General features: G+C 37.6%; 1 protein-coding gene across 1 annotated transcript; it reads right to left on the reverse strand.

The window, feature by feature from the left end:
• Positions 1-34,568: 34,568 nt before the first annotated feature.
• Positions 34,569-37,233, reverse strand: LOC143620724 (protein WVD2-like 7). Its single transcript, XM_077092353.1, has 8 exons — positions 37,167-37,233; positions 36,072-36,698; positions 35,774-35,986; positions 35,594-35,682; positions 35,401-35,497; positions 35,244-35,315; positions 35,062-35,169; positions 34,569-34,977 (listed from the first exon to the last, which is right to left on the reverse strand). Exons 1-8 carry the CDS (start codon positions 37,206-37,208, stop codon positions 34,690-34,692), a joined length of 1,536 nt encoding a protein of 511 aa, XP_076948468.1. The 5' UTR covers positions 37,209-37,233; the 3' UTR covers positions 34,569-34,689.
• Between the last annotated feature and the right edge of the window lie 34,856 nt (positions 37,234-72,089).

Here is a 72,089-nt window from a genome sequence, read left to right on the forward strand (position 1 = left end):
GTTAGGGACACGTGCCGCGCCCTCGTTGGCTTACACCTGCGAGTGGGGGCGCGTGAAATCCCATCAGTTACCACTTTTCTCTCTCCTGGGCCTATAAAAGCAGGCCCTTAGGAAATTTTTATCTTCATCTTCATTGTTTCAAATTTTCTATTTTCTGCCTTTCATATTCTGAATTGAGTATATTCATCTTTTCGATTTTTCGATTATCTGCTGGTGCAGTTGTATGTCTGATAGTTCAGACTCGTCTAGCCCCTCAATCACCTCTGTTGCCTCTCGAAGACGCCGTGTGAAGTCTGTGGTGATGTCGACATTGAAGCAAAAGGGGAAAGGGAAGAGGGTTGTTGAGACCACATCGGAGGAAGTAGGGAGGACCAAGGCCACCAAAAGGTGGAATGAAATCCTCTGCAAATTGAAGCAGGCCGAATACAAATGCAACAAGGTTGAATCACAATCGACAATGGAAGTTCTTGGATAATGCTAGCTTGTGCTTGGAGGGGAAAGTGGGTCAACCTTTTGGAAAATTTTATTTTCGAAGCTTAACTTATTATTGTAACATCATGGATTCATTTAGCTTCTAGTTAACATTATATAATATATGTTTTCAAATGATGATCCATCTAAAGCAATTAGAAAGGGATAGAAGGTTGTAAATGAGGTTGTCTAGAAGACATGTCTAAAACGCACGGCCGGCGATAGCGGACGTTAATTCAAGCTAGAGCTTTAGGCCCTCATTTAAATAGGGCTTCTAACTTAGACCAAAGTTTGACATAAAACATACTAAGTGATGAAAATGACTCGTAAGCTATTTAAAAAGACAAACATATTCGTAATTAATTAGTTTTGCTTTGTAACAATAAAATCCAAAAAAAATTCTTAAATTCTCATTTCATTTTAGGCTTTCTAAAAGGTTGGGACGGCCTGCTATAATGTTTCAAATTTGGTGAGTTACTTTTTACCTATATATGCAAATGTAACAATCAGGCATCTAACTTTTGTTTTCAAAATTATAATTTTGCAAAATAATGCTATAAGATGGTGTTATAGTTATTATTTTGATTAGCAAAGACGTTATCATGATACCAAACATTTATTTTATAATTAAAGATGAAAGAAAATGCTAGAAATTTTAGGTGTCAGAATAAATCATCTTCCATTTTTAAGTAATCAAAACTACAATCATTGAGATCATTATGCACAAAATAAGCAACAATCTTTTTAAAAAAGGAAATTTGTTCGTGATATATGTACAAGATTTTAATTTATTTCAATCAGTTGTGTTTTTAAAAATGTAAAGACGATAATAGATCTCGCTATACAAATTTTCAAAAGACCATATAGACGTTTAAAGCGCAAATTAAAAAAAACATATATTATTTATCAATTCAATAAACCACTCTTCAACCTTTAGGAAAATAGACCACTCCTCTTATGATGTGTTAACCATTTAGCTGTTTTTGTATTTCCTGTGTATATAAATTCCAAAAATTTCTAGTAAATTAATAATTAATGTTAAACTTTGATGCATAAGTGGGGCTATTAATTTAATATTAGAAAAGAATAATTGAAATAGCTAGAGCATATTATGGATGGGGCCCAATCATTAGGTAATGCCACATGCATATGCAACGACGTATGAATTGGGTGGGTGTCTTCTGGATTAAGCCAACCCACCAACTTAAAACACACCCAAGACTTTAACGACGTATCATTTCATACTTATTAACCAAACCACCTCCACCTCCACCAAAGTTTCAAATTCAAGCATCCCAATTTTAATCCCCAAAGCCTCTCCAGTGGTGAATTTGTCACATCAAACATGATGATATCCTACCAAATTTCGGTGCTTCTATTCCTCGTTGCTGTGGTGGCGCTGACTCGGGTCCAAGCAGTGGACCCGAGGAAGCTTGACGACACCACCACGAACCCAGTCGGGTCACCAAATGATGAAATCAAGTGTGGAGCATGTCCTTGTGGTACGACTTGCTATGCGAGTCCTCCACCACCAAAACCATCACCCCCGCCTCCATCTCCACCGCCGCCACCAAAGAAACAGCCTCCTAGCGGGCCCAACTGCCCTCCGCCTCCCTCGTACAGTGGAGGCGGAGGTCAGGCCCCGCCTAATTACATATACGTAGCTGGCCCACCGGGTGACCTGTACCCGGTGGACCAGAATGTCTCCGCTGCTCCTCGGGGCTTGCCGCGGGTGGTTCTGGTGGTATCTGGATTGTTAATGGGTATGTTAGCTTTTTGGTGAATTTTATGTAACTGATCATTACAAACAAATTAAGGTTGGTTGAATATCATTGGTTGGAAGTAGAATCAGATACTATGGAGGAAAGGTTAAAGAACAATCTTTTTGTGATCGAAAAGACATTGTAGAATTTTACTTTTTTACTTTTTATTTTATTTCTATTTTAATTTCAAATAAATTCATAAATAAAAGTTCTTCTTCTTCTTAGTTCTTTCTAGTGTTTTTATATATATAATTGAAGCCAGTAGGCATCTTCATAATTGTCTTTCATGGTTATTTGATTATACAGGTGTAGCGAGCCGCACTCGACTAAGCTTTATCTTGGCTCGTTTTGACTTATGCGAGTTCTGGTTCGAGCTTGGCGTATTTTGAGTTCTTTTATAAAGCTCGAGCTTGGCTGGGTTTGGTTCGTTTATTATTTAATTTATTAACTAATTTATACTTTTAATTACTTTTTATATATTTTGAGAAAAGTTAACAAGTCTAAGCTCGGCTTGACTCGACTCGTGCGTAGTACCTTAAACAAGCTAAAACTTGACTTAGCTTAGTTGTGCAACATGAAATTAATACATACAAGTTTAAAATAGTTAAAACTTAAAAAGATAGACCAGTCTCGTTAAGGCTCAACGAACCTAAACGATCTTCCCATACAATTGTCGAGCTCCGGTTCAATAACTAAACACGCTTTATTTGAGGCTTGGCCAAATCTCAGCCTCGATAAGGCTCAACTTTTTAAAGTTTTTTATTAATATGATCTCATGTAGTTCACGAGCGGCTCAACTTGTTTCCGCTTCTAATTTGATTCTTTATGAAGTTGTATTTGAGATCGTAGTAAAAAGAGAAATTGATTAATTTATAAAAAAAATATTTTGGTAAACATAAATTTTCAAACTTAATATGTGTTAAAAAGTAAATCCAAATATTGAAGAACGTTGACTAGTAGCGTTTCCCATATATGCCGACTTTGCTCACACGTCTCAACACGTGTCATAACTCTTGATGCATCATATGGGGGTATTATTGTACCTTTTAATGTATTTTACAAAACAACGAGTTATTTGTAATTACAATAACACATATTAGAAAATAGTCGAATCAGGGCCCCTCTAGCCTTTTAAAAAAACAATATTTTCTTTTCTTTACAATGCTTCCAAATTTTACACTTAACAATTAGCAAAAAGTAGTTGTGAAAGAAAATAACTCTAGCGTTTGATATAGGTTGTGGCTTATTTCATAGTTTCTATCATATTATATCAATGTTTTCCGAACATCTGAAAGAAAATGTAATTGAAAGTGAAATGTTTTAAAAAAGAACATGATTTTCAATATCATTTCTATAGCAATCCAAAACATTTGTTTATCTTTCAAATGTTGTAAAATAAATTTATTTGTAAAAGTTTTGAGCTAATCCTTTGTTTTTCTCGTTGTTAATTAATACGGTATAGAAGAAAAAAACTAAAAATCATGAAAAAAAAATACTCAAATTTACAAAAAATTCATAGTATATATTCACTTAATTTCAAGTTTCAGTATTTTGTTAGCTTCTAGTCAACATTAAGATGTTTAGATACGTGAACAAGTTGACTTGAAAAAGAAAAAATTAATCACCCCTTCTTCATAAGTCTTTAAGATTAGAAAAAAAACAATATTGATTTAATCACATCACTTGACACACACATAAAGTAAATAGAAAGATGATCATATGTTCTTTTTATGATTTGATATGTAAACCACTTTGACAACGACCAATAAGTTATCCTAGCGAGGTATCGTCCAGTATTTCACTATTTTGTGACATCAAATCATAGTATTCGAAAGCAAAAGTGAATAACTTTAAATATATATATATATATATATATATATATATATATATATGAAATAACCAAAGAAAAACCATTCAAATTTAACATAGTTACTTCTAAATACAAACTTTAAGTTATATATTTATAATGGTATGGTACATGATTGTTGCTTTATTAGAAGTTATTTGTTGAAATAATTAATAATGTTATCGTAAAACCACATTTGGCAGAGAACATGCAAGTATATAAATTTGTAGTGACAACCATCATTAGATAAACCGCAAACAAACGCATCACATTATAATTCAAGAAACCACTAATTGAATTAACTAAATAGAACGAACCAAAATAATCGAAAGTCAATTGATTAATAAAGTTGATTAATCGATAACTTCAATTTTGATTAAGACCATGTATAGTGGAGTGTTTCCTCCCTCCAAAGTGCAAGGAACACCACAAAGCGTCGGAAGGGGGGAAGATGTGAAAGGTGATTAGTGGGCTTGTTTATTTGTTGATAAAAATAATAATGAGGTAATGATTCGAAGGGCTCCATCCGCTACACCTCATTTAGCCAAAAAGTCTCTAAGATGATGTGGTGTCACATGACGCAAAACGCTCTCATAACATCTCCATCAACTACGCATAGGTAGCGTTTGGTATGCAAGAATGAAGGATGGAATGGAATGACCCATTGTGAGGGAATGGAGAAAAATGTGTTTGGTTGTTCAAATGAATGGAATGACCCATTACCTAGTCCATTCCATTCCCTCTAAAATACCCCAATTTCATTCCCTCCATACCCCATGTTTTTTTTCATTCCATTCACTCTTTCACCCTATATCACCTCCATCACCCTTCCACCACCACCCACCATCAACACCCACCACCCACCCACCATCAACACCCACCACCACCACCTACCATCGCCGCCACCTGCCACCACCCACCTCCACCAACCATCGCCATCAGTGCCAACCAGCACCGCCAGCCGCCCACCATCGCCGCTGTCCACCACCGCCGCCACTGCCACCAACCACCACCATCGCTGTCCACCGCCATCACCATCAGTGCCAACCACCCGTCGCATCCATCAACCATCCCCCACCATCACACCCGACCCGCCCACCACCACCTCCACTGTTACCGCCAACCACCATCATCGTCCACCAATGCACGACCGCCACCTACCTCCCGCCACCACCACTCACTACCATTTTAATTTTATTTTTTCTTTTTTTCCTACCCACCAAACAATATAAAGTAATGATTCGTTTCATTCCCATGTGATAACCAAACATTTCATTGGAATGGTAATAACTCATTCAATTCCTTTGTCCATTCCATTACCACGTTCATTCCATTCTGTTGTCCATTTCATTACCTCATACCAAACAGACCCATAATCTAATAATCAATTCAAACCATACACCCCACTAACGGAGGCTCCATCCACTACACTTGCTCCACTAAAGACATTTTTTTAACTTTTAGTGAAAAATGTAAGTATACAATTTTAGATGAAGGTACGGAAAAGTGAAAACATACAAATGGTTAGTTGTCAGAGTTATTGTCAGAATGGTGAGTATAAAATCAATCTAGAATTTCACAACTCGTTGGCCCACGATCCATGTTGTCTTAAAATTAATAATTTTGGCTAACCAATTATTTAGAGAAGAGAAAAGGAATACATAAATAATAATGTATGTATTAAATATTGATTGAACTAAACATCTCATAATGCATATGATTTCAACATGTCTCATTATTAAAAGAAAAAATTAACCAACTTTTGTAAAATTTACATTTAAATTTGCAGAAATTTTTAAGCACCTTAAACTTCACGAAAAAGTCTTCTATAATATTCTTGAATTTGTATTAGACATATATTAAAAATAAAAATAACGAATGGTTCTTATGGTTTGCAAACCGGAGATTTTGTTTTTAAAGTTTAAAAGTTACATATTTAGTCTCAGCTGTTTCATTTGCTTATCTAATTTACTTTCATAACCGGTCCATGACTCATGTAATATTACTATTTTATCTTTTAATAGCAATATTGCATGACTCATAGACAATGAATGAAAGCAAACTATAGCTTGTTGACTAAATCTATGGTCTTTAAACTTTTCAGGGACAAAATCTATAATTTTAAACAAGGCACAAGGGCCATTCGTCTAATTTACTCTAAAACCAAAGATACATGGGATATTGAGGTAAAGACAACTTCATATCAATAATAATAATAATAATAATAATAATAATAATAATAATAATAATAATAATAATAATAATAAAAAGAGTGAAAATAATGAACCAAGTCATATAATAAGTTGAATCTTTTGGGTTTAGTGAAGACATTAGTGAATAAAGTGCCACACGGGGCTTATATTGCATAAGGAGACGAGTCACCAATACTTTGCATACGAACCAGCGGAACCACACACTTCATATACATCTCTCATCTACATAATTCAGTTATGTCTAACTTTGAGGATGGAAATTACTAGAAGTAGAGGAATCATAACTTGGGCAATCACTTGGTGAAGGTGGATATCGACAGATCGTGATGGTTGTTACATTTTAAACAAGTGAACCCGTAAGCAAATCCAAGACCCAATACAGGATCGAAAAATATATGTTCAAACAGACGAGCGTTTTCTTATTATTTGAAAACAAGAAAAGAGAGATATAAGACAAACTTATACTCAATACAAGACACACTTGATATATTTTTACTACTAAACCTTACAAGCCTTATATAGGCAAACAAAAACTTAAGGAGTAAGGAAACTTAGCTAGTAAGACTATGAAACTTACACCAATCCTTATCCTATTGAAATAAGGAAACTTATCTACTAGCTAGACTTATTCATACTAAAAAGACTTATCCATTACGGATACTAAAAAGACTTATCCATTAAAGAAATGTTGGTGCATAATGTCAGTAGTTCATAGTCTAGTGTCTGTAATCCAGTCTGTAATGTTAATTGTGTTTTGTTTATGTTTAAGCGAAGTTACTGACAAGTTCGCTTATCAGGCGAACTTGTTAGTCAAGCGAAGTTAGCAACAACTTCGCCTGAACATATCAGGCGAAGTTGTCGTGTATTTATAAGCTAGGTCACGGCTTGTTTTGGTAGTTGAAGGAAATCGTATACAGACGTGTGTGAGTCGAGAGACGTGAGAACCAGAGAGTATTGAGTCTGTATTCAGTGATTATATCACGTGTTTCGGTTATAATATAACGTATGTTCGTTTATTCGTATCGTGTGTTTGTTTGATTCGTGTTCTACGCTCGTAACGACCTACGCAGGGATTCCGCACCTGTGTAGATCGAGATATCCCGTGCAGATCCATCCAGGGAACCTACAATTGGTATCAGAGCTATTGCTCAATCGTGTGGTTCGGGATATTCACGCGGGTGTAGAAATCGTCCCGTTTCGACTATTCGCGGGACGTGTTTTCTGTGTTTTTGTGTCATTCTTACCTCCTACCATCGTATTCAACCCTTTACACCGTCAAAAACCTCGAAAAACCCAGAAATCAGATCTGCAGAAACTTCGTGTTCATCAGGCGAAGTTGCCGTCACTGTTCGTAGGGTTTCGGCGAAGATATAAGGTTAAGCGAAGTTATCCACAACTTCGCCTACCTTCTCAAGTTCGCCTAACTCAAGCGAAGTTCTCTACAACTCCGCCTACCTCCTAAGTTCGCTTACCTCAAGCGAAGTTAAGAATCAGCGAAGTTCTTCAACGAAGTTAAGACTTAAGCGAAGTTATCCGTAACTTCGCCTACAGTACTTTTCAGAAGAAATTTTTTTTTGTTTTTCGGGTTTCTTAGTTTTTGAGAAAGATGTCGTCAATTAACATCTCAGAGTTAGTTAAGATGGAAGTAGAAGCAGGGTTAGCTACTAAGGCCCCAAAGTTGCTTAAAGGAACCGACTTCGTTGCTTGGAAGGATCGATTCGAACAATATGTCAAGTACCAGGATGCGAAAATGTGGGTATGCATCCAGGATGGTTATATTCCACCAACTATGGAGTACGAAGGTCGTGATCAGATCAAAAAGTACAGCAAAATGGAAGAAGAAGAGAAAAAGATGTATGAGGCCGAGAGCAAGGCTCATGCTGCTATCACTATGGCTCTTCCACAAGAGATCCTTCATACTTTTAGAAAAGTACAAGACAGCAAGAGAGCTTTGGGAAGCTCTTGAGAACCGGTTTGAAGGAAATGTGGGAATCCGTGCTTCGAAGATCAAATTGCTCAAAACTTAATTCTCGGTCTTCAAGTATCTGAAAAACGAATCACTTGATGATATCATCACCAGATATTATCATCTGATGACTGAACTCAGCAACTATTCAATTGCATACAAAGAAGATGAGATTGTTGAGAAGCTTCTTGATGCTCTCCCACCAAAATGGGAGATGTATACTGTGTTGATGAGAGAAGATAAAGACTTTGCTGACTATGACCTTGAGACAGCAGTTAACAAGCTCCGAACCTTTGAGCTTAACATGGTTAGAAAGGAGACACCTACGGATCAGGTTCAAGATCCAGGTATGTATGGTGCTAAAGTCAACTCTAGTTCAGGTTCGAAGACTGAATCAGCTGCCTACTACTCGAAGGGAGAGTCGGGCGCCAACTCATCACATGAGGGGCATGTGTCAGTCAACACGAATGGTGATGTTTGCTTTGTAGCAGGTGGATCTAGTGCTTCTAAACCGCAAGCAAGCAAGAGTAGTTGCTCTCCAAGTATTCCTAGCAACAACTACTCTAAGATGCCTATGAGTGTCAAATCTGCTGAAGAGCTGTTTGCTCTCTATGCTTCTTTTATTGCTTCCTATGAGAACTACATTCAGGGGAAGATTGTTGATCCAGCTATGTTGGATGAAGACTATGACCAGATTGATGCTGATGATCTGGAAGAAATGGATCTGCAATGGCAGATGGCTATGATCGTGAGAAGAGTGAAACGGTTTATGAAAAAGACCGGAAGAAAGTTTGTCGGTGGAAGGCCAGGGTTTGACAAGACGAAGGTAAGATGCTACAACTGTCAGCAAAACGGCCACTTTGCTAAGGAGTGCAGAAATGAGCGTGTAGAACGTGGTCAAGGCAAGTCTACACAGCATAATGGGGGTAGTAAAGATTATAGTGCCATGATTTCCAGAGAATATGGTGAATATAACCGGAACCTGCATTCTGAAGAAATCTTTGAACAGGCAAATTTGGCGAATGTGGAAAATGAAGAAAGTGAGAAAGCTACTGGAGAAGAAAAAGCTTTCATGGCTGATGCTAAAGACCATCTCTCCGATGTATGTTCTAAACCTACTTGTTCTAAATGTGAAAACTTGTCTGAGCAATTAGCAACTATAACTGATCAATATGTTAGTTTGGATGCTGAGTTTAAAACTCTAAAAGAAGATCATCATTTTACAAAAGCAAGAGAAAATAGCTATAAAGTTAAAATAAAAGCTTGTGAAAAAGATATTAAAAGTCTAAAAGCAAAACTTGCTGAAAAAATTCAAGTGATTGATCTAAGCTATGAAGTTTTGGAAGAAAAAACCAAACTAATAGCTGAAAGAGAAAAACAGATTGCTGATCACCAGGTGAAAGTGGTGGAACTGAATAGAAAACTTGAGCAGTTCAGAAATTCCTCTGCTATTCTTGATCACCTTGTTAGTGATCAAGGTTCCTCAGTTAAGAGGGGAGGAATTGGTTATCATGAGGTTCCACCACCTTATAATCACAATTACAATTTTAATCCTAGTAATCAGAAATCTGTTGACTTTGAGGTTGTTTAGACAGTTCCAATTAAGGTAACTAGTACAGAACCAGATGTTAGTAGAGGCGAAACAAGTCCGCCTGTGTCAAGTGTTAAAATTTCTGTTCCGAGTCCGGTCTCATCAGATTCGGATAAGTCATTCGAGTCGGGTAAGACAAAGGAGGAGGTTGTATTACCAAATAGTGGAGAGAAAGATAAAACAACTAAAAAGAGTTCTCCGCTAAACCCTTATGTCCCACCATATGTGAGACGAACGGGCGGTAGTACAGCCTCGACATCCAAAACAACTGTTGAAAAGAAAGTTGAGCATAGGTGTTGTTTTAGGTGTAATCAATTAGGGCACCTAGTTGCAGATTGCCCTCTGAAGCAGCGATTCAGAGGTGTGAGGCATACCAAAACTGAGACTAAGCCTAATGGTAATTATAATACTGGTAAAAGTGAAAACCATTCAAAATTCAGAAATCAGACTAATTCAGGTTTTCAAAGAAACCAATCTCAGTTTCACACTGCTAATAACCAAACAGTAAGTTATAATTCTTTCAATTCACAAAGGTTTGGAATGCCTCACAATCAATCTACAAGGAGGTATACTAATAGGACTTACAGGAATTATACAGAGACTAACTTTGGAAAGCCAAAGTTCGGGATGTATAGATCCAAGACCAATTGGTCTTGGGTCCCTAGATACTAATCTTTTGCTTTAATCGTGCAGGAACAGTTGAACAGGCCTGCCAATAATCTTTGGGTCGTGGATAGCGGCTGTTCCCGGCACATGACGGGTAACAAAATCTTGTTACACGATTTGAAACCTGTTCAAGGAGGGAGAGTGAGCTTTGCTGGAAAAAGTGGAGGCAAGATTACAGGAATGGGAACGGTGTCTAATGGAAAGATGACTCTAGAGAAAGTAAACTTTGTCGAAGAATTGAAGCACAATCTGCTGTGTGTCGCAGATCTGTGATAAGGAGTACACCGTACATTTTACAAAGAATGAGGCGATTGTGTTGCATCCTGGTTTTCAGATACCAGAGGAGTGGATTGTGATGAAGGCTCCACGTGAGAGGAATACGTATATTATGGATATGAGGTCGACTGAAATGGCCACGGAAGAATCATGCCTTATGACAAAAGCGAGCGAATCGGAGTCCGAATTGTGGCATAGGAGAATGGGGCACATTCATCTTCGGAAGATGAACCACATTGTCAAGAATGGACTTGTGCTGGGCGTTCCCTTGAAAAGTTTCAACTTTGAAGACAAATGTCTAGCGTGCAAGAAGGGAAAGCAGCACAAGAAATCCCATCACACCAAGAAGGTCAATTCAATTGCCAGTACTCTAGAATTGCTTCACATGGATCTCTTCGGTCCCGTGAATGCAAAAAGTCTAGGAGGTACTTCTTATTGCTTGGTGATCACTGATGATTACTCACGATATTCGTGGGTATATTTCCTGAAATCAAAAGATGAAACGGCTCAGATGGTGAAGAATTTGATTACCAAAGTTGAGAACGTTATGGATAAAAGGGTTAAGTTCATCAGGAGTGACAATGGAACGGAGTTCAAGAATTTTGTAATGGAGATCTTCTGCCTTCAGAAAGGGATTGAGCACCAGTACAGCGCTCCGTATACTCCGCAACAGAATGGAGTGGCTGAGAGGAAGAATAGAACGTTAATTGAAGGAGCCAGAACTATGCTGGCTGATTCGAAGCTTCCTGTGGTGTTCTGGGCTGAAGCTGTTGCTACAGCCTGTTATATCCTGAATAGAGTCTTGACTGTTAAAAGACTTAATAAAACGTGCTATGAGCTTATGCATGGGAGGAAGCCCAACTTGAGTGGTCTTGAACCATTCGGGTTCCCTTGTTCGATTTTAAAGACAAATTCTAAATTTGGTGAAGTAGCCGATGAAGGAATCTTAGTCGGTTATGTTGTTGGGACTCCCAACAGACGTGTCTTTAATACATCGACCGACAAGGTTGAGGTGGTGTGTAACACCGATATCACAAGTTACAAACCGCCAAAACCAAGCAACGGACCTGCTGAGTTTTTCGACTATGATAGACTTTTTAAGTCTTTTAACATACCTTATTTGGATAGTGCAGAAGTAGAAGAAAGAGTTGCTACGAAGATGATCCTTGATGAGGAAGAAAATCTAGTGCAAAGACAGCTGTTTGATAAATGTCAACCTTCCTCATCAAATGCTATCGATACCCCTGCTGCCTCTCCTGAAGAAGAATTTTTCAATCCGTTTCACTCTCAGCAAGGAACAACCATTGACGAGCTCTCTTCTAACTTGGAAGACAATTTGCATGTCGGTTCGGTTCCGACCACGAAAATTCATAAAGATCACCCTTTGGAGAATGTGATTGGTGATGTGTCCTCCGGTGTACAAACAAGACGTAGCTTGAATGAGCACACCTGTGTTTACACAAGCATTAAGGAGACAGGCATAATCAATGAATGCTTGTACACCTGCTTTATCAGCCAGATTGAACCAAAGAATTATCAAATGGCTCTAAAGGACAGCTCGTGGGTCGAAGCCATGCAAGAAGAGCTGGCTCAATTCAAGAAAATGGAAGTTTGGACTTTGGTTGAAAAACCAAAGAATGTGCATGCGATAGGCACAAAATGGGTTTTTAAGTGCAAGAGAGATGAGAAAGGGATTATTATAAGAAACAAGGCGAGGCTAGTCGTTAAAGGTTTTAATCAACAAGAGGGGATTGATTATAATGAAGTGTTCGCTCCTGTGGCAAGATTGGAAGCCATTAGATTGTTTTTGGCATTTGCTGCTTATAAGAAGATGAAGGTATTTCAGTTAGACGTGAAAAGTGCGTTCCTAAATGGGAAAGTTGATGAGGTTGTGTACGTTGAGCAACCTCCTGGTTTTCCTGACCCAGACTTTCCAGACCACGTGTACAAGTTAAGCAAGGCGTTGTATGGACTACATCAGGCACCTCGTGCCTGGTACTCAACTTTATCAGATTACTTGCTTGAAAATGGGTTTGAAAGAGGGAAGATAGATAGCACGTTGTTCTTCAAGAGAGAAGGAAGCGACTTCCTGCTGGTGCAAGTCTACGTGGATGACATTATCTTTGCTGCATCAAAAGTCTCCATGTGTCAGGAGTTTGAGGCCGTCATGAAGAAAAGGTTTGAAATGAGTGCTATGGGTGAACTAACTTTCTTTTTAGGATTGCAGGTTGATCAGAAGAAGGATGGGATGTTCATTCATCAGACCAAGTATGTCCATGATGTGCTCAAACGCTTCAAGATGGTGGACAGCACTCCATTCGATACTCCAATCTGCGTCAACCATAAATTGGGTGATGAGACAGACAATGACGCAGATGTGGACCCAACTCAATATCGGGCTATTATAGGTTCTTTAATGTACTTAACTGCTTCTAGGCCTGATATAATGTTTGCTGTTTGTCTTTGTGCACGCTTTCAGGCAAACCCAAAAGAATCTCATTTGAAGGGTGCGAAGAGGATACTGCGGTATCTCAAGGGCAAACCTAAGCTGGGGTTGTGGTACGCGAAGGGAGGAGACTTGGAGTTGGTAGCTTACACAGATTCTGATTATGGAGGGTGCAATCAGAGTCGGAAGTCAACTACTGGAGGATGTCAATGCAAGAAGCAGACATCAGTCGCCATTTCAACATGTGAGGCAGAATACATGGCAGCATCCAACTGCTGCTCCCAGGTTCTATGGATTCAACAACAGTTACGCGACTATGGTCTGAATTTCTCACTTACATCAATTTGTATTGATAACACTGCTGCGATCTCAGTAACTAATAATCCCGTAAAGCACAGTAAAACTAAACATATTGACATACGTCATCATTTTATACGGGATTGTGCTGAGAAGAAACTGATTGTGCTTGAAAATGTGGATACACTTGATAATTTCGCTGAATTATATACTAAAGCGTTTGACAAATCAAGATTTCAAAACCTTGTTGAGTTGAATGGATGATCAATCCCGAGTAACCATGCTTTCTGTGCATATATATATATATATATAAAAAGTCACTATCGCTTAAAATTATGTCGGTTACCTCAGTTTGAAGGACATATCCTCGGATATGTTTGGCCCTCATTTTCTACTTGTAGAGTATGAGGGTTGCCATTAACCAGATGACTGAAAGTGACCGGGGCGATTATGATGTCTTTTTATTCTTTCGCTGAAAATTAGTCGATCATACTTAGTTAGAATGACACATACTTGTATGTGGTCGGTCCAGCTAATCCATTGGATTCGCAGGATAACCGTTTACCTGAAGACTTTGAACTGATCGGGGCGATTGAAGTCAAAAATTTTTTTTAGGGAAATGAAATTATTTTTCAATTCTACTACTTCGTAAGAAGTTCTATTACTATGTTTTAACAGAAAATTGATCCAACCTTGGAAAATGATAGATTTACTGATTCTGTGTGCTTAACTAGTGAAGTTATTAGGCTTAAAAGGCTTTAGAACAGTCATTGTATGTCATGGTAGCTTTTTATGGTGCGTAAAAGTAGATGTGATACAAACTAAATCTACTCGATTTTACGTGGAAACTCCTTAAGAGTTTTGCATGTCTTCATATATATCTTTCCGAATGATAGGCAGAAAAGCGATTACCCAGTCATACACGAGCCCGTAAGTGTTCTGATTCCCGTAAAGATAGTGTGTGAAGAAACTGCAGTGATCCAGATTCGGGACTTGCAGTTGTTTACTACTCTGAAGTCTATGTAAATGGTTATCGTAAAATAAAAAAAAAAAACCTTATGAGTTATTGAAACATTCTAGAGCTGACAATGTCAAGACTTCTCAATCATGGAGTAAGAAAGAGAACGTGAAGCAGATGAAGAGTACTTACAAACTTAATCAGACACTATGGGTCGAAGTCAATTCGGGGTGACTTGGGGAAAGCCAAATACGCTTTGAGAATAGATAGGAGGCATCATAATCTCTGAGTTGTTGCCCACTTAATTTTTGAGCTTAATTGAACTTAACTCGTATCATAGAAACGATGAAAACCATCTTAAGTTACTTACCTGCCTACAACCTGTTTCTTTATGTCATAATACAGCTAAACACGGATCTATGTGACAGTCACGTAGTTAGTATGATTCCTGTTCGGATCTTTTCTAAAACGTAGTAGTCCCTGTCGAGACTGAAATTTGATCCCTTGTACTTTAATTTTTAAAAGTTTTTCATATTTATGTAGTTGTTGATTTTATACTTGGTTACTTGGACTTGATCGTGTCATTTAATTCTTAAAGGGAAGTTTTTAAAACTTAATTGCAAAATGTTCAAACTATAGGGGTTTATTTTGTAAAATCGGCGAACTTGTGAATAACTTCGCCCTAGGCGAAGTTATCCACAACTTCGCCTGTATAACTCCGCTCCTATATAAAGGAATTTTTAAGGTCAAACAGTTTATTATTTTCTGATTTCAGCGAACTTATCCTCGGCGAACTTATCGATAAAATTTTCAAATCCTTCTTCTTTTTTCTTTCTCAGTTTCGATTATCGATTCACGGTATGTGGTGTCGGTACTTCGTGTTATCTATTCATTCTTGTTTATCGACGGTCGTTTCGATCTCTGTCGTGACCTCGGTCGGTCGGACCTTAAAACCGATTTCAAACATTGTTTTTACGTGGTCATGAACAAACTAATCGTCCAGAGGTTCTTAAAATCTTGCGTTTTTGAGTCCTCGATCTCCAAAATCGCCAACTGCACGTCGTTCGATTCGCCTTACTGTCGCCGATTCAGATTCAGGCGAACTTACAGTTTGGGCGAAGTTATCCGTAACTTCGCCTGAGGTTTAACTTCGCCTGAGGCGATGTTGTGGTGAGGCGAAGTTATCATTAACTTCGCCTGGACCTTTTTACTTATTAGTTATTAGATGAACTTAAAGATGAAGCGAAGTTGTTCCCAACTTCGCCCCACATTTAACTTCGCCTATACATATTTTATCACAACTTCGCTCATGGTAACAAGCGAACTTGTGTTATGCCTTAACGTTTATCTAACTTGGTTCGTTTGTTGCAGATATGGCTGCTGTTGCTGGTGCTGGAGGTGCTGGTGGCGATGATGGAAGAGATAATGAGAGACAATTCTTTCCGGGTCATAACATGTATATCACACTTGACCAGACGCGAGTGGAGTAGATGATTTCCGCGAAATCATCACATTCCTGCTACGCTCGCGGATATTCCACGCCATTACGACAACTCTGCCGATTTCCTTGCCTAACATTGAGGATTTCTGGCAGACGGTGGAATATGACTGCCGCGTCGACCCCCCGGTGATGCGTGCAACGGTAAATGGTCAGGATGTTCAGTTCTCGTCTGAACAAATCCGGGTGGCTTTGCAATTCGGAGAGGAGACGAGGGACGACCCGACAGAGTTTGTTGCTCCGTTCCGTGATGGAGCATTTCTACGAATGGGATATTCTGGTCCCTTGGGGGATACACAAAGAAGGAAAGGTTTCTTGCTCGATCAGTGGCGCTTCCTCATGCACGTAATGATTGTCTGCATGTCAGGGAGGAAGGTGGGCACTGACGGGATGGGCGCGACCTTGCAGTCGGCGATGACTGCTCTGACTTATAACAAGCGTTACAGCTTGAGTCAGATGGTCTTCTATGAGATTGATCGACAGCGAAGGGCGATGGGGCGTGAGAGATTCATCATGTATCCAAGATTTCTCCAAATGATCTTGAATCATGTTGCTCCCACGTTGCCTCAACGTCGCCCTATCAGATACGTGGAGAGTGTGAACAAGCGTATCTTTGCTCAATCTAGAACTTCGAGTGCTAGATGCAAGCCTGAACTGCGTCCTAGGCATACTCCACTGTTTGGGTATTTAATCAACCCGGAGTATGTTCCTGCTAATGGGGACGAGTTTAGAGATCCTCAAACACAACAGGCGGGAGCACCTCAAGCTGTACCTGCTGCGCCTGTTGTGTCAGCTAAAGAAGAGGTAGACCTTGACGCTGCTTTTGGCGGCCAAGGATTTTTTGACATGGACCGAGTTGATCTTCAAGAAAATATACAGGTCTCAGTTCCACAGAGTACGGGAGTAAATGTTACTAGAGCAGCTACGACGGTGGATGACTCAGATTTTGATGATGTAATGGATGAGGCAAGACGTATGATGGTGACTCAAGAGAGGACGTATGGGAAGAGAAAGAGGACAGATGACGACAGTGAGTCAGAAGAAGAAGAAGACATTCATAAGTTGATCAGACGTTCAAGAAGGGACATGACAGGTGCAGGTAGGGGAGCTGGTGAGAGCTCTAGAGTCATACGTTTCGCTCCGCCCGCACTGTCCGGTATGTCAATTGTCCCTACACCATTACAGGTCACAAGGCCAAGCGCCACGGACGTTCCCGTGGTGGCTACATCATCATCTGTTGGCCTCCCATCCATCACACTCCAGCTGACGACTCCAGATATTGTATCGTTGCCGCCTCCAACGCTTACTCCGTCGGAGGTTGTTGCACAGGTTATTGAGTCGACAGTGGTTCACACTGCAGGGTTGTCGGTCACGATACCACCTGCGGTTACGTCCACAGCTACTTCTGATGTCCCGGTTTCATTCGAAATCCCTCCTCAGTACACTCAAGACACTCAAGACACTCAAGACATTTCACATAGCAGCACTTGAACTGGTCGTGGCAGAACAATCAAGGGTGAATCTTATCCAGACCCAGGCTATTCAGCGCCAAGTAGCAGAAAATCAACTACAGTCGTCCCACCTGGTTGAACATGGAAAAATTATAGATACTATGAAGGAGTTCTTGGCATCTCAGGGGGAGACAAGCTGTAAAGGCGACGAGCTCAGGTCAAAGAAGAAGAATGACAGAGACGATGATCCCAATGCATCGAAAGGTGCAGGTGGTGAGTTGCCAAGAACTACTCAAGCTCTTGGGACAACCACAGCTCAGGGGGAGTCTGCAGGTGCAGCTGGCGGTTCTGGTGGTGATGGTAGATGACGAGGAGATGGGAGATGATGTGATCGATGCCTTGAAGGAGTTGGATGATGATATGTTAGATGTTGATGATGTGTGTGATGATGATGTGCTGCCATTAGAAGAAATTGAGAAGATTGGTGCACAGATAGTGATAGAAGATGATGTTGAAGAAGGTGAAATTGTAGAGGAGAATGTTGAACACGAGCTTCCAACCGTTGAGAAGTTGAATGTATGTGAAGATGCAGTAGTTGATGATACAGAATGGGAGGAGCAGCCTAGATGGAAGGAAGGCTATGCTCATTGGTTTATCAAAACGAAGAAGCCAGTGGTACCTACAATGTTCAAGAAAAGTTATAATATTAAAGGGTACGCTGAGTCAAAGAAAGGCATTATCTGTTGGTTATATGATGAACAACTAAAAGTGTTCGTGGTGAAAAGATATGATGGGATCCAATACTTTAAGAGGACGTTGAGATCTCTAAATACCTTACCTGAGTGTGAGGTAAAGGATTTGGCCAGACTGGGGTTGATTAATAGAAGTGATGATAATATGGCCAGAGTTATTGGGAAGATAGTATGGAAAGAAAGTATTAAAGAGAAAAAGTTTGAGTTGTTAAAACCACAGAAAGGGAAATTAGTTGAAGATACTGAAAGAGGAATGAGAGCAGATGGCAAACCTTGGATGGTGATGAAATATAAGCCGATTCGGTGTTTGAAAGAGGTTCCAATGAAGACTATGCCTCAAGATGTGCTGAAAGATCTGAAATGGTGGTATGTGGATTGCAAGACTGCTGAAGCCGTGATGGAAGACGAAGACGAACAAGAAGTGCTAAGAGTGTATGATCCGATGCATCTTGTTAATTTATCTAAAGCTGATCTGCAGGTGTTAAACGAGAAGAAGATATTCTATATTCCTGCTTGGAAAGACGAAGCAAGGAAATATCAGCGAGTAGTCACGGTCTGTGTAAGAGAGGGAGTGCATGCATGAAGATTACAAGACTAGTGCTTAAAGATAAAGATATGAAGCTACTGCCAAGGGGGAGTCTGTTGGTGCATAATGTCAGTAGTTCATAGTCTAGTGTCTGTAATCTAGTCTGTAATGTTAATTGTGTTTTGTTTATGTTTAAGCGAAGTTACTGACAAGTTCGCTTATCAGGCGAACTTGTTAGTCAAGCGAAGTTAGCAACAACTTCGCCTGAACATATCAGGCGAAGTTGTCGTGTATTTATAAGCTAGGTCACGGCTTGTTTTGGTAGTTGAAGGAAATCGTATACAGACGTGTGTGAGTCGAGAGACGTGAGAACCAGAGAGTATTGAGTCTGTATTCAGTGATTATATCACGTGTTTCGGTTATAATATAACGTATGTTCGTTTATTCGTATCGTGTGTTTGTTTGATTCGTGTTCTACGCTCGTAACGACCTACGCAGGGATTCCGCACCTGTGTAGATCGAGATATCCCGTGCAGATCCATCCAGGGAACCTACAGGAAACTTAGCCACCAAGTATGACTTAGTTTTCTTTTAAGTCCCTTTAGTTATGATCTCCTCCAAACCATCCCTTTGAGATCAAACTAAACCACCCTTTAGCCCACAAGTGTTGCACATTTAACACTCCCTGTCAACACTTGCGTTCGTCATCCCGAGATCATTGCAAAACTTCACCATCTTCACATTAGTTAACGGTTTAGTGAACATATCGGCTTCTTGATCGTTTGTATCAACATACTCCAACTCGATTTCACCCTTGAGTACCCTTTCTCTAATGAAGTGATAGTGAACTTCTATGTGTTTCGTTCTTGCATGAAACGTGGGATTCTCGGCTAACATTGTTGATGATACATTATCACAATAAATTTCACACTTGGGCTGACACTTTATTTTAGGTCCTTCAACAATTGTACCAACCACACACACTCTTGAGCAGCCATTGTTGATGCTCTATATTCGGCTTCGGTTGTGGATAACGAAATTGTTGGTTGCCTTTTGCTGCTCCACGCTACAGCTCCTGACCCAATCAAAAACACATGCCCAGTTGTCGACCTCCTGGTAGTCAAGTCTCGGGCATAATCAGCATCGCAATACCCGACCAATTTGATTCTTGACTCCCTCTTAAACATGACTCCGAAGCTAGGGTATTCCTTTAACGTACCGTAACACCCTTCTAACATCATCAAGATGCGGTTTCATCGGATTCTGCATGAACTGACTTAACACTCCTACCGCATATGCTACATCCGGTCTAGTGAGTGTTAAGTAAATAAGACTTCCCACAAATTTTCGATACATAGTTGTATCTGTCAACTCTTTTCCTTCATCTGCTCGAAGTTGTAAATTGGTTTCCATTGGGGTAATCGCCGGTTTGCAACTCGCCATGCCAAATCTACTTAAAAGTTCAATCGAATACTTGTGTTGGTGTAACACAACCCCATTCGGTTCATACTTTAACTTCAATCCGAGTAAATGACTTAACCTTCCCAAGCCTTTCATGTAAAACCGGGTACACAAATTTTCTTTTAACTGATCAATCACGGTAATTAAGTTTCTCGTGATAATCAAGTCATCAACATACACTTGGACAAACGCCACCTTGTCTTCTTCGGACCGAACGAACAGGCTAGTATCAGCTACGGTAGACACGAAACCATTGTGTTCTAGGAACTCTCCTATTTTCCCAAACCATGCCCTTCGTGACTGTTTTAGGTCGTACAACGCTTTCTTCAATTTGCAAACATAACATGGGTGCTCTTTGTTCTCAAAACCTTTCGGTTGATCCATGTAATTTACATGATCAGGGTTTCCATACAGACTAGCATTTCTCACATCCAATTGCCACATGCTCCATTCCTTACTCGCTGCAATTGCAAGTAATACCCAAACCGTTGTTAATTTGGCAACCGGGCTAAACGTCTCGCCATAATCGAGCCCATGTTGTGAAAACCGGTGAGCTACAAGACGTGCCTTGTATCGCCCGACTGATTCGTCCGCTTTTCTTTTGATTTTGAACACCCATTTGCACGATACCGTGTTTACGTTATCTACTCGGGGAACTAATTCCGAAGTTTGGTTCTTCACCAGGGCTCTGATTTCTTCTTCCATCGCCACTATCCATTTTCGGTTTTCTTTTGCCTCTTCGAAAGATTCCGGCTCGGTCTCTTCATTCTCCACAGTTGACACATTAGCATACCAAGGATTTGGTTTTCTTTAACGACTCGATCGCCTGAAACCTTGCGCTTTGGAACTCGACGGTTCGAATTGTTGGGCCGAGGGACTTTAGCCAGTTTGCCACGGGCCTTGATTTGAACTTCGGCTTGGTGCAGAGTTCGTCGAATCTCCAGTTTCGACTGGCCCAACGTTCTCGACATGGTCCGACTCATCTTTCTCGTTGTCTAATTCTACTTATCCAAGATTGAAAGTTACTTCGGTTTCAAGCTTCTCTTTCAATTTTTCAGAATCTGGTAACACTGCTCGTTTCCGGGACCACCATGACGACATTTCGTCAAAAACAATGTGTCGAGAAACATATACTCTCCCCGTATCCGGGTCGCAACATCACCACCCTTTTCGTTTCGGATCATACCAAACAAAGATGCATCTTGTTGCTTTCTTTTCCATCTTGTGTCTAAGATGGCTCGGTATGAATATGTAGCACACACAATCGAACACCTTCATATGGCTAACCTCCGATTAAAGTTTGAACAGCTTTTCAAACGATGATATATTCTTCATGTTTTGTTGTGGTAAGCAGTTAGATATATAGGCTGCGGTTCACATTGCCTCAACCCAAAACCGACCCAGTACATTTTTGTCGTGAATCATGCTACCTGAGAGATCGGTTAAGGTTCAGTTCTTTCTTTCGGAGACTCTGTTTTGTTGCGGAGTATTTGAGAAAGTTAATTGGCGTTTAATCTTGCACTCTTTGAGATATTCATCGAACTCCTTCGATCTATACTCGCCTCTGTTGTCGGATCGGAGGCACTCGATATTGATCTTAGTCTCCCTTTCGGCCACACTTTTAGATTCTTTGAATTTCTAAAAAGCTTCCGATTTTTCTTTCATAAAATATACCCAAAGGTATCTAGAAAAATCATCAATGAACGTAATTATATACTTCATACCCGTTATTGAAGCTTGTTTCACCGGACCAAACACATCGGTATGAATTAGCTCCATGGGCTTCGTGGCTTGATGACTTAAGCTTTCGAGCGGTTGTTGGTGAGCTTTACCAAATTGGCAACCAGCGCACATCACACATGTCCGGACATCCATCTTCGGTACTCTGGATACAAGAGACTTTTCGATCATTAAAACAAGCTTATCGTACCCAACGTTACTGAGACGTTGGTGCCAAAGATCGATGCTTTGGACCGTCTTGGTTTTCTCCACATAATCCGTTCTTGCGGAAAGAACATACTGTTGGAATCGGTCTGCCCAAGACACATATTATAATTGATGTGGCTAGTACGTTATGATCCAAGTCGGGTCATACCCAATAACAAGCTAGACAAACACCATAATATTTATTGTAGATATGATCTAACAAATACATATTAACACTTATGATATTTAGAAAATGAGTTTCTAAATATTTGCACTTGAGGAATCAATAATTATATGGATAATTAATTTAGTGAGATTATCTTATGATATTATTTAAGATGGTTAAATAATATATATATGATATTGGTTATGATATATTGCATGAAACTTATGGCATGTTAAAAGTGTTACATGTCACAAAGTTTCAATAGACCTGTGACTAGTATATGAAGTATTAGTCATGTGACTAGTACATGGAGTATTAGTCTGTTGACTGGAAAGAAGGAGAAAATATTTTCTGGTAGGACCAGTCATTTTGGGGGGAAAATTCTCACCATTTTGCTTAAATAAATTTTCTCCTTTATATCTTTCTTGGGACACAACACAAGTCACAACCACTAATATTACATGCCATATTGAAGTCTCTCTCTCCTCTCTCTCTCTCTTTTCTCCCAAAATCGGTCCAAGGAATAAGAAACACAAGAAGGGTTTTGTGTGCAAAGTGTTATTAAATCCTAGCAAGACAATGTGTTTGTTGGTGGCTTGGGGGGTAGACAAGCTTGAGGCACTTTTCTCTTGAAGGCTAGCTATTCAACCTTCAACTTCTTCATCCTTCTTGCATCTTGAAAGGTTGTATTACATAAACACCCTATGGTTGTTGATTTTGGTAAGCATGTAATTTTGTATATGGATCCGGGGCTTGGGTTTTTACATATAAAATAGGTTTTATATTAATTTAAATAACGAGATTTAAAACAATTTAATCAGTTGCGTTTTTCATATAAATGGGTTTATATGACTTTGATAATCTTGGTAAAATCCAACAATGGCATCAAGAGCCGCTTATACGGATACATGCTTCAACAGATCTAAAAAAAATTTGGGTTTTATGGTGTGGTTCACCATATTGCCGAAATTTTTTGGGTTTTTGGTTACCCCTTGGTTTTTCAAGATTATACTTTACATTTATGTGATAATCTTGAAGAATTAAGTCATTTGGATGATTGGTTGTTTTGTTTGGACAAAACCCGAAACTTTCGGTTTTCTTATCTTTGGCTGAAAGTATGAGGTTAAAAAGGGGAACCATTTTAGACATGTAATACTTGCATATTTGGATGTGCATTTGGATGTTCATAACTTAGCATGACATTGTGGTTGGATGTGTGTTTGTGTTGTGATTTATTCAAAATTCAATATGGTTGTAATATTCTTTTATTTGGGTTTGTAATCTATTTATTTATTCATATTTGTTTGTAATAACAAGTAGATTAGTTGTATATCTTTTACTAGAGAAAAATGTATTGGGATATATTTTTTGTAAAATAAGATGCACACAAAGTTAGGGTTTTGGTTTTTGGCCTTAATGGACCTCATAGTCCAAGATGGGATTCTAGCCCAATAACTAAAGCCCAAACTTGGAGGCCCATGGAAGCTAGTTGGAGCCCAAAAGGAAGCCCAAATAAAGTGGAGAAGTCACAACACAAAAGTGGACACTTGAGGCATTTGGATGCGGGATCAAGTGAGAGTTCACCGACACATGCCTTTGTTCATTTGGTCATGCCTTTGTTCATTTGGTCCCCTAGGAGAGACTTTTGGCATACTTGTTTCGGTCAACAAGTGTGGCCAAGATTAGGTGGCTATGGTTATGAACTTGTGGTTGTTTATTTATGCTTGCATGGTTGATTTATATTTTTATTTATCATATTTGGATAAGGACAATTAACAAACTTAATATTAACAAATTGCATAAAATTGGTTCCTTAGAAATCATTAGGTAATAAAATTGGTTTTATTAAAGGTTAATGATTTCACAATAAAATGGGTTTTATTAAAAGGAACTTTGAAAATTGGGTTTCAAACAAAGTACCATACATTTGAATGCATGCAAATGCAAGGTACATAAATAGTTTTCCAATCTAGAATTTAGAAAAACTTAAATCCCTTTTATAACAAGTTTAACACCATTCTTTTATACAACACTCGAATCACTTGAGAACTCTATGTGGGATAAAGGTCACCTAACCACATTAGAGAAAACTTGTGAGTTTGAGGTGGGTTTGCCATATTTGTGGGATAAAAGTCACCTGACTACTAGTATGTGCAAATTCACATGTGTGTGTAAGTATGATGAATTGATTTGGAAACCATGTGAATAGGGTCACCGAAGCATGGCGTACAAATGTGTTGATGGGATTAAACATTCCAACTAAATATATGATGTTTAACCGATCCCATAAAACTAGAAGTTGCAAAGGGTTGCAATCGTCAAATGTTGACTACCTTGTTAATTCAATAGTAGGATAAAGGTCACCTAACTACTATGTGAATGTAACGTTGGGTTCTAGATTTTAATTATTAATTGTCTTGAAGACATAAAGGGTATTAAAGGTTAAAATTAGTTAAATGATATCAAAAATACTAAAATTGAGCTTTGTTAAATTATCTAGATGGTCGCAATCAATAATCCACCTAACGCAATCATCTCACCCGTGCATAACCTATCACTAAGAGCTATACTTGATAAGGATCGTCTTAACTATAACAATTTTATGGATCGATATCGAAATTTGAGAATTGTTCTCAAATAAGAAAAGAAATCCTACATATTTGACGATCCTATTCCCGAAGAACCAAACATTGACGATGTTGATGCCTATAACGATTGGTTGAAATACACCGAGGATTCGGTGCAAGTTTCTTGCCTCATGTTGGGAACTAGATTCCCGAGATTCAAAAGGATTTTGAAAATCATGGGGCATATGACATGATTACCCAACTTAAGGAAATGTTCCTTACTCAAGCTAGGGTGGAACGTTTCGAAATGGTTCGAGCACTTCATGCATGTCACATGGAAGAAACCCAATCCGTTTCATCTTATGTGCTTAAGATGAAAAGCCACATTGATCGACTTGAACGGCTAAATTGTCCCGTCTCAAAATAATTAGCCACGGATATGATTTTTAATGGCCTAACCAAAAGATTTGAGACTTTTGTCATGAACTACAACATGAATGGATGGGACAAGAGCATTGGTGAGCTTCACGCAATGCTCAAAAGGGCCGAAGCGGGAATGGGTAAAAAGGTTTTACCGGTTCTCACGATCAATGAAGGTGGCGATAAGAAGAGGCATCACTCGGAACCTAAGGCAAAGGTTGCAAAAGGTAAGGGACACGTCAAGGGAAATTTCAAAGGAAAGGCTAAAGAGGAACCAACCAAACCAAAGGAGAAGAAGCTAAACGTTAGCTAGGAGGATCCGTGCTTTGGTTGTGGTGAAAAAGGACACTGGATGAGGAATTGTCCAACCTATCTCAAAGAGTTGAAAGCAAAGAGGGATGCGGGACAAACCTCGGGTACAACTTTCATGGTCCATATCGATCTTAATGCTATTTCTTCTAACACATGGGTATTGGATACCGGATGTGGAACTCATATTTGCAATTTGTTGCAGGAGTTCAAAAGAAATAAGCATTTCAAGAAAGGAGATACAAGTCTCTTCATGGGCAATGGAGCAAAGGTTGATGTCGAAGCCCAAGGAGACTATGCTTTGAAGCTTCCAAATGGTTTGGAAGTTGTTTTGAAAAAACATTTTGTATGCTCCTAGTTTGACTAGGAACATTATCTCTGTTTATTTTTGAAGACAATATGGTTATGATTTAAAGTTTGTGGACAATGGTATTTGTATTTTCATGAATAATATCTTTATTTTAAAGCAATGCCGTCTAATGGCATTTATGAATTAGTTCATGATAACACATCCTTGATAACACGTTGTACCAATCAAGCACCAAGAAACTCAAAATGGATTTGAGTAAGACTTATCTTTGGCATTGTCGCCTTGGTCACATAAACAAGGGTCGCATAAATACACTTCAAAAGAATGCTCTTTTGGAATCAAATGATGATTCATTTGATAAGTGTGAATCTTGTTTACAAGGAAAGATGACCAAGGAACCCTTTAGTGGAACTAACGAAAGGGAAAAGACTTATTAGGTATCATACATTCGGATGTATGTGGTTCTTTTAAGGTAATGACAAGTAATGGTGAAAGATACTTCATTACCTTTATCGATGATTATAATCGTTATAGGTATGCATACTTGTTAAGACACAAAGATGAAGCTTTTGAAATGTTCAAAGTCTTTCAAAATGAAGTAGAAAATCAACTCAATAAAACCATCAAAGTACTTCGTTCGGATAGAGGAGGTGAATACCTTAGTGATGCTTTTCAAGATCATCTTAGGAGTTGTGGAATCATCTAACAACTTACTCCACCTGGAACACCACAACATAATGGTGTGTCCAAAAGGAGGAATCGAACTCTATTGGATATGGTTCGATCTATGATGGCTAGAAGCACATTGCCTCTATCATTTTGGGGTTTTGAATTGCTCTCGGCAGCCCGTATTCTAAATATGGCACCAACCAAGAAAGTGGACAATTCACCTTTTGAAATATGGCATGGAAGGGTTCCATCATTATCATATTTAAAGGTAAGGGGTCGTGAGGCTTATGTTAAACACAACACCCAAAACAAACTTGAAAGACGATCCACTAAGTGTATCTTTGTAGGATATCCCAAAGACTATATGGGATATTATTTCACAACCCAAACGAGCAAAAGGTGTTCATTACTCGAAAGGCCGAGTTCTTAGAGAATAAGTTCCTTATGGAAGGAACTAGTAGAATGGTGGAACTCGAAGAGGATCAAGAACCACAAGACGATACACGTTTGGTTGATACTAGCACTCGACAAGAGGTTGTTGATAATGATCAAATGGTTGTTCAAGACACACAAAACGTTCGAAAATATGGTAAAATTAGTAATCCACCCGAAAGATATGGATTTTTCATGGATGGATGCTATGTGATAGATTCGGATGAACCCATCACAAACCACGATGCAATGTCACAATTCGATTGTGACAAATGGCTTGAAGCTATGAACGTTGAGATGCAATCCATGCATGACAACCAAGTATGAGATTTGGTTGTACCACCTCTTAACTCCAAACAGGTTGGAAGTAAGTGAGTTTTCAAAAGGGAAACCGATATACATGGAAACTTGGATACTTATAAAGTAATACTTGTAGTAAAAGGTTTTACTCAAACTCAAGGGGTTGATTATGATGAAGCCTTTTCACCCGTGGCAATGCTAAAGTCTATTAGGATATTATTTGCCATAACCGCATATTATGACTGTGAGATTTGGCAAATGGATGTGAAAACCGCTTTTCTAAATGGACATCTTGAAGAAGATGTCTATATGGTTCAGCCCGAAGGTTTTGTCGATCTACAACATCCTAATAAAGTATGCAAGTTAAATAAATCAATCTATGGATTGAAACAAGCATCTAGAAGTTGGAATCACCGTTTTGATGAAGAGGTCAAGAAATTTGGATTCATCAAAAACGTTGATGAGGCTTGTGTGTATAAGAATGCTAGTGGGAGCATCATTACTTTCCTAGTATTGTATGTTGATGACATACTATTGTTTGGAAATGACATTCCAACCACGGAAGGTGTAAAAGCCTGGATTGGGAGTTGTTTTTCCATCAAAGATCTTGGTGAAGCCGCCAATATTTTGGGAATAAAGGTCTATAGGGATAGATCAAGACGGTTGATAGGTTTAAACCAAAGTGCATGCATTGATAAAATCTTGAAAGGTTCAATATGGAGAACTCTAAGAAAGGTTTGGTACCTATTCAAAGAGGAACGATATTGAGTGCGTCTCAGTGTCCAATCTGAAAGGATGAGCAAGAGAAAATGAAAGGAATCCCATACGCTTCGGCTATAGGATCCATCATGTATGTCATGATATGCACTAGACCGGATGTGTCATGCGCTTTGAGCATGACAAGTAGATACCAACAAAATCCGGGAAGTAGCCATTAGATGGAGGTCAAGAGTATATTGAAATACCTTAGAAGAACTAAGGATATGTTTCCAATATATGGCTCCGGTGAGGAGAAACTCGTTGTAAAGGGTTACACGGATGCGAGTTTCCAAACTGATAGAGATGATTCTCGATTACAATTGGAATATGTTTTGTTATAAATGGTGGTGCAGTCTCTTAGAAGAGCGCAAAACAAGATCTGGTAGCATGGTCCACCACTGAATCGGAATACATCGCCGCCTCATTGGCAACTCAAGAAGCTTCATGGATAAGAAAGTTCATTAGCGACCTAAGGGTGGTCCATACCATTCGGGACCCTCTAGAGATCTTTTGTGACAACGAGGGTGCGATTACTCAGATCAAGGAACCCCGTGCACATCAAAAGACAAGGCACATTGAGCGGAGATTCAACTACATAAGAGATGAAGTTGAAAAAGGAAAGATATGTATTCACAAAGTTCACACCGATCAAAACATTGCGGATCCACTCACGAAGCTCCTTGAAAGGCCGAAGCATGAGGGTCATACTTGCGCCTTAGAACTTCGATATTCTAGTGATTGGATTTGATCTATTTTGTATTTGGATATCAGAACAATTGTTATTTTGACTCATTCATATGATTATGGTTTATGATTATGACTTTTGAGTTATGTTCCATTTTAGCATGTTTAAATCTGTGAATAAGTAAATTATTCTAAATGTCTGTAGTCGTTCATATTTGTGGAAACAAATATGGAGGTAAGACTATTATGAACTTGGATTGGTGGATATTCATAAGGTATAAATATAGAGCAAGGGTTTGTTGCCAAGGTTCATAGATATTTATGGGATATAAATATTGGACTGACCCACCCTCAAATGTTACTGCATGTAATCCTTGTGATTGGTGGTCATAAGTAAATTTGAGTAAAGGCGAAAATCATAGTATCCTCCGACCTAAGATACATACTGGGTCTTGATATTCACCAAATATTATGCTTTGACTTAGTTCTTTGCTACTCTAAAACGTGATGGTACATAAGGCTAAGATTAGGTATGGTACGAGGTGATTGTGAGAGACGTACTTAGTCAATAGGGGATTTGTCCCTTTATTTGTTAAGAGTAAGATGTCTAAGGCCTGATAAGTTGAATCAACAAAGAATGATCACTCTTTGTCTTTGGATTTGACATGACATATGTGGCAAAATGATAAATGATAAATTCACCTAAATCATTTCAAGTAAACTACTTGAAGGGGATGATGTTATTGAATGGCACTTTGTCATACGTATTAGGGGTAGTAAACCGTTTTTAGGCGGTATTTGCTACTTGCATCAATCTTCTATGTATATTGTGCAAGTGGGAGATTGTTGGAATCGGTCTGCCCAAGACACATATTATAATTGATGTGGCTAGTATGTTAGATCCAAGTCGGTTCATACCCAATAACAAGCTAGACAAACACCATAATATTTATTGTAGATATGATCTAACAAATAAATATTAACACTTATGATATTTAGAAAATGGATTTCTAACTATTTGCACTTGAGGAATCAATAAATTATATGGATAGTTTATTTAGAGAGATTATCTTATGATATTATTTAAGTTGGTTAAATAATATATATATATATATATATATATATATATATATATATATATATATATATGATAATGGTTATGATATATTGCATGAAACATATGGCATGTTAAAAGTGTTACATGTCACAAAGTTTCAAGAGACATGTGACTAGTACATGGAGTATTAGTCTGTTGCCAGAAAAAAAAGGAGAAAATATTTTCTGGTAGGACCAGTCATTTTGGGGGGGAAATTCTCACCCTTTTGTTTAAACAAATTTTCTCCTTTATATCTTTCTTGGGACACAACACAAGTCACAACCACTAATATTACATGCAATATTGAAGTCTCTCTCTCCTCTCTCTCTCTTCTCTCCCAAAATCGGTCCAAGGAAGAAGAAACAAAAGAAGGGTTTTGTGTGCAAAGTGTTATTAAATCCTAGCAAGACAAGGTGTCTGTTGGTGGCTTGGGGGTATACAAGATTGAGGTACTTCTCTCTTAAAGGCTAGCTATTCAACCATTATATTCTTCATCCTCCTTGCATCTTGAAAGGCTGTATTGCATAAACACCTTATGGTTGTTGATTTTGGTAAGCATGTAATTTTGTATATGGATCTGGGGCTTGGGTTTTTACATATAAAATCGGTTTTATATTAATCTAAATAATAAGATTTAAAACAATTTAATTCGCTGTATTTTTCATATAAATGGGTTTATATGACTTTCATAATCTTGTTAAAACCCAACACATGCACCGTCTCGTTTTTCTTTCCTTGCATTATGGCTTTGGACGAGGTTTCGAACTTATCGAACACCCTGACATCATTTGGACTAAATAAAATGTATTGACCCGTAGACCTAATTTGAGGGACCGATAGTAAATTATTTTTCACACCCGGAACATGGTATACATCATTTAATACAAACTACCTTGTTTATGTGGTTTGAATCGTATGTCACCAACGTGTGCAATTTTGTGTCGCGAGTTGTCGGCTATTACAATCACCCGATTACCTTCATATTTGACCGGGTTTCTTAACTTCGCCTTTTCTCCGGTCAAGTGGTTCGAACACCCGAAATCAACAATCCAATCATCCAAAGGATTGTCTTCGGTTTCAGTGTTCGCGGTTAAGGCCATCACATGTTCTTCGACTGCAAAATTGGCTTCGGCATCCCAAGCCACTTCTTCTCGAACTGTGGCGGCATTCCCTTCATCAGCCGACTTCCCCGGGCAATCTTTGGACATGTGTCTACGTGTGCCATAATTATAACACTTATATGGAAATCGCTTACCGGATTTTCCCGACTTTTTGTCGTTCATCGATTCTCGCTGATTTGAGCTTTGTCCGGATTTGTAGTTATCCGACTTCTTGATCTATCGTTCCACTTTCGTCCTTCATTCCCGCTTGATCGAAATTTTCCCTTCCCTAATCGACGTACAAGGCTTCGGTCTCGATCTTCGGGATTGAAATCGAGATGTCACCGATCTGTTTAGCCAAGTCTTATTGGCTCGCGAGAAGATTATTGAATTCAACCAAGGATGGTTGTTTCGGCCATCCTTGTACCGCGGCTACGAAACTTCGATACTCGGTTCTTAAACCATGTATTAAGATTCGTTTCATTCTAGCATCTCCAACTCTTGCTTCCGGATCAAGCTCCCCAATCTCACGACACTAGGTCTTAACCTCATGAAAATACTGCATAATCATAAGATCTTTTTGAGTGATTGATAGAAGCTCGTTTTCAAAAAGCTGAAGTTTTGCGTCATTTTTCTTGGAGAAAAGTGTCGCCAAAGCATCCCACGCTTCTTTTGGCGTTGCTAGGTCTCAGACGTAATCCAAAATCTCTTCCTCGATCGTTCTTTTCAATGCGAACATAGTTTTTCCGACCTTTACTTTCCACTTGTTGATCGCCCCATTGATGTCGATTATCGGTTGGGTGGTGTCTGACCCTTTAACAACTTCCCACAGATCCTGACCATGTAGATACGAACTCATACAGGTTGACCACGTGTTTTAGTTTTGATTGTTCAATTTCTTCACGCCTCCAACAACTTGAAAATCGGCCATGTTTAGTGGGTTGGTGACCACTTGTTACGTTTTAAACACGTGAAACAGTAAACAAATCCAAGACCCAATACACGATCGAACAATATTTGCTCAAACACACAAGCGTTTTCTTATTATTTGAAAACAAGAAAAGAGAGATATAAGACAAACTTATACTCAATACAAGACACACTTGATATATTTTTACAACTAAAACTTACAAGCCTTATATAGGCAAACAAAAACTTAAGGAGTAAGGAAACTTAGCTAGTCAGACTTTGAAACTTACACACCAATCCTTATCCTATTGAAATAAGGAAACTTATCTACTAGCTAGACTTATCCATACTAAAAAAAGACTTATCCATTAAGGAAACTTAGCCACCAAGTATGACTTAGTTTTCTTTTAAGTTCCTTTAGTTATGCTCCCCTCCAAGCCACCCCTTTAAGATCAAACCGAACCAACCTTTAGCCCACAAGTTCTGCTCATTTAACAATGGTCTATTGTGAAACATAATGGGAGTAAAGAATCAACCGACTAATCAAGGATGACGATTACTGAGGAATCACTGACGGAAGTTTCTCTAGCATATCACAAACAAATACCACAATGTTGGAACAAAGGTTGAGCTTGGTGTAAACATATATCTCGTGAAGTAACATATTATATATGTTTAAAGTAATATGTTTAAACTATTAAACCAAATCTAAAAAAGACAAAAAAATCTATAACACTATCTCGCATTTTTATTACTTATCCCGAGCCCAAGACATTTCAAGAATTTTGAGAGCCGGCTCTGAACGAGAGGACGGAGATCTAAACTATCTGTCCCAGACCCAGTTTCACATCCACGGTTTTCAATTATGGTTTTGACTTAAGAAAGTGATAATAATTTTGAGTAATAATATTTAGTAGAAAGATTAACTGATTTTATTAAACTTTTTCAAAAACATCATTCTTGATCAAGAAAAAAATAAGCCTACCGAGTTTGACCGAGTGTTGAAGTCAGTACCCGAGTTTGTTACCAATTTTAGAAGGACCAACTCATCCAAAATTGAAAGAGATGCGTGGCCTCTTCATCACCAAAAGACAATTGAATTGAAATCATCGACCATAAAGAAAATGACCTCTCAACCATAATAATAATTAATAGTTTCTCCATTTCATTCACACTCTTTTAACTTTCTCTAAATACTATTATTATTTTCCAATAAAATTATGGCCTCAAAACTATTTCTCTCCATTATCCTCCTCCTCCTCCACATAACACTTATTGAATTTTGAATTCGGACTGGGTTTTCTTGGTTATGGTTTTTTCTGGTTATGGACACGATTCGGTTTTTTTGAACATCCTTAGTTGAGAAGTACAATATGACAATATGTGTAACCTTGCGTGTAAAGTGGCGTGAGATGCTCTGGTTAATTTTCCTTACCATTTTATTTGTGTTTACTGTAAAGTGGTAATACCTTTTCATGAGAAAATGCCACCTGTAACTTTTATGCAAACATTTTCATTGATTCAAAACAATATATACTATTGTTTGTGAATTTTACAATAACTATGTATAATATGTTTGTGAAAAAAGTCACGTTTAATGGTTAAAAACCTGGAATTCTGTGAACAAATTGTGAGATCAGGGAGTAAGAAAATTTTGGTAAAATATAATATTGAGGTTACAAACTCAGGTTTCATCATCATGTAAGTTGGGAGACTGAGAGGTGCTTTAATCCCATGGTAAAACAAAGAAAAAAAATCGTATAGAGAAACCCGACTGAACTAAACTCGAGGTTTGTTAGCTTAAGCTTTGGTTTCTTTTAGGCGCCGACTCGACACCCCAAAATATGAGTTATACCAGTGACCAGAGGCGTAACCAGAAGAGGGTCCACAAACATGTCTTGGACCTGTTAGTTGTGGTCAAAAAAGGAGAACTTTGCCATGACCATCTTAGTATCTTACTAATAAATTCTGGTGCTGCCTCCAATTGCAATAAGTTGCAAACAAAATAAACGTAACCAGGGATTGCAATTTCCAGAAAACCGTTAACCGTGAACTAATAACCTTAGTTAGGGAGTGTTTGGGATTCTTTATTTTCATCAACTTATAACTTATAAACTTTTTAAAAAGTTAATAAAGTGTATAAGGTGTTTGGCAAACCATAAGGCATTATGGATATTTACTCATGAAAAAGGCAAAACAAATGGATTTTGAAAAGTTAAGAATATGTAGCTTATTAACTTAATGAGTTTGATTTACCTATTACACCCTCTAACCCTCAAATCCCAAAGTGTCATTTTTAGTCATTTTAGTTTTCCCTAACACATAAGCTAATCCAAACATTTTTTTTTTAAAACTTCTTTTAATTTTATAACTTAATTAGTCTTTTTAACAAAAAGTCTTTTTTCACTTGAATAAGCAATCCCAAACACACCCTTACTATACTTGAAATAGAAATAGTTTTCATAATTCTCATAAAGATATTACACTGCCAAATGATATCAACATTAGACATTTACAACCATCATTTGTCTACAGATGAAAAGTAAGCTATGAGCTAGTTGATGAGTTTTTTGTTTTGTACTTGACCCAACCCTCCAACCTGCAGCCTAGTTGATCAAACAATAGTAAAAGATTGAGTTTTTTGTTTTCTACTTTCCAACGACCAGAATGGGCAAACCCAAAGCAATCTAGGATGTTTACACAGACAAAGTACCGGTCATTATTGTATGATTGATCGGGATTTGACCACTCTAGCTCACTTCTACACATTACTACTAAAAGTAAATCTACCGAGACAGGCATATTTGTAGTTACAAAACCATGTATTTTATCTACCTTACTACAACACATCAAAAGTTGCTTCAAGACACAACACCAGCTTTAGGGCCGTTCCACGTGTGAACTCCTTTCACATTTCTTTTCACCATGTCTCTCCCTCTTGGTATCGGATCTTTTTGTTTACCCGATTTTGTATCTTTCTTTTCAGCTGCATTATTTCTCCCAACACTTTCAGGAACACGGATCCTATTGGTCGAGGAAGTTGAAGAGCTCGGTCTAGCATTTAATGGGACGGAAGACTTGATTGGTCGAGTAGCCATTGCTTGTGAGCGGGGTCGTGGTTGATTTGGTGTCTTGCTGATAGGTTTAACCTGTAAATTGCATTGTATATGTATATCATATTATTTTTTCTTACTAATTATTATAGTAAGTTTCGGTAGTGTTGTTAAAGGAACCTTGTGTTGATCTGAATGGTGAGCAGATTCGTTGTAGAAAGAAGGCAACGGTTTTGCTTTAAAGTTGAGGCTTTTTCTGAATTGCTTCATCTCGGCTGCTTGTTTTTCCTGCAAATGTTCAACCCACATGTAATTGTAGAACTTAATTGAATGGAATAATATTTATTGGTTTATTATCATACCACTGTTTTTGCTTCAAATTTATTAATCTCCATCTCTTTAGCATGCGCTTTCTCCACAATTTTAGTATAAAACTGTGATATGTGAAACAAAACTCCTATTTAAGAAAAACATAAAACAACTATAAACTATAAACTAACATAAAAGAAAGATTCTTGCCTCTTTCCTATTTTCTGCTCGTTGAACAGTCTTGGAACCAAATCCAGTAGCACTCTGAACCATGTGTGTTCTAGTTGGATTCACAGTTTGTTTTGACCTGGAAAAAAGTCAAAAACAGATGAAGATATGTTGAGAATACACTAAAAGAATTTTTCAATAATTCGTTATAAAAATGTGAACTATTATTACGAACCGGTCAATAGTCTGACGTACTCCCGGAAGAGACTTCTGTGACAATGGAAGCTGAGCTTTGACTTTGACTTCCTTAGTAGCTTGTAATTCCTTCACAAATATATTCAATGAATAAGATACCACATACACAAATGTTATAGCTGTATTATATAATTTAAAAGAGTCGTTAGTTGTTATTCACCTCTGCCTTTTTCACTCTTGAGCCAATCATGGGGCTAGCGGGTCGGGGTGACTTCTTTTCAGTTTTCTTTATAGGTAAACCTTTGCTTTCACTAGCTTTAGGCTTCATTGAGCCTTTGAATGCTCCAGTAAGAACCATCTTTTGTGAACTATCAACATTGACCCGAGTCTTTAATGTTGACCTTGTAAGTTTCTTTTCTGCTGCAGGCTTTACCTAATACCAATACAAAACAAGCATTGTAAGCATATAATATAATATGAATATAAAATATCTAATGCCCCATGATACAAGGATTCACCTTGGGAGAAAATGTTGCCTGTGGTGCGGAGCAAATGCTATCATGGTCCTTCTCGGGAGTTTGACAAGCAAGTGATGAGTCATCATTGGCTTCTGATGACAGATCCACATGTACTACATGGTCAACAAGAGTCAACCCAATACTTTGTTCAGTATTTTCAGCTACATTCTCAATTTCACTTTGATGCGTTTCACCAAGCTCGTCCTGAGATGTAACAGGATGAAACTCATAACTTTGACTTTCCCAATGTTGACTTACAGTATCTTCATCAAAGCATACAACATCTACTTTTTCATGATGTTGACTTTTGGTTTCTGCATTGCATTCTGAAGGATTATAACTGCAAGGACTCTCATTACAATCACCGTATTCTTCAAAACCATGCGCATCATTATTTGTAGCCGACTCTACACCGTCTTGACATTCAGAAGAACGTTGCTTCAAAAGGGCTTTCCGTCTAAACTCGGCTTCAAAATACGCCTTCTTTTCTGTAACCAATCCTGGTTTTGAATACTTTTCAACTTCTTCAAGATATGTGTTATGTGAAAAAATTGATCTTCTTTCCCAAGATAATGATTCGGATTCAAATCTCCCAAACGAGATTGAGCCAGAATGCAAGAGATCAGCCTGTCCAGTAATGGAGTAGTTAACAAGCATTACATTACATACAGTTAAAGCTTAATATTAATATATGAAGGCATACATAAATAATATATAGTTAGTTGATTACTTTGATGAACACAGATTTATAAACAACATTTGATTAGATCTAGTTAAAAAAAGCCACTGCCTCCTTACATCTTCTATCTTCTATCTTCTATCTTCTATCTTCTATATCTAATAAATAAAAATAATGAGTGACACAGGTAAGCTTTGTAGGCCACCTAATAAATATTGGATGGCACATATCGACCTTTGATAAGATCTACATGTAATTAACTTCAGTTAATACAAAAAATTGAATTAATATTGCAGTTAAATAATGAGAGAATTATTCAGTGCAATTAAATAAAATAAAATGTTGTTAGTAACTAGACGTATAATCCAGGCAACAGATCGATCTAGTAGAAGAGTAAGAAACCGAATGGAAACTACCTTAAAATTGAAGCGAAACGGTTCTTGAATATCCCCTGCCATTACTTGAAAGCATCATATAACAAAAACAAAACATCATGTGAATGAATGTAACGACGATATACAAACGTATAAATTACTTACAGTGAAAGTGAAGAATAATAATATTGATTGACAGCAAGTATCGGTTTGTTGAAGATTAGAGTATGAGAGAGAAAGCGAAAAACTGTGTAGAGAGGAGAAACTGCTTCTGCATCTGGTAAGTAAGCATCATGTGCCATGTGATGTGTGTCTCTTTTGTTAATTGAATGAATTTGATCTGACCTTTTGGTCAACTCTTTTAAGATGTGATGTGGCCCAACTTCAATCACATTCACACCACCCAACCCCCACCTTATATTATTATTATTATTATTAAGATTCATACAAGGGGTCTAAATAATGTAAAAACAAATTTATAAGTCGCTTATTTATTATTAAAAGGTTAGGAATCATTAAGATATGCAATCTTTTATATTGCATTATTGAGAATTTTATTTAAGGGTTTGAAAAGGATAAGAAAAAAAAATTCATTTTTGAGTTTGGTTTTTAAAAGAAAAGAAAGAGAATGGAAAAAAGAAGTCAGGGTTTTTTCTTTCAAAACTTTTATGTCAAATATGGTCTGATTGTTAAAGAAAGTTTATAGTCCATTACCATATTACTAATTTACCATATCTTAATTCTCTTTTTCATGTTACCATAAGGACATAATTGTAAGATTACATTTTTTTTCCTTCCAATCTAACTTAAAAAAAATGTAATTTTCACTTTATTTTATTTTAACTTGAGAATGCATTTTAACTATATAATTTATTTTCTTTTTTTCCTCTACTCAATTTTATCATTTCTTTTCCTTGTATTTTAAACCCGAGAATGCAGTATTAATGACCATTGAAAAGCTACCAAACAACCCTTTTATATTATGGTCTGAAAAAGAAAGGATACAAGGGTTGCCCCGAGTTTGAGGATTGTTCATGAATGGGGCCGAAACTATTTCAATAAATTATGTAACGTTAGGTCATTTTTAAAATTATAAATAATTTTAGTTCGTTTTCAATAACTATAAATATTCACAATATGTATCTTGTTAAAAGAAAGAAGAGTACGAGCCAAATTGACACATTTTATATCTAATAGACGGTCCCGATGACTCAAAATATGAGACCATTAACTAACGAATCTGGAGCTAGTAGATGAGATTTTAGAGTTCTTTTTATGTGGACGTGGCAAATTATATATAAGTGGTTTGAGTAGTAATCAAATAGACACGTCATGTAATATTCTCCATACAAATAAAAGGTCTAATATGGTTTTGAGTACATGGTTGATATTTCTCTAATTTGTTGGTTCATCCAATCTTAAATATTACAAAATTTTCTAATACCATGTTTTTTATTACTTCCCGGATAACTAAAAGTTTATTTTTTTTTAAATATTATGTAATATAGCTCTCAAAATGTTACTTTGTCGGGTTTATTTTTCAAGCGATAACTTTCATTGAAAAACGACCCACTTAGCAAGACTCTAAAGAAAACAATGACAAAGCCTAAAATGAAAACTACATCAATTTTTTCAAGCCATATTTTTAAGACTAGGTCTTTCATTATTTTGCCAGCTTACCTCACCTTTTCCAATCATGTGTAAAATGAGTTTTGGCTTCAAATGGAGAAGCCGACGCATGATTAGTTTTGGTTACAAATAGAAAATCAAATAACTGTCGTCTGGATGCGACCTTAGGTTTCAGCTTAATTCAAAGATTATAATTATTATGCTTTCAACATATTTCGTACGGAATTTTTCATACGCCCCCCCCCCCCCCCCCCACCACAACAAAAATAGAAGAAAAGAACACCCACACACACGAAACACGTGTACGTTTTCGTCTAAATTTCGCCACTGTACGTATGATTCATATTAATATGCGTATAGTTATTCACCATTACCAAAAGCTAAAAGATGTTATACCTAAAAGTCTATAAAATTTACATCCTTAAAAACTGAAATTGCATTACTCTATAGTCTACAAGCTACATGAGTACATGACACAATAACAATTATTGACTAGTTATCAGATGGCTACTACTCTACTATATTGCATAAAAAAGTATTCACAAAACACATATAAATTAAATTTAGAATTATTAATTCTGAGATAAGATTTACAAAGATAATCTAGGTTAATTAATGTAAGAGATGATTGTTGCCCTGTGGACAAAAAAATGTTTAATTTGGGCCATAGAAAGGGCAATGATGATAAAAGTCTTTGTTTTACATTCTTGGTTTTTGAGGAAATGAATACAAGAATTGCTTTTTAATCTTTGGGGCCAATCATGATTGAGAAATTATAAGAATCCTAAAAGCGTAAAGAACCTGAATGATGCTCATATATGGGGGTGTGAATTGTTTGTTCTAAAACAATTTACTAAAATACTAACACTTATATCTATGACCATGTTAGTATATATGCAACGAAAAAAAATAATTATCAAACTAATTCTAGCCTAGCCTAGTGATAAAAAGTGATTTCTTTGATGTTAGAGTTTGAATCAAATAACGAATGTGTGAGCTCTAAGGTGAAAAAGAAAACTCAACTAACAATTTGTGATTTAGAGTTTAGTCATTAGTGTATGTAGTGGAAGTGAAATGTGTTTATATGATATTTTAAGAAATTACTACATATGTTAATACAATTCATGTAGTTTAATTCTTTTAATTTAAAATTAGCTATGTATTAAATGACACATATAGACATAAGGAATGTTCAATACAATATCAACAATAAGTAAAGAGCTACAAGCACTATATAAACACCTGCATCGATTTAAATGTTGGAGTAAACTATGGTTTTCGTTCTTTTGGTTTGTCTAAGTATTTGATTTTAGTCCAATAGTTTCAAATTTGTGATTTTGATACATGTGTTTCATTTCACTTGCAATTAAACCTGAACCCACTAACGTCTGTAAGCTTAATCGTTAAACCCATTAGTGTGCCTTTCACATAAGGTGTAAGACCTCGAAATGAGTTCTACAGTTGGTAATCATTCCAAACCAATTTCAAATATAAAGTTTAAACCGGTTTCATATAATTCAAAATTTCAATACAGAGTATTCTTGCAGCGGAAAATTTATAAAACATCCAAATATTATCCTTAAGACATAAAAATGTAAATTAAAGTTTTCTTAAATATTAACACGATAAGGAGCATCGACTAGAACTGCCTCGGGACCTCGGGTAGTCTCGAGCACCTCCAAGCAGTAATCTCATCCACGTTCAACCTGAAATCATTTTAATATACATGCAAAGTCAGCTTGAGCTGAGTGAGTTCATGTTTTTATCATCAAACTTTATTAAAGACTGGCCAAGGCATTTAACATACGACTTCCATAAAAATAAATAAATAGCATCAATAAATAAATAAATAAATTTTCCTCAGTCAAGCACGTAACACGGGTCACATCCTCTCAAGTCCAAAACACAAAGTTAAGGACCCGAATAATCTTCACCCCAAGTACAGATAAACTGTTAGGAGATTTTTAAACATCCTTTCGCCCCAATGACAGTCTTCCTGTCCCGGGACTCTTCACCTTAACTCCCAACAGGGGAATTAAGATATTTTATTCTTCTCTTCGACCCAGTCACGGCTTAACAAAAACATCCTCGTGGTGGCCACACACACACATACAAATAAAACCATCATAAATCATACAAACTTCCGAGCATAGATAGTAAAAATAACATAAACTATGCAATATCATCCAAACGCTTCAAAAGGGTAAAATCGTCATAAAACGTGTATGCTAGCCCAAAGCGTAAAACATTTTAAAAGGGACATCATGAAACTCACATGATATGAATCACATAAACATCACAACTGGATCCTTTAGCTAATCACTCACAATCCACAAGCCTGCCAAGTTAAAGCACACAACAATCATTAACTAGACCGCAACGACTCGCTCACCTACGAGATGTCCTACCGGGGTTGGATTGACCAGTCACACACTCACACCTCGACCAAAGGCGGCGGAACATACCGAGGTGTAACAATTGCCCATAAGCGCATGACACTATTTAAAGCGACAATATTTAACAAACTCATTTCATTTCACAACATCGAAAATGTCACATAACAACATTCATAAGATAGTCACAACAAAATATAATAAAATATAGCAAATCAAATATTGTTCTTTTTTTTCTAATATCCTAAAGGTATTTGTGACGTTTTCTTCAAGCTCCATAATCAACCTAGATGCAAATCTATAACATTTCATAAAATAAAATTTATCAACACAAAGGTTGGTGAGCAATTCATAAGTTTGAGCATAATAGTATATAGTACGAAAAAGCCACAATCGTGTATACGAAACAATAAATAAAAGCAATAACTTGGTTAAATAGATATCGCTAATAGAATTACGTTAGCGACACCTAGCTATAAGGGGATGCCAAATAGTCTAGGATTTTATAGTTATCGTTAATTGCATTACGTTAACGACACCTTGCTATAAGGGGATGCTAAATAGACTAGGATTTTATAGTTCCACCAACCAAAAACGATAAACACGTAGGCATATAATCATAGAACACCAAATCGATCAATTATTTAAGTAAAGTATACAATAACGTTTGTGGTTTAAGACTCAAGTATAAAGCATTAGTTTAGAATAGTATGAAATGTCACCCCAAAACAAAAGATGGAAAACGGGGTATGAAAGTACTCACGTTTAAGTAATAAACTTGAAAGATTTGATGATTTGGAGTTTAACCGGAATGACGGGTTTAATGAGCAAAGCCTAAATAAAGGAAGTCTTGAATTAGAAATGTTGTCTTGAAAGTCTTTAGTAAAAATAAATAATGAGAAATGCAAACAATTAAAGTTTAAGGTTTAAAGTGTAAATAATTAAGAATTTATGACAATAGTCCTTTAAAAATGTAAGTTTGCTCAAACCGAGTTAAAGTATCTAGCCTTAATATTTACTCAACCTATGTTAAGTAATAAGGTGGGTAAAAATGCAAGAATGCAAGTCCCTTAATGATAAGATACGAAAACGGGTTTTTATAGAGTGTTCGGGTTGTTGCTTCGGGTCTTGATAATTGGTCAAACCCAAAGTCAACTTTTCAAAATATTAAATGTTATGAGATAACTCATAAAAATCAAGTAAGACTTAACCAAGTATGTATTTCTATTATTTTAGAACTAACAACGCACGTCAAGCGAGTGTTCGGTTTTGTCGGTCCAAACTTTGTTATGAGATCAAGTTGGATCCAACATTTCCAAGTACTTAAGAAAATAATTAAAATCAGTTTATAAAGTATTTTTAAAGATTTATACAAGTCTTGATAGCTAAAAACACACTTGTGTGTCTTAAGCGAGTGAAAACCGGTTTAGTTCGGTTTGGTCGGTTTCCATCTCACAATACGTTCCTTGATGGTTTCCACATGCCCATATATCAAAGAATTTGTATAATAATTTATAAATGATGATACTTAAGTTTTACAACCAAAAAGTTAACAACAAAGTCTTTAAACGAAAGTTCGGTTTGGTTTTGTTTCCATCTCACAATACGTTCCTTGATGGTTTCCACATGCCCAAATATTAAAGAACTTGTAAAAATGATTTTAGAAACTTAAATCTAACATAAAGCATGTTTAAAACAATTATTTAACAAAACTAGTAACAAGTTCGGTTTACGGCTTGGACTATTTACGGTTAAACCGAGATTAGTCTCTACAAACTCATAACCATGGAACTTCATAAATATGACAAACAAACTAAAAAGAGCAGAAGCTAAACAAGATTTATGTGCAAACAAGTTATATAAGTGTATATATATCAAGGACCAAGAAAGTCCTACATGAAGTCTTGCCTTACGTAGTCCGAAACTTAACCAACCGGAGTCGGAGAAGTAACTACAAAAGGTAACAAGGGGTGTGTATTATATATATGTTGCAACATCAAGCTTCAAGTAATAAGAATTAGTTAGAACAAGGTTAGCTTTAGTTTGACCTTAAGTAGTCAAAATAGCATAATGTTCAAGATGAATACTTGGATTTGAGAGAGAGTTTGGAGAAGATGAACAACCAAAGTGGTGTATGGAGCCTTACTTTTATAATGGTAAGAGTATGGTTCATTCCAATAGGGTAAAAATGCATATGATGGTTGAAATGGTCAAACAAGTTTTTGGTAAATGACAATAATAGTCCCCAAAGTTTGTTTTAAGTCATTAGGCGTTTTAAGGACCGAAAAGGATGTTTTCAAGACCCAACAAGTGTAAAACAATATCGTAACATAAAATCCATCATTTTGATTATAACATAAGCTTCGGTTTACAAAACGAGTCGGTTTACACAATAAAAGATTACAAAACGAATACAATTCGAGACCCGAAATTGACGAATGTCACAGTATTCCCTACTTTAGGGAATTTTGTCTCGAAAAGACATACTCGACGATGCAAACAAGTGTGGATACTTATCTTTCATTGTGTCTTCTCGTTCCCAAGTAAAATCTACGCCGCGCCGTGATTCCCATCGAACTTTAACTAACCGAATACGACTACGCTTGGTTTTCTTCTCGTTGCGATCCATGATCTCAACGGGTCGTTCAACCATAATCATCGATTCATCGACATGTACTTCGTCGAGAGGTATATGGAGATTATCCTAGGCTAAGCACTTTTTAAGATTCGAACATGAAATGTCGGATGAACACCGGCAAGTTCTTGCGGTAGTTCGAGTCGATAAGCTACCTTCCCAACGCGTTCAAGAATTTTGAAAGGGCCAACAAAACGAGGAGCTTGCTTACCCTTCTTTCCGAAACGGACTACCCCTTCCAAGCAGATACTTTTAGAAGGACAAGATCGTCAACATTAAATTCGATTGGTTTTCGCCGTTTGTCGGCGTAACTCTTTTGACGACTTATAGCGGCTAAAGGTTCTTACGGATTTAATTAATCACATCGGTGGCTCCTTGGACCATTTCGGGTCCCGTGATTTGAGCTTCACCGATTTTGTTCCAACTAATCGGGGAACGACATTTACGACCGTAAAGAGCTTGAAATGGAGCCATACAATGCTAGAATGATAGCTATTGTTATAAGAAAACTCGATGAGACCGTCCGTTTGAGGATGATAAGCGGTGCTAAGATCGAGACGTGTTCCTAAGGCTTCTTGAAGTGATCGCCAAAAATGAGAGGTAAAATGAGCATCGCGATCGGAGATGATAGTCAAAGGTAAACCGTGCCGACACACAATTTCCCGAACATAAATTTGAGCAAACTGCTCGACAGAATACTTCTCGCGGATCGGAATGAAATGAGCAGATTTGGTCAAACGATCAATAATCACCCAAATACTATCGTTGCCTTTTTGGGTGTTGGGTAATTTGGTGATAAAGTCTATAGCAATATCTTCCCATTTCCAAACGGGAATCGGTGGTTGCTCGAGTAGACCAAAAGGTCTTTGACTTTTGAGCAAGTAAGATATTTAGATACAAACAGCGCTACGTCCTTTTTCATACCCGGCCACCAAAAGGTAGCACGAAGATCGAAATACTTCTTATCCGCACCGGGATGAACGGAATACCGCGAATTGTGAGCTTCGTCGAGTATGCAAGTACGAAGATCATCGCGATCGGGAACCCACAAACGATTAAGAAAGTACAAGAGACCATCAGGTTTAGTTTCGAGTTGAAGTTCGGCACCACATGACATTTCGTCGTACATGTTCCCTTCTTCAACGGAGGTACGTTGAGCTTGAAAGATTCGGATTTGAAGATCGGTTTAAACAACAACGCTTAAGAGCATAACGGATTTAACATTAACCTTTCGACTTAGGGCATTGGCGACAGCATTCGCTTTACCGGGATGGTAGCAAATTTCACAATCGTAATCCCTAAGTAATTCGGCCAATCGTCGTTGTCTCATGTTGAGATCTTTTTGGTAAAAAATATGTTGAAGGCTTTTATGATCGGTAAAAACCACACATTTTGTACCATAAAGGTAATGACTCCAGATTTTGAGAACGAAAACGACGGCTCCCAGTTCGAGATCATGAGCCGTATAGTTCTTCTCGTTGACCTTTAGTTGCCTTGAGGCGTAAGCAATAACTTAACCTCGTTGCATGAGGACACAACCGAGGCCTTGATGGGAGGCTTATCAAAATAACACAAAATCGTCGTTTCCATCGGGAAGGGTTAGAACAGGAGCATTGCAAAGCATGTACTTGAGAGTACAAAAGGCTTCCTCTTGCTTCGAACCCCAATAGAATGGTTTTTCTTTATGGGCGAGGGAGGTAACATGCAAAGAGATTTTGGAAAAGTTTCGAATAAATCGCCGATAATATCCGGCTAAACCGAGGAAGGATCGAATTTTCGTGGGAGTCGTTGGAGTTTTCCAATCCTTAACGGCTTTTGAGTCAAAGATTTGACAAAAATGAAGTATATGGAAGATTAGAATCTTCTTAACCTCCTCAGAATTCACTAAGTATGGATCCGGGCACACCTTGGACCTCCGAGCAAGCTTTTACTTAGCCGGGTACGATATTTTGTCTATCGGGCAAGGTTATCTTCAAGTAGTCTTTTTTAGTGGATATCCGAGCAGGGTTTGCAAATTAGTGCATTTCTGGGCAAGGTTCACTAGTTTATATTCCCGAGCAAGGATCACTTTGTCTAGCAAGTTAGTTAGTTCTTCATAAGCCGAGTAAGGTTTATCTCCGAGTAATCTCTTGGCGAACCAAGCTCAAAGAAACCAAGTGATTGGAAGACCGGGCAAGGTATTTATAATAATGATTGGTCCAGGTAAGCTTGATGAATATTGATATATCTTAAGTATCATCGGGAACAGTCAACTCAAGCAAGGAACAGTGCTACCGAGCACACTTTGCTAATAAGTTATTTTGTAGCAAAAGAGTTGAAGGGATCATTGAAGAACAAGGTTGCTCGTAAGGGTTTGTCGGGCAAAGTCAAGAAGATTGAAGTCTACCCGGTGAGTATTTTACTTGGTAAAATACTCTTCTAGTAAAGTCTACCCGGAAACTGATCCAAGCACACTTCTATGTTACCAAGTATTGAAGGATGACAGAGTACACAGCGTACTCGGGAATGAATATTGCTAACAAAGCATACCCGGAAGACTTGTTTTACACTTAGAATATTTTGTGGTTATGTAAATTGAATATGTATTAAGGTTTGGGGTTTCTAGAAGGAATGACAGCTGTCCTAGGGTGGCAGGCCTATAAATAGAATGTTTTAGGGCACGCCACCTAAGGCAGACAGACACATTAATCGAAAAAAGAATATTTTTGTGTGACGGCTGTCCTAGAATTTATACGGATAAACTTTCCTTCAAGAAACCCTAAATAGATTATCATTTGTATTATTAATATTATATAAATGGAAATATTTTGAGTGAATCTTGTTTGTGTTGGTTACCTTTGAATATTGATTAAGAAACTGTTTGTTTGTTATTGATTCCGCCTTTAACAAACGGAAATCTTTCTAAATATAGCAACCCGTCATTAACTCCCTTGTTGACACATCTATTTGTGTGAGTTATGACATGATTAAGTAAGATCCAGCTGAAATCGGGGACCTGACAAGTGGTATCAGAGCTTGTTGCTGCTATTTTGGAAAGATCGTTGCTGATTGAAGATTTGAAGAAGAATGACGTAAGCAGACCACTGTTACATTAAAAAGTGACGTCAGCAGGTTTGTTCTTCATTTTTCTTCCAGATCTACAATCATTTGGTGTTTTCTCTTCCTTACTCTATTTAAAGTTTTAATTTTTACATATAAATCTTGTTCTAATCGCATCAGACAACTTGAATCTGAACAACCGGTTTTTAGATCTGATTATTTTTTTTCGAACTCTGTTTTTACAAAGAAACTATTTTGATTTCTTAAAATGTCTGGTTACGAAGAACAAGAAGGGTCTACTAACAAGATTCCTACACTCTATGGACAGGAAAATTTCACTAAATGGAAGGTCTTGTTTGAAGCAGCCGTATGCTACAATGATGTTGATATGTGGAATTCCATCAAGAATGGTCCATAAGGGGAAGTTGAAGAAGGTGCAAATCCGGCAGCAACTGCTGTTGTGAGAGAAAGGATGAGAAAAGTATATAACAAGGCTTTAGCTATGTTGAAGCTAGGTCTGTCTTGGGAAATACTTACCAAGGTTGCACATTATCCCAATGCCAAGGCAATGTATGATTCAATACTTTAACTGTTTGAGGGAAATGTTGAGCTCAAAAACATCAAGATGCAGAGATTGTAGCAGCTAGAAAGATTTAAGTATAAAGAAGGAGAAAGGCTGAAGTCTATTCTGGAGAGGTTCTTATCAATAGTGAATGATCTCAGAACCACAGACTATGTCATGACTGACTTTGACCTTAATACCAAGCGGCTCAACTCTATGCCAAAGGAATGGTACACTGCCTGCAAATTCATCCTTTGGAAGCACAACTTCAATGACTTGAAATTGGATGATGTAGTGTGCTTTCTTCAAGCTGCAGAGATAGAGATGATAGAGAATGAGATTATTAAGGAGGAAAGACCCTGCTTCAATGTTTCAAATGCATTGATTGCACCTATGGGTAATTTGACTACCAAGAATCAACAGCAGATTCCTATCATTGAAGAACCTGTTGAACTTAATTCTAATACTCCAAAATCATTTGTTGGTTGTAGCACAAGTAATCATGGAAACCAGCAAAGATTCAATGTGAAGCTGATTGATGACACTGATTCTGCCTCTATGGAAAGTGGGAATGTTCCTCACACTAGTGGTGGAAATGGTCAAAGCAGTGATACACAGGCATTGCTTTCAATGTTTACTGAGTCATATAATGCATTTATAGCAAAGAATTTAATTCACACAAGTGTAGTACAAGATGATCTTGAGCAGATAGATGCTGATGACTTGGAGGATATGGATTTGAAGTGGCAAGCAGCTATGTTGGCTCTTAGAAGCAAAAGGTTGTATAACAGGACTGGTAGGTCATGCCTATCAGGGCCAAATGAAAGAATTGGTTTTGACAAATCAAAGGCCATTTGCTATAATTGTCAACAGTCTGGTCATTTTGCAAGAGAATGTAATATGCCAAGAAACTTCCAAGTGAACCAATTTCAGAACCAACCAAGAAATCAGTAGTCTCAATATCAACAGCAGCCTCAATATCAGCAGAGACCCAAACCAACAACTTCAACAACAATCCCAATAACAACTATAATCCCAACTTCAACAACTTCCAACCTCAAATGAACAATCATGATCAAGGAGTGCCTCAGAATCAAGGTTTTCAGAGAAACAACTATCAAAACCTTCAAAATATTCCAAACAACACCGTTCCAGCCAACCAAAACCAGATCAGAAATCAAGGAAATGTGGCAGTGACTATACAACATGAAGGAAATTGTGATTGGAGCAATCATGAAAAGGACATTGCAGATGATATCAAAAAAGAAAATGTGGCATTCATGGCCATAATTGAGAACGAAATTGGATCATCATCTCAGGTACATTCTGCTCCTACAATTGATTTACCTGAAGTTATCAATAAACTGAAAATGAAAGTAGGCAAGCTAGAAAGTGAGTGTTTTAAGAAGCAAAGTATCATTAATGCATATGAGGCAAGTGAACTAGTGAGTGAAGAGAGAATGAAAAGTTTGGAAGAAGACTGTGTAAACAGTTACAGAGCACAGAAAAGGTTCACAACTAAAATAGATGGGTTGAAGAAAATGATTATAGAAGAAAAGGTGCAGAACATAAAACTGCAAGCTGATAATGAATTCTTGAAGAACTTGGTCTCCACTGGAAACATCTATGGAATTCTAAACCAAGTTAAGGAAGAAGACAAGTACAAAGCGGTACCACCACCTTTCAACAACAACTTTATGCCAAAAGTTGATAAAGAGAAAAGAAATGCATATCTACAACAATTCAAAGATGTTTTTCAAGACAAAGAAGAACTTGTGGATTTGTATAAGAATGTTGAGGTGAGTGAAGAAGGAGAGTTTGCTGTGAAGAAAGATTTGAAAGATGAAAAGTCAATAGGAGTTCAAGTCTCTGAAGATGAATTTGACTCAATTGATTTGAATCAATATGACTTGAGTGATTTAAGTGATCAAATTACTGAAGAAGAAATCAAAGCTGCTGAAAGAGAAAGAAAATTCAAGAAACCAGAATCTATTAACAAACTTCCAAAGTATCCACCTGTCACATCAAGAATGAAGAAACAGAATGAAAGAACAAAGAGAGAACATGTGTCATTTGATATATGTGAAAAGAAGAATGTAAATTACAATGCTGTAAAGCCTCCAAGCAAAGAAGTATTGGAAAGGATAAAGAAGAACAACAAAAATAGGGTAAAAGAGTGGATGTTGAAAACTTTATCCCTGTTTATCCTATTTTCTCAAGAACTGAAGACTTTGACATTGGAGAAGTAGAAACAATGGAGGAATATGAAAAGAGGAAATCAAGACAAAAGGAAAGCATAGAGGAGGAACCTTTGAGCTTAAGGGAAATTGTCTTTGTTAAGGGAAAAGTGGAAAGAAGTGACATAAGGATAGCTGAATTTGTTCCTTTCTCAATTGATTTTGACAGTTTAAAAACTAAAAAGACAATTGGAGTTGATCCACCAAGACCAAGTGAAAGGTTCAAGAAAGGGGCTGATCATGAAAAATATAAATGAAAGGTTTGGTGCAAAAAATGTGATGAATATGGTCATCACACAGATTCTTGCAATGAAAGACTCAAGTTCAAACCATTTCATGTCCCAAATGAAACAAAGTATGGACAAGACTTTGTAGCTTATAAAATGAAGTATGAAAAATATTTGGGTATGGGAAAGGTTTGTGAAGAGAAAGTTCTGAAGAATGAGAGCCAAAGGCATTCAATAAAAACCAAGAAACATGTGGCTAAGCCTATTCAAAGGGGTAAATCACCTATGAAGTATGAAAGAAATGTCAAAAAGGACTCTTAACCCTTGAGAATCATTGATACTCAATCTGTCAAATCTGATAGTTCTCAAGGATCATCAAGCAGTGAGAAGACAAGAAGAAAAGATGCATTTCCTAGGAAGAAACCTACAGAACTCACTGGTGATGAAAAATTTCTAATGAAACATGGATTTGAACCTGAAGGATTTCTTTGGAAACCTATGGCTAAAACTAAAGTTGAAACAGTTGCTGATGTAAGAGACTACTCTGAGAAGAAAGACTATGTAGTAAAGGAGTGTGACACTGCATCAGAAGACTATCTAGGTTCAACCTCATTTGTTAAAACCCCAAGAGAGTGTGGTTAGTAAAGGAGTGTGACACTACAAAGTCAGTTTTGATGATTCACACTGTTTCATTCTAAAACCTGAGTTTGTGATTCCACCTGAAATGATTATGATGATGGCACCAAGAAATGACAACTTGTATGAATTGAATATGAAAGAAGCTGTGTCAAGAGGAGGTGCATGTTTTGTTTCCAAAGCCACTGGAAATGAATCAAAATTGTGGCATAGAAAACTGTGCCGTGTGAACTTAAAGAACATGAATAGGCTTGTCAAAGGTGAGCATGTCATAGGCTTACCTACAAGAGAGTTCAAATTGGAAGATCATTGTAATTCATGCCAAAAGGGAAAACAACACATATCTACTCATAAGCAAAAGCTCATCAACTCAATTGATCAAGTACTTGAATTACTTCACATGGATCTCTTTGGTCTTGTGAGTGTGCCAAGTATAGGAAAGAAAAGATATTGTCTTGTGATCATTGATGACTATTCAAGATATACTTGGGTTTATTTCCTAAGTACAAAGGATGAGACTGCAGAGTTGATTAAGGGTTGTGTAACAATGATTGAGAACAAATTAAATAAGAAGGTTAAAATGATGAGAAGTGACAATGGTACTGAGTTCAAGAATGGAGTTATGCAAGAATTTTGTATAGCAAAAGGAATCATTCAACAATTCTCAGCTCCTAGAACTCCTGAACAAAATGGTGTTGCAGAAAGAAGAAATAGAACCTAAATTGAAGTTGCAAGAACCATGTTAGCAGATGCTAATTTGCCTGTTACTTTTTGGGCTGAAGCTATAAATACAGCCTGCTAAATTCAGAACAGGGTACTTGTCAACAAAAGGCATAACAAGACTCCTTATGAAATATTTCACAACAGAAAGCCTTATATAAAGTTTTTTAAGCCCTTTGGATGTAAATGTTTTCTTCTGAACACTAGAGATTATTTGAACAAGCTTCAAACAAAATCTTATGTTGTTTCTTTGTTGGATATTCTACACACTCAAAATCTTACAGAGTATATGTGAAAGACCATTTGAGTGTTATAGAATCATCTGACATCATCTTTAATGATAATCAATTTAATACAGTTGATGGTGCAGCATGGCTGTTTGATCATAAGAAGTTGATAAGGTCCTTCAAGATTTATCCTGAAGACTTTGATGATTCATTCTACAAGACCAGTGTAATTGAAGAGAAAAAGAAGAAAACATTGGACTTGGAAGAATTATGGAAGAAAGTTGCTAGAAAAGAAAAGGAATATACTTTTGTGAAAAACTTCTCAAGTGATATTGTTGAACAAGATCAAGATAACAATCACAATCCTGAAAATGATCATACTGTGAACAATCAAGACAATCAAGAAGTAACCTAATGAATGAAGTAGAACCTGCAACTACTTCAAGATTTCAAGAACTATTTGAGAGACTGAATTTAGAAAACAACGGTGCATCAACTTCAGGACAACATAATGATGAAGCACCGGAATTTCATGATGCAGAAACTGATTTGATCATTGAGGAACCAGATCTCAATGAAACAAATCTTGACATAAATTTGTCTACAGATATGATTGTACAAACTCCTTATGTGGAAAAGAATCATCCTTCTGAAAACATCATTGGAGATTTGCATGAAAGAGTTACAAGAAGTCAATCTGAAATTGCAAACATCTGTCTTTACTCCTGCTTTCTGTCCCAAATAGAGCCAAAGAACATTGTTCAAGCACTAAAAGACAATAGTTGGGTGGAAGCAATGCAAGAGGAACTGGCACAGTTCAGAGACCTACATGTGTGGGATCTTGTTGATAGGCCAAGAGACAGATATGCAATAGGAACCAAATGGGTTTTTAGAAACAAAAGGGATGAAAGGGGTTTGGTGATTAAGAACAAAGCTAGACTTGTGGCACTGGGATGTCTTCAAGAAGAAGGAATAGACTTTGAGGAAGTCTTTGCACCTGTTGCAAGACTTGAAGCTATCAGGATCTTTCTTGCATATGCTTCCTCAAAGAACATTAAAGTGTTCCAGCTTGATGTTAAGTCTGCATTTCTAAATGGAAAGATTGTTGAAGAGGTGTATGTAGCTCAACCTCCAGGTTTTGAGGATCCAATGTATCCAAACAGGGTGTATAAGCTAAACAAAGCCCTTTATGGATTGCATCAGGCTCCTAGAGCATGGTATGATGAGCTTTCAAATCATCTACTTGAAAATGGTTTTAAAAGAGGAGCCATTGACAAGACACTCTTCTACAAAAGAAAGGGATCAGACTTGCTTCTGTAACAAGTGTATGTGGATGACATCATTTTTGGATCTACAAATGAACAAATGTGCATGGAGTTTGAAGGGGTAATGAAGTCCAAATATAGCATGAGCTCTATGAGAGAAATGAACTTCTTTCTTGGATTACAAGTTCAACAGAAAGATGAAGGGATCTTCCTTCACCAAAATAAATATGTGCAAGACATCTTGAACTAGTTCAACTGTCATGAATACAAAACAGCTTCAACTCCAATGGACACCAAAGAAAAGATTATTACAGATGAAAATGGGGAGCCTGTGGATGAACATGAATATAGAACCAAAATTGGATCTCTAATGTATCTTACTGCAACAAGACCAGATATCATGTTTGCTGTATGTGTGTGTGCAAGATTCCAATCAAGTCCAAAAGTCTCCCACATGAATGCTGTTAAAAGAATATTCTACTAATATTTGAAGGGAAGACCAGACTTAGGGATTTGGTATCCAAAGAACCAATCTTTTGATCTAATTGCATATACAGACAGTGATTATAATGGCTGTAACATGAGCAGAAAGTCAACCTCAGGGGGATGTCAATTTTTTGGTGAAAGGCTAGTGTCATGGCAATGCAAGAAGCAGACTACTGTCTCGATCTCTACTGCAGAAGCTGAATATGTTGTTGCATCTGCCTGCTATGCACAAGTTCTATGGATTCAAAATCAGATGCTGGACTATGGTTTGAATTTTCTGAACACCCCTATTCTTATTGACAATACTGCTGCATATTTTACTGTTAAGAATCCAGTTCAACATTCTAAGACTAAGCACATTGAAATCAGACATCACTTCATCAGGGATTGCAGTGAAAAAGGTTTGATTGAAATGCAAAGAGTTGACACAAGTGACAACTTGGCTGACCTATTCACCAAACCACTTGATAGAACCAGGTTTAACTTTCTTCTGAAAGCCCTGGGAATGATCAACTCTGATGAAATCTGATTAAGGATGTGTGCCTAGTTGTGTGCCTCTATGTGCCAGCTGATTATTTTGTTAGAGGTCTCACAAATTGACTGTTGTGTGAATATGTTTGAATATGATAATGATTAAGTTGCTTGATATGTTAACTGATATGTACTTTAACTGATTTTGTGTGCAAAGTTTTGACATGATTGATTTGATTGATATGTTTGCATGTTTATCAGTTGATGTACATTTGTGATGTTAGGATGAGTGTTACTGTTATGGATTACTTGTTAATGTGAGCTTATCTAACATCATTGCTTTATTGCTTGAATATGTATTTTATCTGATCTTCTAATGTTATTAAGATATGATAGACCTTGAATGTTAGTACTGTCTACTTGTCTTGATAATATTAAGTTTGATTAAGATTTGATTATGTGTTGCAACTGTTTGTGTCAAAATGAGTCTTATGTCAAAATTAAGTGATCAAATGAAATTTTCTAATGAATTTTGCATAAATACTTTATTTTGGTCAAAACATGAGCAAGTTGATTAATGGTGCAGAGATATGATAAGATTATTTAGTTCAAGCTTTATAGAAGCTTAAAAGAAGGATTTTTTTTTTTTTGAAAAATCTCAAAAGAAATTACTTTTGCTGAAAATTATGTCATTTGCAGAAGTCTAAGGAACATGTACTTGTATATGTTTGGTCCTATCATCTACTTGTAGATTGAAAGGATAGCCATTAATCCAAAGGATGAAAGCATTTGGGGCAATTGTAATTTGTTATTTCACTCAAAACTATTCCATTGACTCTAAGCCTAAGGGACATATGCATATGTACGTGTTTGGTCCTGCAGACTACCTATAGACTGCCAGGATAGCCATTAACCTGGAAGCTAAGAGTAATTGGGGTGATTGAATATGTTATATGGGAAATGATAGTACATTGACTACTTAGCCAATCATATGGATTTAATAGGATGAAAGGGCATTAGTATAGTCATTAACATGTATGGTTGCTTTCTCATGATGATGTAAAATCTAAGGTGATATAAACATAATGAATATGCTAATCTTTATGTGGAGGAACATAGTTGTCTTTGCATGTCTCAAGAAAAATCTCTCCAAATGATAGGCAGAAAAGTGATTACCCAGTCATACACAAGCCTGTTGTTATTTGGCCAACCAAAAATGAAACATCTTTAAATATGACAAAGAACATGTGTTAAAAAAAATTGAGAAAATATCAAAAACAAGGGGAAGAATGAATAAATCAACCAAAAGTTGATAAGTGTTTTAAATATTTTATCAAACAAGAGGGTTACAACAAGAACTACAAAGATGTTGACAAAATCTGTCTCATCTTGAATGAAAGGCCTGTTACTTAACAGTAAGTCCAACGTTCAACCTCTACATATGTTTGAAAATCAAAAATACAAAAAGATCCAATAAGTTCTGTCATACAAAAACAATTTTTAACCAAATACAGGAGGTTGGAGTCAAATTGGGGTGATCTGGGGAAAGCCAAATAAGCTTTGAGAAGAGATATGAGGCATCATAGCACAGTGCTGACCATTAATGCATTATGCTACTAAATGAACCTTAATCATATCACCAAAGAGATGAAACTCATGCTAAGTTTATACCTGCTGTTAACCTATCTAAGCTATCATAATAATGCTGAGAATGAAGTATTGAGAATGCTACTTAGTTAATATGATCCCATTCTTGAGATCTTTTCAAAAAATGGAACAAATTGTTTTGAAATGAAATACAACTGAAATTTGATCTCTAAATGCACCATTTGCTCTTAAACTATGATCTCTAATGAAAAATATATTCTGACAAAGTGGTTTAAGTCAAAAAGTGTTGCATTTTGCCTAATAGGTTGAATATGTTAGTTCGGGTAAGGTTTAATGTTTTATAACCTTTCCGGGCACAAAACAGTTGAATATGTTTGAATATGTATTTTCGGGTAAGGTTTAATGCTTTATGACCTTTCTGGGAAAGCTTAGTCATTTTTGACTAACTTTATGATTTTCGGGCATGCTTTGAAGTGTTTACACTTTCCGGGTAGAGTACACTGTTGTACTCATTTCCCAAGCAAGCTTGAAGTTTTGAAATGATTATGTGTTATAGCTAGCTTTTAACAAGAAATTCTTGTTCCGGGCAAGCTTTGCATTGTATATGTTGATTGTTATTCCAAGCAAACTTTGTGAACTTAGATTAGCACACCAAGTAAGCTTCGTGATTTGTGTGAATATGTTGTTAGGAAAGGTTTGTCAACCTTTCCGGGCACACTTAGATACTATTATTTAAGTTTGTCATTTTTGGGTATGGTTTGATATGTTGACGTTTCTTGAGTAAACTAAACTGTTTAGTTTAGTTCTCAGGCATACCTGATGATTGCTTATGTGTATCCGAGTAAGCTTACTGCAAACTTAGGTGTTTCGGGCAAGCTATTTGAAATTATAGACTATAGCCCACTTAAATGTTTATGTGTTATAATTTCATACCCAGCATGCTCTGTGATATTAGTGTTTATGACTTCTTTGAAATTATAAGTGTTTCCAGGAAAAATTTGTTTTCCGGGCACACTTTATATTTCGGTACACTTTTGTTCCCTCAATATACTTGGTAATTTCAAAACCTGACTTTCCGAGTACACTGTCTGCTAGAAGTCCTTTTCTGGGCACACTTTGTACTCTAGGAAGGTTATTCGGGTATACTTTGGATAAGAAGGTTGTTCGGGCACGATAAAACATTGTGAAGGTTACTCGGGCACAATGTGCATCCAAGTATGCTTGATTGAATATGTTTCTTATTCTGATAGGGTTTAGGCTAGATTGAGTTATTTGATTTGAATTTAAGAAATTTATACGGGTGTCTTAATGATTCCAAGCAAGAATGTTTATTTGATATTTTATACTTGATTATTGCATTGTGATTAAGTTCTCAAGAAATCTGGTATTTCAAGTGAGCTTTCTTCATTTTAATTAAGTCTATCCTAAAATCACTTTACCCTATCTTTAAATACTTTACCATTTCTGGACATATTCCAAAGCAAACATTCTTTAAGTAAATAAGGAACTTATGAGCTAAAAGACAAAATACTTTTTAAGTTTCTCACTTTACCTGGCATGTAAAAGAAAAGGGTAGAATCAAAATAACTTTATCTACAGCTTTTCTGCCAAAAATTTGCATAGATGCACTTTACATTTGTCTGGACTCTCATTAAAAGGAGACTTGCATATGTTGTTCAAAATTGAAACTTCACATTTCAAGAGTAACTCACATTTCTGTTTCGTGCAGATTTCAATATCATTCAAGACAACGGTTTGAATAGAAATATTCTTTATGCCTTAATCTTTATTTGTCTATTGTATATACTTACTTAGATATCTAACTGAAAATTGTGTGTTCATTGCTTAACAAAGAATCAGCAATGGATCCAACTCCAAGTAATTCCAATTCCTGCAAACATCATCTTTCTGAATAACTGAAAAAGGCTCTACAAAGAGTTCAAACCCTAATGTCTGAGGTTGAGAAGACCTCGGCTGCCCCAAAACAGGGGGAGAAATCACTGAGTCAGGGGGAGAATTTGCTGAAGCTTCTTTCAATTTATAAAGAAAACAGTTCAGATGATGAAACTGATAAAGTTTCAGAAGATGAAAAGAAAGAAATTGAGGAAAGAAAGAAACTAAAAGGGAAAGAAATTGCTCTAGAGGATGATAAGATTCAGACTTTCAATCTTCAAGAGAACACATTGGACTCAGATTTGGATGAATCTGAATTAGAAGTAGAAAGAGTCTATGTGCAAAGAATGACAAAAAATTTATGACAGAGAACTTTTAAATCAAATGCTGTCTGACAAAGGCTTTGAAGAACAAGAGAGTCTGATGAAGCTATTTGAAGACAATAAGAAATTAAGGGATAAATCAAACTATGAAGATCAGAAGGAAGTCCCACAAGAATTAATTGAAAATTGCATAAATGATGAGGAAATTCCAAATGGTGTGCTAGTATCTCTGAAGCTGATTAGACAGGAAGAACCAGAGATAGAAGTAAAAGAGAAACTAGACACGGTTATTGACAAAATTTCAAAAACCTTGAGTGAAGAAGAGAACAATGAATTGAAAAGTTTGAAAATGAAAGATGAATTGGAAGAAGAAATGAAAATTCAAAAGATCTTGTGCAGATATGGTGGAAAACCAAAATTTTTGGTTGAAAATGGAATTCCCTTTGATTTAGTAAAAGTCATGACAAGAAAAGAGATTTTGAGCAACTTCAAGAAAATAAAAGGACAACAGTTGAACATGAAGAAGAGAGCTGCTCAATCTCTAGTTGGGAAGAATAAAGGAATGTCCAAAAGGATGGTTGATCTATCAAAGATGACAATGAAGGGGAAATCCAAAGTAAAGGAATTCTGCAAAAAGACAACATCCTTGGTCTCAAAACAGAGCAGTGCAAAGAAAAGGAAGATGTCTGTAACTACTCAAGAAAAACCAAAGCAGATGCACTTGAAGATAGATAAACCTTTTGTAAAGGCTGCAGCAAAAGCCAAAAATCCTTCAGTCAACCACAATGTTATGCCAAGTGGAGTATTTTATGACTCCAAGACTGAACATCTGAATGTTATGATGGAAAATGAAGAGATTGTGAAAATCTTCTCTAAAAATGACTTCAGAAAATTTAATCTATGGCAATTAACTGTGATTGTAGCACTTCATCTCTCCGATTTTAAAGAAAGGCAAAGGCCTACAAGTGCTAAGCAATCAGAACTGTTAAGTTTCTTGAGTGAGCAAGAAAAGTTGAACTTCCCAAGCCTAAACAAGCATCTCTGGCTGAAATGAAGATTAATAGAATAGGCTTTGTGATGTAATGTCTTCGGACAGAATTCTGATTATGTAATCTGTTTATGTTTTGTTGAATATGTAATTTGATTTTAATTTGATGTGTATTTTGACTAAGTGTAAGTAACCTTAGAAATGTTTTGGGTCAGCTGAGGTGTTCCAATCTAAGGGGAGATTGTTGAGTCAAAGATTTGACCAAAATGAAGTATATGGAAGATTGGAATCTTCTCAACCTCCGAGCAAGCTTTTATTTAGCCGGGTACGATATTTTTTCTATCGGGCAAGGTTATCTTCAAGTAGTTTTCTTTAGTGGATAAACGAGCAGGGTTTGCAAATTAGTGCATTGCCGGGCAAGGTTCACTAGTTTATATTCCCGGGCAAGGATCACTTTGTCTAGCAAGTTAGTTCTTCATAAGCCGAGTAAGGTTTATCTCCGAGTAACCTCTTGGCGAACCAAGCTCAAAGAAACCAAGTGATTGGATGACCGGGCAAGGTATTTATAATAATGATTGGTCCAGGTAAGCTTGATGAATATTGATATATCTTAAGTATCATTGGGCACAGTTCAACTCAAGCAAGGAACAGTGCTACCGAGCACACTTTGCTAATAAGTTATTTTGTAGCAAAAGAGTTGAAATGATCATTGAAGAACAAGGTTGCTCGTAAGGGTTTGTCGGGCAAAGTCAAGAAGATTGAAGTCTACCCAGTGAGTATTTTACTTGGTAAAATACTCTTCTAGTAAAGTCTACCCAGAAACTGATCCAAGCACACTTCTATGTTATCAAGTCTTGAAGGATGACAGAGTACACAGCGTACTCGGGAAATGAATATTGCTAACAAAGCATACCCGGACTACTTGTTTTACACTTAGAATATTTTGTGATTATGTAAATTGAATATGTATTAAGGTTTGGGGTTTCTAGAAGGAATGACAGCTGTCCTAGGGTGACAGGCCTATAAATAGAATGTTTTAGGGCACGCCACCTAAGGCAGACAAACACATTAATCGAAAAAGGAATATTTTTGTGTGACGGCTGTTCTAGAATTTATACGGATAAACCTTCCTTCAAGAAACCCTTTGTATGATTAATATTATATAAATGGAAATCTTTTGAGTGAATCTTGTTTGTGTTGGTTACCTTTGAATATTGATTAAGCAATCGTATGTTTGTTATTGATTCCGCCTTTAACAAACAGAAATCTTTCTAAATATAGCAACCCGTCATTAACTCCCTTGTCGAAACATCTATTTTTGTGAGTTATGACATGATTAAGTAAGATCCAACTGAAATCAGGGACCTGACAACGGCCTCAATTTTAGCGGGATCAACATGAATCCCGTTTTCATTTACGATATGCCCCAAAAACTGAACTTCCTCGAGCCAAAATTCACATTTGGAGAATTTGGCGTAGAGTCGTTCGTTTCTAAGGAGCTCGATAATGGAACGCAAATGGTGCTCATGTTCGGCTTTGGTCTTGGAAAAGATGAGGATGTCATCAATAAAGACAATAACGAATTTGACAAGTAATGGCTTGCAAACGCGGTTCATGAGGTCCATAAATACCGCGAGTGCATTTGTTAACCCGAAGGGCATTACCAAAAATTCGAAATGTCTATATCGAGTACAGAAAGCGGTTTTCAGAATGTCTTCTTCACGAACACGCAATTGATGATAACCCGATCGAAGATCGATTTTTGAGAAACACGTTGCGCCTTGGAGTTAGTCGAATAGGTCGTCGATTCATGGCAAGGGATAACGATTTTTAATAGTTAGTTTGTTAAGTTCTCGATAATCGATGCACATGCGAAACGAATCATCCTTCTTTTTCACGAAGAGAACAGGAGAGCCCCAAGGGGAAGAGCTTGGACGAATGAAGCCTTTATCGGAAAGTTCTTCCAGTTGGTTTGATAACTCTTGCATTTCCGACGGAGCTAAAAGATAAGGAGCCTTGGCCACGGGCATCGCGCAGGGCACAAGATCCATTAGAAATTCAATCTGACGAACGGGTGGAAGGCCGGTGACATCATCGAGAAAGACATCGAGGAAATCTCGAACAATGGAAATATCTTGGATTTTCCTTTCCTTTTTGTCTTTTGTCACCGAGAGAGCTAAAAATGGAACGTACTTTTAGCGTAAGTACTTTTGCGATTGAGCGCACGACATAAGGTTTAACCTTCGAGAAGTAGTGTTGCCAAAGATTTTGTGAATTTTACCGTTGACAAGCAGAATGCGAATGAATTTATCGAAACAAATGACTTCGGCACGGTGCAAAGATAATCAATCCATGACTACTATGACATCGAAACTTCCCATTTGCATCGGGATGAGATCGATGGAGAACTTATGATTAGAAAGGATGAGAGAACAATCGCGGACGACAGAATTGATGGTAATGGAATTGGCGACTTCAACAGAAAACGGTCTGGAAAGCTTAGTTCGAGGCATAGCAAGTTTCGACTCAAATTTCAAAGAAATAAAACTTCTATCGGCACCAATATCAAATAAAACAGAAGCCAAATAATGGTTCACCAAAAACATACCGTTCACAACATCGTTTGCTACTTGAGCTTGATTTGCATTCATCATAAAAGCTTGCCCTTGATTGCCATGGTTGACTTGAGGTGCTTGTTGGGGAGGTGGAGGTGGTGCTTGTATAGTTTGGATGGGTTGGATGAGTGGTGCATTGAGTTAGGGAAGTTGGGGTTGGTAAGTTTGGACTTGGTAAGCTTGGGTTTGGTAGTAGGGTACGGTCATGGTTTGAGCTTGGTTTGTAAAAGTTAAACGTGGACAATTGTTGTGGAAATGGCTAGGATCTCCACAATTGAAGCAAGCCCGGGGTTATTGGGGTTGGTTTTGTGGGTAGGGTGCATATCGGTTTTGAGAATTTTGTGGAAAGGTTCTTGGTTGGTTACGTTGGTTAGGTTGGTTAGGTTGGGTTCATTGGGCGGTATGTCATTTCTAGTCTATCTCTTTCTATTATCGGCATGTAGTGTTGAGATGACCGAGTCGGTTACAAATGGTACAATGGCGGCAAGGCATGTTTGGTGGGTGGTGAAGTTGGCAAGTGTTGTATAGCGGGGCGGTACTGGTATAAGGTCTTCGGTTTTGTGGTGGAGCTTGAGTTTGTTGTTGAGGTTGGGGTTGGGTAACGGCACAGTTTCGGTAGTTGGTGTTGGGTTTCTTGTTGTTGTTGTTGTTGTTGTTGTTGTGACGGGAAGAGTTGGAGTAGTTAATGGCTTGTGGTGCGGGTTCAACCTTGGCATGCGGTGCGGGCTCGGGCTTGGCTTTCTCACTCGGTTTCTTGAGGGTTAGAGTAACTTCACATGATTCTCCGATAGCGCACCGGCTAAAGTGATGGCGTACTCAAGATTCACGGGTTTGCTACTCATAACGGAGTCCCGGATTTGCATCGGTAAACCCCCAATGTATTTGTCAAGCTCGCGCTCAGTCGGGGTAACCAAGTGTGGGACAAGAATGCTCAACTAGTGAAAAGGGAGTGAATAAGCGGCATTATCACCACTTTCTTTCGGTTCCAATATTCTTCCTCAAGCTTTTGGAGCTCGTTTTTTGGACAGAATTTATTCATCATAAGTGCCTTGAAGTCGGCCATGGAAGAGCCATAGCCGTATCCGAACCTTGGAGGTGCATAACACTACCCCCACCATGTTAGAGCGGTATTTCTAAACATGCTTGACGCGATGTCGAAACACACTCTCAATCGATTCGAACCATTGCGACAAGGTAGTTGCACAGTTGGTTCCAAGGAACTCGGACGGGTTGGCACTAGTAAATTGTTTATACAAGTAAGATGCGGGTTTGGGTTCAACAGGTGCAACAACGGGTGGAGGTTGGGTAGCTTGGATTTGGGTTATAAGTTTGGAATCACCGCGGCCATTTGCTTGACGTCAAAAGCGGCCATACGTCGGTTGGAGTTCTTGCGTAGATGACGGCTAACCGGAGGCATGCTAAAAGTTTATAAAGAAATGGAATAAGATTGAGGTAAAAGAAATGGATATAAAGGTGTATAAAATAAAATAAGATTTCAATTTTTGATTGTGAATCCTAGAGTTAGTATGGAGAAGATGTTAGTGTTAAATAAAATATAAAACCTTGTATACAAATAATAAAAACGAAAACAACCGTAAATCATTTTTGAGAGGTTGAAGCTTTAAAATTAGAGATTTAGAGATTTATAGAGTCGGAACAATCGTACATGAACCACCATAATTTGATATTCCGACACGAAAAAAAAGTTTTATAAAACACCACGTTGGAGTCTAAACATGTGCACGAACCACCACGACTTCTTCATGTAACGATAATAACACAATAAATCGCAATACAACGTCATGTCAAAACTCAAGTTCACGAACCACCGTGATTCTATTGTTTTAACACCGAAAATTAGGATGACGACCGGAACGCTCACATCCGACTACTTAAAGTATTAACATAAATAACACGATTTGTGGCCTAGAAGACGAGCACTATAATCCAACCATCCCAGGTAAGTAAATCACCTTCGATCCTTGAAATCTTTTTGTCAAATTGTCGTTTTATAATGTCTCGTTTTCTATGATGGCTACAAAACCCGATATAAACGCAACCTTTAAGGGATTTGAAACAACGGGATCTAAGTTAATCTTGTAATCCATAAAACATAATGATAATCTACTTTTTGCGTTTTAAGGTAAGGATACCTTGGAAATACTATGAAAGTGTGTGTATGTGAACATTTAGGATATTGGTGAATTTTAAACAAGTTTATAAATAATGTGCGATATGAATAATCAATTATAGAGTAAACACGTATAAGCACACGTATAGGACCCTAAGCATAACAATACTAGGTCGTTACGTCTAACCACCTATCCTATTTTCAAGGCTTTGATACCAATCTGTCACCCCCCGACCAAAGGCGGCGGAACATGCTGAGGTGTAACGATTCCCCATAAGCGCATGGCACTATTTAAGGCGACAATATTTAACAAACTTATTTCATTTCTGTCGGTCCCCTCGATTTCAGCTGGATCTTAATTAATCATGTCATAACTCACACAGATTAATGCGTTGACAAGAGAGTTAATGACGGGTTGCTATATTTAGAAAGATATTTGTTTGTTAAAGGCGGAATCAATAACAAACATACGGTTGCAATGAATAATCAAAGGTAGGAAGCACACTTAAGATTCACTCAAAAGATTTCCATTTATATAATATTAATCATACAAAAGGATAATCGATTTAGGGTTTTCTATGAATCCTAAGACAGCCGTCACATAATATTCTCTCAATTAATGTGTCTGTCTTATCCGTATTGTGCCCCCTTGGCGGCGTGCCCAAAACATTCTATTTATAGACCTGCCAACCTAGGACAGCTGTCATTCCTTCTAGAAACCCTAAATACAATCATACATATTCAAATTACATATTCAAAATAAACTAAGTGTAAAACAAGTCTTCCGGGTAGGCTTTGCACCAATTTTGTCTTTCCTAGTATGCTCGGCCATCCTTCATAACTTGGTAACATAGAAGTGTGCTCGAGTTCAGTTTCCGGGTAGACTTTACTTAAAGAGTATTTCACCAAGTAAAATACTCACATAGTAGACTTCAGTCTTCTTGACTTTGCCAGAACTTGTCCGACAACTTCTTACGAGCAACCTTGTTCTTCAATGATCCATTTCAGCTCTTTGCTATAAAATAACTTATTAGCAAAGTGTACTCGGGAGTGCTGTTCATTGCTTGAGCTGAACCTTGCCCGATATTACTTAGAGATATTCCTTTAGATCATCAAGCATACTTGGGTCATACTTATTAATGAATACCTTGCCCGGTCTTCCAATTTCTTGGCTTCTTGGAATTGGATAACCAAACCTTACTCGGAAGAGTAAAATACTTGGCTCTGAAGAACAGACTTGCTTGATAAAGTGAACCTTGCCCGGGTTTACATAAACTAGTGTACCTTACTCGGCAATGCACTAATTTGCAAACCCTGCTCGGATTTTTACTTAAGAAGACTACTTGAAGTAAACCTTGCCCGGTAGGCAAAATATCGTACCCGGCTAAGTAAAAGCTTGCTCGGAGGTCTAAGGTGTGCTCGGATCCATTACTTAGCAAATTCAGAGGAGGTTGAGAAGATTCCAATCTTCCATGTACTTCATTTAGGTCAAATCTTTGACTCAACAATCTCCCCTTAGGTCAATTTCTTGACCCAACAATCTCCCCCTAGATTGGAACACCTCAGCTGACCCAAGACATTTCTATGGTTACTTACACTTAGCAAAAATACACATCAAATTAACAATCAAAATTACATATTCAGAGAGTTGTCCGAAGACATTACAAAACAAAGCCTATTCAAAGATTCTTTAGTTTATCTAGAGATGCTTGTCATGGAAAATCCAACTTTTCCTTCTCTCTTAAGAATCTTAACAGTTCTGATTGCTTAGCACTTGTAGGCCTTTGCCTTACATTATAATCTGAGAGATACAGTGCTGCAATCACAGATAATTGCCATAGATTGAATTTTCTGAAGTCATTCTTAGAGAAGATCTTCACAATCTCTCCATTTTCCATCATAACATTCAGATGTTCAGTCCTGGAGTCATAGAATACTCCACTTGGCATAACATTGTGGTTGACTGAATGGTTTTTGGCTTTTACTGCAACCTCGACAAAGGGTTTATCCATCTTCAAGTGCATCTGCTTTGATTTTTCTTGAGTCGTCACAGACATCTTCCTTTTCTTTGTACTGTTCTATTTTGAGAGCAAGGATGTTGTCTGTTTGCAGAATTTCTCTACTTTGGATTTCCCCTTCATTGTCATCCTTGATAGATCAACGATCTTTTTGGATATTCCTTTGTTCTTGTAACACCCCGTAACCGCAGCGGAAACGTAAACGGGATGCAACAGACACGTCTGATATCAACAGCATTGCTTATAAAGAAAAGACCACTACATTAATTCACATCATATTACATTGATCCGAGTTTAGTTACCGTCTAGGCGTAACACATAAGTTTTACCAACATTACATTAACATATTTAATACAAAATGATCACTAAGCTTCCACAAAAAGCACGCATCATCAAGCATGTAGCACTTATTCCAGTTTGGGAGTACCTAGAAAGCATGGAAAGAAAACGGGTCAACTACGAATAGTTGGTGAGTTTCACAATTTGAATAAACCATGATAAATCCATATCATAATATAATAGTATCGATGTAATTATGCCGAGCCCACAAGCGAAACCTCTGTCTGGGGACACTGTTAACCCAGTACAGTACTCATTCCGGTGACAATGTTAACCCAGAAACACTTCTAGGGACATCTGGGGACACTATTAACCCAGTACTGTACCCATTCCGTACGATTCCCGTATAATCAAATATTTATAAATACACGCAAACCCATGCGTTCAATATGTACTTAAACATTTTATTAGTAACATGCTTTCCGCCCCGGGAAAATATTTGAAAACTATTCAGAAATAGGGGCTCGTGAAACTCACCTTATCGTAGGCAATTAGGTATCACAGTACACCAGCTACTAGTCCGGATCTGTAATACGATCCCTAAGTTTGTTACTATACAATCACTATTAACATAACTTTAATCGTGTTAACCGGTACATCTGGGGACACTGTTAACCCAGTACTGTAACCGTTCCGGGGGCAATGTTAACCCAGAAACACTTCTCAGGACTCAGATTGTGATATCGTTTAGAGTTCACTAGTCAAAATTACTATTAGTCGTTTTTCCCGTTTTGCGTGCCTAGCACGGTTATCCGTTTTTACGTTTCAAAAATGAGTTTGGTCACACACGACCTGAAAATAGTTGTTGACTGCTAATTTAGTTAAAGTTGTGAAATTAGAGCTCGGTTTAGACGCCCCGATTGGCCGCGGGACCCGTTTCCGTCTTTAATGCACCGGAAACTGTTAAATCAGGTAAAAATTACTCAAATCATCCGAATTATTTTCGGATGATTCATTTTTACTTATTTAACTCAATTATATGAAAATAGTTCATTTTTAGGGTTTTTATACACCAGTCAGCTCGCTTAGGCGAACTTTACCGGTTTACACGTTTTAAGCTTTAAAAGTTTGTTTTTGCACCAATAATTATCCGTTTAATCCCGGATCTTGAAATTTTGTACAAATCACTTTTTGACAGCGGGGATTTTTATAAAAATATTTCAAGAATTAATTTTTATATTTAAAATTTATTTATCTATTTTTAAACACCATTTAAACACTAAATATGTCGTAAATACCAAACGACCTTAGAAAACTCCCAAATATTTCCTGGATGATCCCTGTCACCCACATAGTCCTCTGTAATATTCCCAGAACCAAAATCTCATTTTACATGCCATTTTCACTAAAACCGAGCTAGAAAACCCTAGAACTCGTTTAACCGAAAATCCTACTTAGACTTCTCTAACGGACCTAAAATTTTGTGTGTGACTTATACATGTTATAAAAAGCTTATCTGCAATTTTCCAGAATTTTTCATGATATTTAACTATTTTTCTTTATTTTTATCCAAACCCGAGCATTAAATTCACCAAATATTCATCCTTTATCCAAAAATTACCAAAACTTCACAGAACTCGTATTTTCATGTGTAGATCATCCCTGTAAAATTTCATGACCTAACTCTAAACGAAACACAATCTGTCCAATTCACAACCATTATACAAAAACCGAACTACCTTGTGTTTCTAGCTTCAAACCGCAAGGATCTCGCTTTCTAGCCTTTGCTAACAACTAGATACAACACCTACAAGCACAATAACACCACACCAAGCAAGTTACACTCACAATCAAGCCATTTCTTTCATGGTTTCGGTTATGGTTTAAAAACAAAGATTTAACCGTAAAAATTTCGTTTTTGGCTCGTTTAACTCCTTTCTTGGACCAAGATCCCTTGTATAACCCGTATACATCACTTGATCATGCAAGAATCGGTTTTCATCTTTGAAACCTCATTTTCTTGCAAACAAACTCAAGAAATGAAGATGAAAACGAATATAACTCGATCATTACCTTGTTTTTCTTGCTAGAACTCTCGGTTTTTGGATGGAAATGTGGAGAGGATTTGAAGTTTGTTGAATTGTGGTGTAAAAAAAAGAAATAATGAATGGGGTTTGGACCCTTAGGTCCGATCGGAATTGATAGGGGGTGGGGTGGGACCCACCTCTTCATTTCTAGCCACACATTCGGATATCGGAGATCTGGATAATATTTTGGATAATCTGGTTCAGTTCGTTTTTCGGTTAAACGTTTAATTCGGCTTAAAACGAGGCTAAAACGGTCGTTTTTCGGCTTAAAAATGAAATTTATATAAAACCGATTTAAAACTTCAAAAAAACTTAAACCATGACTTTCATTAACTTAAAACATCATATTATTAATAATTGCGCATCTTTTTCGGCTTGATCGATCGTCTCTTGCTCGGTTTGGTATTAAAGGTTTCGTTAACGTACCGACGTACCATTAAATCAAAAATTCTTTTCTGTGCTTTAATTCACTTATCCCGAAGCTTTAATACTTCGTAACATCACTAAATATCATATATCCCGTCTATAATGTAATCCTCGATTCATTCGGGCTTCAATAACCGTTAATCGGTTAATCGTATTTCCAATACGATTAACTGTATAATCGAGTATAATTCGTACTGTGAATCATACATACTCGTATAAACACATTATAATTCATATATTCAGTCTTAAATAACACATAAATAGTATATACCGGTTAGGGTATACCTGATTTCGCCGGAATCGTTACATTCTCCCCCCGTAAAAGAAATTTCGTCCTCGAAATTTTACGCGACGACTACTTCCTTTTGAGGAAATAGATAGGGGTATTTCTTCCGGAATTCGTCCTTTCATTCCCATGTATATTCTGGGCCTCGTTGCGAATTCCATCTAACTTTTACCAACGAAATCTTATTGTGTCTAAGTTGCTTGATTTTCCCGTCTACTATTTCTATGGGTTCCTCTACGAAATTGAGCTTATCATTTATTTGGACACCCTCTAAAGGTAACACCAATGTCTCATCCGCCAGACATCTTTTCAAGTTCGATACGTGAAACACGTTGTAAACTGCACTCAGTTCATCGGGTAGTTCTAATCGGTATGCTACGGGACCGATTTTTGCAGTAATATTGAATGGTCCAATATACCTCGGGGCTAACTTCCCCGCCTTTCCAAATCTGACTACACCCTTCCAAGGTGATACCTTCAAATACACTTTGTCACCTTTTTCAAACGACAACGATTTTCTACGGGTATCGGCATAACTCTTCTGCCGATCCCGCGCGGCCTTCAGATTGTTCCTAATTTCAAGGATTTTGCTGGTCGTTTCCTGGACCAGGTCCGATCTAATAACCTGAGTGTCGCCCACTTCAGTCCAACAGAGTGGTGATCGGCACTTCCGACCATACAATGCTTCGTAAGGCGCTGCCTTTATACTGCTATGGTAACTGTTATTATAAGAAAATTCAACAAGTGGGAGATGTTGATCCCAATTTCCCTTAAAATCCAGTACGCATGCACGAAGCAAATCCTCCAGGGTTTGGATGGTCCTCTCAGACTGACCATCGGTCTGAGGGTGGTAAGCTGTGCTTAGATCAATATGCGTTCCCAGCGCTTCTTGCACAGCTTGCCAAAGATTGGAGGTGAAATGGCTATCCCGATCGGAGATGATTGAGATGGGTATCCCATGACGAGACACAATTTCATTTATATAAATTTGCGCAAGTCTCTCAGTGTTGTAAGTATTCCTAATCAGGATAAAATGTGCCGATTTGGTTAATTGATCCACGATTACCCAAATTGCATCATGTCCTCGGGACGTTTTAGGAAGATGTGTCACAAAATCCATCGTGATTTGCTCACACTTCCATTCGGGAATTTCCGGTTGTTGTAACATTCCCGAGGGTTTCTGGTGCTCTGCCTTAACTCTCGCACAAGTCGTACATTTACCGACATACGTTGCGATATCCTTTTTCATACCCGGCCACCAGTAGAACTCCTTCACATCCTTGTACATCTTATCCGATCCCGGATGTATGGAATATTTTGATCTGTGCGCTTCGTCCATGATTAATTCACGAAGATCATGGAGGGTCGGGATCCAAGCCCGATTTTTGAAATAGAGAATTTTGTCCACGCGCTGTTCGAAATTCTTCTCATTGCCGTAAAGTCCCTCCTTTTCCAATTGTTCCTCTTTCAACGCCTCACGTTGAGCGACTCGAATCAGGTCCGAAAGGTTCGACTGGACTATCATCCCTAGCGCTCGCACTCGCAATGGCTTAACCCGATCTTTCCTACTCAAAGCATCGGCTACGACGTTAGCCTTGCCGGGGTGATAACGGATGTCACAGTCATAATCGCTTAACAACTCGACCCATCTTCGTTGCCTCATATTCAGTTCTTTCTGATCGAATATGTGCTGCAAACTCTTATGATCGGTGAAGATGGTGCACTTTGTACCGTAGAGATAATGTCTCCAGATTTTAAGTGTGAAGATAACCGCTCCCAGTTCTAAGTCGTGAGTAGTGTAATTTTTCTCGTGTACTTTTAACTGTCTGGAAGCATAGGCTATAACCTTATTATTCTGCATCAACACGCATCCTAACCCTCTACGCGATGCGTCACAATACGCGACAAAACCATCGTCTCCATCGGGGAGACTTAAAATCGGCGCTTGGCACAATTTTTGCTTTAACGTTTGAAACGCCGCTTCCTGCTCTTCTCCCCATTCATACATTCGATCCTTTTGAGTCAGGAGAGTTAAAGGTTGGGCGATGCTGGAAAAGTTCTCTATGAATCGACGATAATATCCAGCTAAGCCTAAGAATTGGCGGATTTCCTTTGGCAATTTAGGCGCTTGCCAATTCTTAATTGCTTCAATCTTACTTGGATCAACGTGTATTCCTTGATGGTTTACAACGTGACCGAGGAATTGCACTTCTTGTAACCAGAAGTTACACTTGGAGAATTTTGCATACAACTTCTCCTGATTCAGAAGCTCTAAAATTATTCTTAAGTGTTGCTCGTGTTCTTCTTTACTTTTCGAGTAAATCAGAATATCGTCAATAAACACGATTACGAATTTGTCGAGATAGGGTTTACAGACTCGATTCATGAGGTCCATGAACACTGCCGGCGCATTTGTTAGCCCGAAAGGCATAACTAAGAACTCGTAATGGCCGTAGCGAGTCCGGAATGCGGTTTTTGGGATATCTTCTTCCTGAATTCTAACCTGATGGTATCCCGATCTAAGATCGATTTTTGAGAAATAGCTCGCACCTTGCAGCTGGTCAAACAGGTCATCAATTCGAGGAAGAGGGTACCTATTTTTGATTGTTAACTTGTTCAACTCCCTGTAATCAATGCACATTCTAAGGCTTCCGTCCTTCTTTTTCACGAATAATACAGGTGCACCCCACGGGGAATGACTAGGACGTATAAATCCTTTATCCAACAATTCTTGCAACTGATTGGATAATTCTTGCATCTCGGACGGTGCAAGTCGGTAGGGTGCTTTAGCAACAGGGCCAGCTTGAGGTAATAAATCGATTCTGAATTCGACCTGTCGGGTTGGCAGTAATCCAGGAAGTTCTTCTGGGAAAACTTGTGGAAATTCGCGTACCACCGGGATATCATCCACCCGTTTCTCCTCAGAATCTGTGGCCGTCAAGCTCGCTAGATACGCCACGCATCCCTGGCGTATATATTTTAACACCTTGAGGTGGGATATAAATGGTATCATTGTGCCCGACTTCTCTCCTTGCACTAACACCTCTTCGTCATCCGACACCCGGATCTTGACGATTTTCTTTTCGCAGTTTATTTCCACTTTGTTACGTGCTAACCAATCCATTCCCACTATCACGTCAAAACTACCTAATTCTACCGGCAATAAGTCAATCAGGAAGGATTGATCGTTAAGAATAAAAGGGCAATTCCGAACTATCTGATTAACTATCATGGTTTTACCGTTAGCGACTTCTACGGTATAAGGTTCTATGGTTTCACTAATTGGAAGGTTTGCTATCGATAGGAACTTAACGGAGACAAAACTTCTATCGGTGACCGTATCAAATAATACAGAAGCGTAATGATCAGAGACGAGGAATGTACCTGTCACTACGTTGGGGTCCTGGCGTGCTTCGTTCGCCCCCATCACAAATGCTCGGCCTCTCGCCGGATTGGACGACGATTCCTGAGCCACGGTTTGCCTCCCAATTCCTCCCTGGTTCAGCTTCGGGCAGTATCTCTTGAAGTGATCTGTGCTGCCGCATTCAAAGCAAGCACGGCTGGTGGTCATCATTTGGTTTCCTTGTGGGTTTTGTTGTCGGGCTGGTTGGGTCCTAAATGGCTGCGCACGGAAAGGTTGCGGTTGTCGATTCAGATTGTTCAGGTTTGCCCTACATCTCGGTGCGTAGTGCCCATCCCTGCCACACCGATGGCACACTACTCCCCTGCACTCGCCACCATGCTGGTAACCGCATTTCCCACACTTAGGGAACATCCCTTTCTG

This window comes from Bidens hawaiensis, unplaced genomic scaffold, assembly GCF_021521415.1.
Source record: "Bidens hawaiensis isolate Kalapana, Puna unplaced genomic scaffold, B.hawaiensis_p1.1 tig00000296_1, whole genome shotgun sequence".
NCBI lineage: Eukaryota > Viridiplantae > Streptophyta > Magnoliopsida > Asterales > Asteraceae > Bidens > Bidens hawaiensis.

Coding starts and splice junctions, on each gene's coding strand:
- LOC143620724 (XM_077092353.1), bottom strand. CDS start 37,208: ATGGCAGGGGATATTCAAGAACCGTTTCGCTTCAATTTTAAG. Junction 35,683..35,773: donor CAAGAGTGAAAAAGGCAGAG/GTGAATAACAAC, acceptor ATATTTGTGAAG/GAATTACAAGCTACTAAGGA. Junction 34,978..35,061: donor ACCATTCAGATCAACACAAG/GTTCCTTTAACA, acceptor TGCAATTTACAG/GTTAAACCTATCAGCAAGAC.